Below are 72,089 nucleotides of genomic sequence, written 5' to 3'. Positions count from 1 at the left end.
TGCTAAACACAAACTCAACCTCAGTTTTGGGGTCCATATTTTAAGTTGCTTAAAGAAGTTACTTTTAGGTAAATGCCTGCATGTATAATAGTCTGTGTGTTTTAAAAACTCAAGAAACTAAATCTAGCAGTGATTTTTTAAATTTTATCTTAAGAAAGAAATTGGCAATGCTTAAGAGTGTACGCAGAGCTAAACTAGCCGTAACTGAAGCACACCATTAGAGCAGCAGACATAAAACATTAAAACTACCCAATTTCCTTCAATATATAGTCTTGTTGTAAGACCTATGAGGTGGCTGTGCACACAAGGCTCAACAGATCTAATGCAAACACCATGGACCCATGAGAGACGCAATCATCATTAATGTGGTTATTCTAATGAAATCATCAGGGCTTTCTGCTGAGCTAGCTGCCTGCTGTTTGGTAGTTTCCCTGATAGCTTGTCTAGCAAGGTCTCTTTAACCATCAGTCAACGACTAAAACAGCCTGTTAGCCTGTTACAGCTGGGTCCTCAAAAAACAAGTATACTAGGACATTATTATGGCTCTAGGCCCCGGTATAAAAGTGTTCCAGTTTGCTTTGTTCAGATATAGATGCTCCTGGATGAGGATGGAGGGTCAAACTGTACTTGCTTACACTCCTGACTAGAATTACATGTGATGTGCAAATCCTGTTTGGATTTAGGGGTTACATATTGCAATGGTACACTCACATGACGGAGTACTGCATCTATTAATCGTCTACAACAACAAAAATAAAGGCCGTGCTCTAGAGCTACTTGATCTTTGCAAGCATATACCAGTTTGAGGACAGCTCTTCCTTCACTCTGATTTGCATTGTATTGCTCTTGGCTGTTGATTATCCCTTGAGGATAATGTGGCGCAGTTATGCAAATGCTGCACCCTGGAGAATGGCCCTTATCTTCAATGGCTCTGCAAAACTCCAGCTGTTTTTTAATTGGTTGCCAGGGTGGGTGAACAACAAGTACCTCCCAGCAGTGCTCTGGTCGGTGATGGAGAGGCAGTAATGCATGGCACGTGGCCAGGAACTCAGAGGGCCTGCCTGGGTCAATATAAGCAATGCTTGCTGTTGTGGTTTTGAAACTTTTTCTCCAGGGGGGAAGATTTACATAAGATTTGTTTTCATTGCCCAAACGGATTTTGTGGGTGATTGAGTAAGATAAACCAGCATCATTTATTTACTTGTTTTTGGCTATCAACCAACAAGGCTGTATCATTTAGCTTAGACTAGAGGGACTTAGATTGCCTTAGCGATAGAGGAGCAACAATGAAGAAATTTAGGAAATGTAATGACAGTCGGTATTAAAATAAAAGCATTTTTATTTATATAACACTAATATTTAGATAAGCTGTTTAACTCTTAAAGTGTTCAAATCAAATCCTTCTGTATGAGTCTCAATTATGGACCCTGAACAAAGTGTTTTGTAACAACTCACAATTCTTGCCACCCTTAATGTTTCCTGGAGGAGCCACATCACCAAAATGCAGCTGTACAGCAGCCTACTGAAGCTCTCAAGGGCCATCCGCAATCCCTGTCTCACATGCTTGCCATGTGATGTGTCAAGATGAGATACAGTAGCTGCGAAGATCTCGCTGTGAGAGCCAGACGTTAAGAGGATGTGTGGTTGCCCATTCCTGACCCTCAAGAAACTGATCAAAGAGGGCTGCAGAACGAAGGCCTTGTGTCTGCCATGCCTAACAGAAATGTCTGGAATGACTGGATTAATGACAGACGATTGATGATGACTGATAATGATGGTATTTACCATTCATAATATAAAAGAATATCTATTATTTTGTATGCTGCTACTGATAAGTTCTGTTATCTTTAATAACTAAATAAATCTCAAATAATATTTACTTTTCAGTGGTTACGGAGCTCAATTCTGTTTTCATTTAAGCTTTAATCAACGCAGAGAGCGGAGAAGAGAGACAAAAGTCATCAACCAAAACCATTTTTCACACCCCATCTCATTAGCACGATCTGGTTATTAACCAAAATTCCCACTTTGAAACAATAACAATTATTTTAACTTTTCATTTATCTGCTAAGAATTACCAGCTGTCGATATACTGCATCCCTAGAGAGCAACGCAACATTTAATCAACAACAACAAAAAAAGGAAGCAGTTTAATACTGTTAACAGAAGAAAGTGCACCGTTTTTAGATGTAAGTATCTGGAATGTGTTGAAGGTACATCAAATTTTAAATTTGGCTCTCTTCCTGCCGGTCTTGTTTTGTAAAATAAATAAATAAATAAATGAAGCACTTGCTGATATTGAACTTGATGTTTTGCGAGTTTCACAAAGCATTTAATTTTTTTTACTTCCACTAGATGTCCGCTTGTAATATTAGTGTGACTTGTGCAATGTTGCCTCTACTCAAACAACACAATAGATTTTGACCTGATATATACTCAGGGGGGAAAAAAGCACTCAAGCATCCCTTGCACTAACCACATGTCAAAACTTAGGGATACACTACAGAACTGAGTTACTGGTGAAAAGAATTTGAGTGATTGGTACTCAGTGTCGCCTCTAGCACTCATTTCCGAGCAGTGTTTCAAATCTTGGTAGAGACAGTATGACACTTATTCTTTTGGATTGGATGTCTAGGCAAAAACAGGGCTGTATTCGTGTAAAACACTATTACCATTAGTATCACTCCAGGAGCTGCTGCTGATTTATAACCGTTTTTGAACGCTGAGATCTAACTGATGGATTAACCAGGATTTTTCTACCTCGCTTTGAAGGCTTGTCCATCTGCCCTGGTGGGAGGCACTGATCCATCCTCGCCCTAACACTTGGTTCAGCATCAAACCACCAAACTGAAATGTCACTTTAACTCTGTGCAAGCACTTGTCACTGAAGGACTAGCTTTGTCCCCAGGCTACAACTCGAAAGTTTCATACAGTTTAATGTCAGAAAGGCTATTCCCCCTCCGTCTCACATTTGAATCATATTCACCTTCCTCCTTTAATGTGTTATTCCTGTGGATAGGTGGGAGAGAGCATTCACTCAAGGGATGCCAAAGACAAATCATTACACTACTGCCCTTAGTCACCCATACACACACACAGACACACAACGGCTTGGGCAAATGTGTACTTTTACAGTATGTGCACCTGCAGACACACCATCTTCAGGAGGGAAGGTGGCCAATTTCAAGAGGCTTGACACATACAACCACTTCTCCCCTCTCCTTCTGCCTTTCTTTCGACCACTTCCTTTCTTCAGCTGCCTAACCTGTCAAGCCACAGAGAAAAATTCATTCACACTCAAGAGAGGAACCATTTGCAGGTCTGGAGAGAAGATCCTATTCTGGTTAAAGGTGCCCTTGTGAGAAATTCTCACCTGACTTTTGAGGCGACAGATCAACTATGATTAGGATTTGAGTCTTTAAATTTAGAAGAGTTACAAATTATAAGCAGAAATTACTGCTATGAGAGGTTGCATGAATAATTTAACTATTACCTGGTAACTGATGGAAGTTACTAAATATTGAATCTCTCATATGAGGGACTTTTATGTCCCTGTTCTGGTGCTCTTGTGTCTCCATTGTGCTAAAACAACTGTTCATCTGTGTCAGCTTAATGCCGGCTCTTATGTGTTCCTGAAGTGAAGTGAAAATGACATGATATGAACATATGCTCAACCCATCTTTGAGTGTTTCATCTTGCCACTCTATGCTCTTAAACAGACTTGCCCCATGCTGCAATCTGTGAAGCATATCGTAACATATGGCAAGTTTACGATGACTGTCCAGTCGCAGCCACCAGCCAATATCAGTTTAGAAGTGAGGACATGCCATCTGTCAAAAAGCTGATCACTGGTGCACAACTTTATGTTTTTGTGCCATAACTGTAGAAGCACACAAACACTGTATGCATATAAAATATGGAGAAACATAGGGCTCATGCACAGAGAGATGGCAAGGGGATTGAGCAAAAACAGTTGAACAAATCTTAAACTTGGAAGAAAAACAAGAGCAATACACACACACACACACTTATCTGACTCTTATCACTGAGAAAAATCAAATCTTCAACTGTTGTTTGGGATGATTGTGAGCTGTTTGTGGAGGAAATTACAAGTCTGTTTATTCTGTCAAGTCAGCACGGAGAAGGACTTTTCCTTCGGAGATTGCAAGGATGAAGATTTGGCAAAGAAATAATACGTGACTTGTCGTGGTTAAGTGTTAGAGTGCAGTGATATAATAAAATTGTCTTTTTACGTAAATGAAAGATGTATCCTGAACCACAGAAATGAAGGAGGACATGATCATCGTAAGAAAAAACTGTTTCCTAGCGAGTAAGCAAACTTCTCCAATCTCACTCATGAGCTCAGAACTGTGAAGATCAACCACAGAACAAGATGTGGCAGCCACAACTGGGCCATGCTGTAAAATTTCCATAAGAGTTTCATTCCACTAGTTCATATGTTTAAATTAGTGGTAAACAAAGCAGTAACAAACGGTAAAATGACCAGGCTTAGTGACAAGGGTATTATACTGTGGAAAGACATTTCTACAGTCTATTATAATTACCACACACACACACAGTGGAAAAATTGAAAACACTGACTGTGAGATTGTTCAAATGGGAAGTAGGACAAGATCTTAATGTGCTTGCTAGACTGCTTTGTCTCTCTGATTCTCACATGTATTCACATGTATAGTTATATTTCAGCATTAACACTCACACAACAAAGTGAGAATATTAGGAATGGGCATTTCAATCAAAAATACTATTTTACTTTAACTGGGAACTATTCCATTAGTCTTCAAAGATCACTTACCCCATCTCCAACTGCACTCAAATGACAGTGCATATCTGTGGTAGATTCGTGACATACTTGCTTTGTTTTCATGTATTATTTGAAGGAGCTCTATATCGAACTATTTGAAGGGTCCAGTGGTCTTTGGATTTGTGTGTTTCCCTGTTCATATGGTATCTTACTGTCTCACAGAATTTTAATGGTCTGTTCCCTGGGCCATTTCTCAAAATGCATACTTGAGTGTATTTGTATTCTTGTGGACTTGTACTTGTGAAATGTCATCAGTCACAATCTAATTACAAGACCAACTCAACGTATGAATCAAGTTAAGTGCACTTAAAAAGGATAAACCGAGTTGTGACATGTGTGGACTTTCCCATAAGGCAATATGACTGAAAATCAAAAGTGGCAATCTTTGAGGAACACAACCAAAACTGCAAGTAAGGTTTTGAAATACTACTGTGCCACAAAGTAAACCTTTAAGATGTTTTTAGAAGAGAGTAGAGTTGTACAAACTCCAAATAAGTGGTTGATTTTTCAAGATATTGCCTGTTTGCAAATGTGTTTTGACATATATATATATATAGATAGATAGATATATTATTCCTGCTAGTTTAATAGCCAGCTATCTTTTTACCAGATGGTCAGAATTTCTAAAGCCCAACATCATTTTCAGAATCTCTACTGGCCCTCACCTGTCAAGGTAAATAAGAGAGATAAATCAGTTAGGTTATATCCAACAGGTGATGTTGCTTTATAACTGGATCACCTTATTCAATTTGAATGTCTTACTGTCAGTATATTTTAAACTGAATCTTTCTCTCATCTTTTTTTGCTTGATGTAGAACTACTTCGTTCTCCAGATTTTTTAGAATTAAAACTGACATTAAAAATATTTGAATCCAGCCTTCTCACTGGGAGTAGAAAGAGCTGGACCAGCATGTTAATAATGTTTCTAGAGATCCTGAGTTTCAAGTGAACTTGCCAAGAACGAACTTGGCATACTTGACTTTGACAACAGAAGCACTCGAAAAAATGTTTGAAAATTAATATTTTAAGGAAAAAAAAGTTCCATAACTGATTCAGTTTTTTGCTTTCAATAACTTAATTACTATTTGAAAATTATGCCCATTTCTAATAAATATTAGAAAAATGTTAGATGACAGGGACATCTTTTATTCTCTGCAAAACCTTGCAACAGGGCAAAGAAGCAATTTGTGTTATTCCTTTTTTTGAATTAATCTAATCTTAACAATCCCTCCCATCAAATTCAAAGATAGATAGAAGTCTATTCTGCTTTGAATAATAATTCATGTCTGATTAGTTTTATTCAGAAACAGGTTCAATTACGTGCTTAGAAATGATTAAGTCCTAGCATGACCTCCATGCTTCTTCTTTCTTTGAAATATTTTTCATTTTAAAATTTTTCCACAAAAGTCTCAACACTGACAGTCCATTGCCATTGTATGTACACTGCAGGCTAGAGCTGGGCGATATGAGATTTTTTCATATCACGATATGTTTTTTTCATTTCAGGCGATAACGATATCTATCACGATATAAGCCAAATAACTATATTTGTAAGATTTAAATGTGCCGTTGCTCACAAGTAAAATGTGAAATAATCAGCAGCTTGTTTTTATTTAAATATTTATTTCCCATAATAAGTTCAACAGGGTAGATGTACTTAAGGAACATGAGACTTTTTCAGATAGATAAAGGCAAATATTGCAAACTACACAAAAGGCAGCCGCTAAAGCGTTTAAGTTTCAAAATAGAACAAACGAAACAGACTAAATTGTCAATTCCACTTAGAAACAAAATATAAATTCTAAAAATAAATCTTAGTTTGTTTTACAGAAGATCAGACAAAACTGACTAACTTTTGTCAATATCAAATAAACTGAGAACTAAAAGGAAATTCTCAATCTCTCCTTGTTGTATAGCTTAGCTTTTCAAACAGTTTTAACAGTTACTTTAGTCTGACAAAAGCCGAATGACGAATTAGCGCTTCCAGTCAGAGACTGAGGCTACGTCCACACGTACACGGGTATTTTTGAAAACGGAGATTTTCCGTTTACGTTTTAAAAAATAATCCCGTCCACACATAAAGGCAGAAATGAAGGAAAACGCTGCTATGAACATGCCAAAGCAGCAGGTGGCGCTAGATTCCTAACCGTGCAGAAATGTTGGCCAATCAGAAGTCTAGAAGCCTCGGTGGGAAAAAGTAAACAAAGCTGGGGCACAGAAGCAGAACCGAGTCGTATGTGTGGAGGGACAGTAACTGTGTGTATATGTAAGCATTTAAACACTGCAGAGAGTAGAATTAACAGTAACAGTATTGTAGAAATTCATTTCACCGAAACAATAACATGGCGCACAGTGTGACGCATGCACCAGTTTATTGTATTTCCAGACTTGCTTTCGGCACAATTTACAGTGCACGCTACTCTGTTTTTTGTCAGACTTGAAATAGCCGAAATACCTTCACACTACGGAACTTCTATGGCTCTTCCGTTCGACAATCTCTCCGGCATTGCAACCATCATCTGTTTTCTCTTCGGTCACGCTCGGTTGATTTTTCTAGTCGGCACACTCATTTCCTCCATTACGCGCTGGCTCCATTACCCGCTGGCTGCTTCCCAAACAAACACACGTGTGGCTTGGCACTTGTGCTGTACGTAACAAGTCACGCGACGTGACGCTGCGGCTGTGATTGGTTCGGCTCTGCGCTACTTAATTTGGATTGGCTGACTTTTTTTTTCTTTTTTCTTTTTTTTTTAAGAGGACAAGAGCTGCGAGGTCTATCGCGATAGCTTAATTTCTCTATCGAGTAAAAGTTATATCGCGATACATATCGTTATCGTTCTATCGCCCAGCTCTACTGCAGGCTTCATTGTCATACATCACATTTGCAAGCTGGTTACTGGAACAGGATCACCTGTAGCTGTAAAGTAGATGTGATGCCACTCCTCCACTGTTGCTCTCTCTGCTCCCTCATTTCCGCCTCATTCTCATCCTCCTCACTTCAAGCCTCATCTCCTGAACTGAAGTAAGAGCTTTGACAGACAAAATGTGCACAAACATCCTTATTTATTTCCAAAATTCTCACAATTACTTCTGATCAACGATAGCTGGTTATAAGCTAATATTCTGACAGCTAATTTTAGGCTCGATTGTCCCAAAAATCACATTTTCCTGTCTGATAAATAGTTCGATAATAGTTCTCATATGAGATTATGAGAATGAGAGTTTAGCTGCCAAGTTTCTGCATGGCAAGTATAAAGGGCCCCTAAACATAGCTGCTAATGGAAAAAAACAGCAATGCTTACCAAGCAAAAAGTTCAGGATATCCTCAAAAACTCACCTCAGCATCGCTGTCATTGGACAAAAATGAGCTTCAGTGACTCATCGTCCTGTGTCAGGCTCCTTTCACAATGTATTGCACCCTTATTGATTAAAAAGATGTGGAAACCCGACATCTGAGATAAACAGTGGACTACAGATAAACAACGGACAGAGTTGTTTGTTCTACGGTGGCCCTTGAAGCAAGGGTAACACACATGAAGAACTGGGAGGGGTAAGAAAAAGAAATTAATTTGACTGCAATCTACTGATATCTAGTGGTGAGATCTTACACATCTAAAAAGAAAGTTAGCTGTCTGATTTACAGTTTTCATATCTATTAATTAATTAGTATTTATGAATGTGTTGATTTTATTTAAAAGAAAGAATCTCAGACAATATGTTCTCATTTTTTCTCTCTTTTTGCTACAAGGTTTTAAACCATCCATTTAATAAATAAGTAAATAATTAAAGCCAACATCTGCCAGTGAGATTACTTTGATTACTGATCTGCCATCTCGCTCTTCAGTCGGTACCCAGAACTTGCGACCAGTGGTAAGAGTAGGAACGCAGCTTAAAAATCGACAGCACTGCTTGCAAACTGCTCTGTTTTCGACACAATGGAAAGGACAGCATCCACTCTGACGTGGCACCAGTCCATCTGTCAATCTATAAAGATATAATCTATTCAAATGAAATAAGGAGAACAAAGACATCCATCCTAAACCCCTTAGTAACGGCCATTCTTTTATTCAGACTTTTATAGGCATGTGTACTATACTCTGCACCAAACTTATTCTAATTGCCTGTACTCCCTCATGTTGTAGCAGAAGGGGAGAAGCTGCACTTTATGTTTTAGTTGTGCCTAAGATGTAAATAAAACATCGTCTGTCTCAGATGGTAGTTATACTGCTGCACCTTCATGGCTTCATTTAATCCTTTCCTCCTCTCACTCTTATAGCCTCTTATCATGGGTGAAGAGGGGATACTCCTCGCTCTCATCATCAATCATCGCAGCCCGTGCCCTGTCACCCACGCTGGCAGAGGTGCTATGCCGTGCGCTATTGTTTTGTTCTGTTTTGTTTGCTGCATTGCACTGGCTCTATTTTTGGTACCAAAGGTCTTATGGGCTGACTTGGCACTCATAAAAGCTCTACAGCCATCTAGATGGATGTTTACCTTCAGAAATTCAGAAACTCTTAACAAAAGTTTCAAAGGCAAATCGCTTGCGTGAAAGTCTCCAAACCAGGACATTTAACTTCTGTGTGAGACAGGCACTTTTGTGAAAGCTGACCTTGTATCTCAAGTTCTAAACAATAAATGTGCAATCACAATGCTGTTCCCAAAGGCCTTGAACAAGGTGACACACAACATGTACCTTTTGAGAAACGAGATTAATTCTATAAACTTAAGATATAACAATCCTGGAGTATTGACTTGCAGATTTACAGTCATAAACATTTCTATCACAGTCTCTGTAATACTGCATTAAGAATGATAAATAGATTACTATGAGTACCTGGACAAAAGGCCTTGTGAAGAATGTTACTGAGTGTAAAGGAGTTCTCTGTAAAGTGTTGACTTTATTAAGTAAAGTTCCCTGAGATATGAATTAGCTTTAAGTGTAGCTCAGTGGCATAGTAATTCCTCCTGAATGACCAAACTCCTCAATGCAATAGTTAATCATGATTTGATATTGGCTGAACCAGTGTTTGAGGAAAGAATGAATATGACAACGTATGTAATGTGCAGTGGAAAAGTCTTCAGCCTCATGTCTTCAGTCTGGACATTGTTGTCCTGCAACTACCTATTTTCCTACCAAAATCTAAACAAATGAGGTGTGTCTCATGACACAGTACTGTATGAAACTAAGCCAATGCAACAGTTATATAAGAATGTGATCTATGCTGCTCACATATGTCAAGATCTTATTTCAAAACTAGAAAGAACCACGAAACAAGCAAAACCAGTTCAGCCAATAAATGTAGCCTCTAACAATTCACAGTTACATTTTCATTAAAGGTCTAAAGGCTGTAAAACTGTATCATAAACGACGCCAAAAAAAAAAAAAAGACAAGCAGCTTAAAAGGCCCACCTAAAACAACCAGCAGTAGCTCGCTGGCCAAACACTGGGGAAACTACTCAGCACATACAGCTAGCAAAAGTGGCAGTTACTTAACTTGTTGAAGCGAAGAAGCGATCCTCAGTGCTCGGGACTGGAAGAAGTCTATTTCTAATAAGGTGAATGCAAAACTCGTTCCACAGCAAATATCCCACAGCACAACATTCATTCCTGCTGAAAAAACAAGCTATTATTAATTGCTCTGTCCGCAGCGGAACAAAAATGTGAGTAAGCTATGCGCCAGGCTAAACTGACCATCATACAGAAGAGGTACGTTGTACTATTAGCAGTTAACTAGCTGTATTAGCTTGTCATGAAATATAGCCATACAGGACCATTATATAACAGGGAGCCTACTTCGGGTATTCATATGTATCAGCTTCCTTCAAGTACTTTTCTTAATTAATAATGATGATAATAATAGTAAATATTGTTTTTATTTATTTATTGATATTATTATTATTATTATTATTATTATTATTAATTTATTTTTTGTTACTGAGAGGAAATAGCTTTGAAACAATTGCTATACTAACAATACTATAGTAATGACATTATGAACACTGTGTGGATTTGTACTATACTGGTGTAGGCCTCCAGTCTGCTGAGTGTATTAAGTCTGTACACCATTCAATTGGTATTTCACATGTGCTGAATGCCTTCCTTTTAATTCATTCTGTCTACATATGGAGCAACAATGTGATCATATACTGATTAATGAAATAAGCTTATCTCCATAGTGCCAGCAGGTACTGATATGTTTGTTTTTATTTATGCAGTGATTAATAACACTATAAATCATGATCGCTCCAAAGGAGCCACAGTTGTTATTGTCATTGTTGTTGGGGTTTTTGTTTTGTTTTTTTAAATGTGATGCCTCCTCCCATGGAAAGGTTTTTTGCCACGTTTTAAAAGATATTCTCTTTCTTTGCCATTTGTCATCACTTCTTGCAGGCTTGTGTCCAAGGTGAAAGAAGTGTCCCATGTGTTTTATATTCTCTGTTTTGGTAGACAATCCAGTGTGTACAGAGACACATAGGGTAAATGCAGATTCTTGGTCACATCCTGGTCAATTTGTGTAAAACTATGCAGAGTTAAGGATTATAGGAATTCTAGAGGTGGCAGGGATGTGTTTTTGCAAAGTTCCTAAACAAGCTTACAGCATGTGAGCCGTGTACAATATGCTATGTGTAAGCTGAAAGTTGTCATCTAAAACAGGGACCACTCACGGTGACTTTTACAATAACAAAGAAGTGCAGAAAACAAGCATGAAAGAACACTAACAGACAATAGCTGCACTGGACAGATTTATTATTTTTTATTTGTTTGTTACCTCCACAGAGGAGGTCATGTTTTTGGTAGTGTCTGGAACTTTGCCTGTTATTCTGGCAAACAATTATTTATTGTTCAAAAATTAAGCCTTATAATATAGAAGCTATGACTCTTAGTGGCATGTGGTGTGTATTGTTATCTCATAGAAACTACAAATAAAGAAAGTATCCATTAACCATAAACAGGTTGAGATATTTGTCTCCTGATATTGTCCTGATACATCTCTCATGCTACCTTTATCTGCACTTCTTAAAGTACACTGAAGGCATCAAGGAAACATGGAATTATGTAGTAAACAAAAAAAAAGTCTTTTCTGAGCAATTGTTGGCGCTTTTGCCTTCACTCTGCGGTCCACCTCATCCCAAACCATCTCGACTGGGTTTAGGCCAGGTGACACAGCGCTCCATCACTCTCCTTCTTGGTCAAATAGCCCTTACAGAGCCTGGAGGTGTGCTTGTTTGATAATCCAACTAAACGCAAATCACATTGGATGGCATGTCGCTGCAGGATGCTGTGGTAGCTATGCTGGTTCAGTGTGCCCTCAATTTAGAACAAATCCCCAACAGTGTCACCAGCAAAGCACCCCTAACCCACCACACTTCCTCCTCCTCCATGCTTCACGGTGGGAAACACATGTAGAGACCATCCGTTCACCTTCTCTGCGTCGCACAAAGACACGGCGGGTGGAACCAAAGATCTCAGATTTGGACTCATCAGACCAAATCACAGATTTCCACTGGTCTAATGTCCATTCCTTGTCTTTCTTGGCCCAAGCAGATCTCTTCTGCTTGTTGCTTTTCCTTAGTAGTGGTTTCTTAGCAGCTATTTGACCAAACAGTCTCCTCTGAAAAGTTGATGTAGAGATGTGTCTGCGACTGAAACTCCCTGGCCTCTAATCTGAGGTGCTGTTAACTCGGGTGAATTTATCCTCAGCAGCAGAGGTGATTTTTGGCCTGGGGTGGTCCCCATGTGAGCCAGTTTTGTCGTAGTGCTTGATGGTTCTTGCGACTGCATTTGGGGACACATTCAAAGTTTTAGCAGTTTTACGGACTTACTGACCTTCAGTTCTTAAAGTAATGATGGACTGTCGTTTCTCTTTACTTAGCTGATTGGTTCTTGCCATAATATAAATTCTAACAGTTGTCAAATAGGGCTTTCAGCTGCATACAAACCTGACTTCTGCAAGACACAGCTGATGGTCCCAACCCCATTAAGAAGGCAAGATATTTCACAAATGAACCCTGACAAGACCCGTTTTTGAAGTGAAACCATTTCAGGTGACTACATCATGAAGCTCACTGAAAGAAGGCCAAGGGTTTGCAGCTCTGTCAACAAAGCACAGGGTGTCTATCTTCAGGAATCTAAAATATAAAACATCTTTCGAGATATTTCACAATTTTTTATTTATTACATAATTCTTTATCTGTTCATTCATAGTTTTGATGCCTTTGACAAGAATCTACAATGAAAATAGACATGAAATGAGAAGATGTGTCTAAACATTGAGTGGGAGGGTACGTTTAAAAAGAACAAAGAAAACAAAATGAATGTTAATTAAATATGACACTATTCCCATAAAACTAAGCACTGCTCAGAGATTGAGCTGCCTTGGTAGAGGTTTGTGCTCTCTTGAGTGCTTTTTGGTTATTTTTTTATCACACATTTTACACCAGATAAACGACAAAAATCTTAGTGTTATTTTTTTGTAGGGTTTTTTTTTTCAACAGATAGATGAACAGGAGCTTACATTTCTGTTTTTTTTTTCTCACATTTTCGTTTCACTCTGTACCCAAGTGATGGACATCTATAAAGCTCTGCACCAAGGCAGTATAGTGTCAAGGTGAACCAGACTGGTATTTAAGCTAAAAGCTAGCAGAACCAGGTCAGCTTTTACTTTACTTTTTCTGGCTAATGTTCACTTCATGGACAATAAATTACACCTGTTCCAGCGAGTTCACTAAAGGTGACAAGTAACAAGAAAATTGGCTCAATAACAATTTGCTGGATTTAGTGTCTAAACTTAACTTTTCTGAGGACACAGAAAAATCTGATTCGAAACAATAGTTTGGAATTGTTACTTAAATATGATTGTGAAGTTGTCGACTTGTTAGTTTTTAATCATTCCTCAAGGAGGGTTCAGGGATTATAGATTGTATTATTTATTCAGTTGTGTTAGATTTTTTCTTCTATTAGAGCTTTAATGTGTCAGAATGTTTGAATTATCCCTTGTAGCCACATAGGCCTCGTTTCATAATCAGCTCCATAATTTCTACATAAATAAACACAGGACACCACATTATTCTTCAATATGTCTTTAAATATTAGCAGGGTTACACAGACAGCTCAAATCAGAGTCTCCAGTTCACCTGACTGACTTCTTTATGCAACCCAAGAGGAAACCCAAGCACACAGAAAAATGCTTGTGAATAAGCGCTGCCAAATTTCACTCCACATAAACTTTGAGTCGACTTGAATTTGACATATTTATTTATTAACGGAGAATTGTTTAATGATTCCATGACCTGACCTACGTAGATCATCTCCCCTGCTCTTAGAGGCATTATGAATACAAAACCAGCGGTGATGTTATAGTTCAGATCCGTTGGGAAATGTGGTAGTGTTCTGTTCAGAAAAGCAGAACACAGGACACGCCTGGAAGGAGTCAAGAGAGGCATGAAATCCTAATGTTACTGTTCCTGTTACAGTGAACAGACATAGTCCACCGGTCATCTCTGCCTTACCAAGATTAATGGCTTGTCTCACAGGTTGGGTTCCCATTACATAGTTTGTCCATCGCCACCTCGTTACCAGCACATCTTTCACTGTCAGGCAGCAGAAGGCGGCAGTCAAATGGCCAGACCCCTGCAAACTTAGCTCGCATAAAGCTTATACACTGAGTACGGGCATGGCTAAGACCAGCAGCTCGTCACTACTCTTCCCTACAGTGTACACATATGGCCTAAGTGTCCACATCTGCAGGGGAGTACTGTAACTCATAAAGAAAAAAAGGAAAAAAAAAACCCTGATTATGAGGATGAATTTAATTCTACAAAAAAATAAACCACAAACTTTAAATTTTCATCAAATACTTTATCTAATTACTAAAAGCAGTAATGTAAAAACCATATACCATATATATGAAAACATCAAACACTTTGACACATTCTGCCTCGGCTTGGCTCATCAGTAATGTCCTTATCTATCCCAGCGACTAAGCAATTGAATGTGATGTTTTGTGATTTGTCTACAAATGTAAATTTAAATGTGTGTGTGTAAAAGACTGTTGGGCTTTTGGCATCATTTTTGTCAGTGTGATGTGAAGTAGAGAATTTCTAGGAGGGGCTCACCGTCTGATATCTGGATGAGGGACCGTAACTAATGGCCTCTTGTCAAGCCACGGATAATGTATGGCTCCACATTTAGTTGGATAAATAGGATATGTGTGTGCATATGTGTGTGTATGAGTGGTGAGGGATATTCTGTGTGATTGCAATATGCTGCCATTTGTATTAGCTCATGTGTGTTGGCATGCACCTACATGCTTGGCTAGTCATTTGTGCAAGCAAGGATGCACCATAAATATATTTGTCAAATATCCTTTTTTTGTTTGGTACCTTGCACCGCATGCCTCTGCATCTCAACTCTGATGGCTCTGATGAGTAGTTCTGTTAATATTTCATAGGTAATTCTACATGCCAAATAGTAAGTTATTGTGTTTTTGTGGAGCCATTCATCTTCATAGTAGCTAATTTGCCCTGTGGTGTAATGGCACAGAGAGCTTTGTGGGTGTAATGGGAGTCAATGATATTTTCTGGAGATATGATTGCCCTAGCATTTTATTTTTCACGCAAATACAAATGTGTGTGCATGTGGCGCACGCACACACAGCAAAGATTTGTGATCAGTTGGAGTTCACATGCATGAGGGAAAAAGTCTCCTAAGCTTGAGTGAATGCAGCTGTTCCATTTCTCATATCCATCCACATATTTATCTTAGTAAGCTACATGTAAGCTGTTATTTATGATGGGACTCTGGAGAATTATATGATCTAAGTAGCTTCTCTCTTATTATTGCCATAATGCGCATTAAAGCATTAAAGATAGCTGTGTATGCTCTCCTGGTGGTTTTGTTCATCCATATTCATGAGGATGGGAGAATTTGAGGCTTGCTAGGTTGTCAGTATATTAATCTTAGATACCTCTCTCACTCTCCCTTGCTCTCTCTCTTGCATGCTCGCTCTCTCTTTTTTTCTCTCACTTCCAAAGAGAGATCAGATTTGAGCTAAAGTAATGAACAGCTGTAATGGGCTGTCGTATCTGTAAAAATCTCTCTGGAAGCAATTGGCCAAGACTTTGTGTTGCATTCAGGAAACACAAGTTCAACAAAAAGACCTGTTTTATGAAGCCTTTATGAAGGGTCTGTGCAATGTGTTTCCTGCTTTGTGGCAGCTTATTTTGCAGCTTATGTTATGAATATTTTTTACAATTTTCAACAGTTATGTTTGACCCTTGGAAAGAAGAAAAGGAGCACAAATGATCATAGTTAAGAAAGAAAGAGAAGGAGATATTATTTACCTATTTACCTCTTTTCTCCACCTACCCATCCTTCTCCTCCTCCATCCCCCAGTCTCTCTGTCCAGCCAACAGAAATACATTTACTGAGACACACTTGCCTTGAATTTCCTCCCTGCTGCTGTCTCAAACACTTTATTGAATTATCGAACAGTGAATATATATGACAAATGGAGTCAACAGACTAGGTTTTGGTTTATAACGCTATCCAAACACACTGTGTTTACTCTGGGAAATCAAAGTATAAATCTGTCCCTGGACCACGTGCAGATCAATAGTCTGATTCAGATACCTTCAGGTGCCCGTCAACTAACACATGAGTAATACTGCAGTGAATGCAGAATCTTTTTGCTTCAAGTGGCCTTTTGCAAAGCAGAAGCATTGCATAGTTAGCCATGAGGCTTCACTGACATTTGTATATGTGCAGAGACCCTGTGCATGTCTTTCCTCTGAGGTGAGGAGAGAGGATGGCAAACAAACAAAGCAAACAGAGGTGGTTGGTATCTGTAGTATTGTCCTTTTATTTAGTTTAGCCAAAGAAGGGTTAATACCAAGACCAGATCATTCAGGAGAGGAGATAGAAAGTCAGAAAAAACACATCTGCCAGAGTCATTCAGAGACTAAACCTCCCTCATGCAGTATGAAAGTCTGTCAGCAGACAGACCCCCGTCTATGGGGTGAAAGCAAAGGATGAGGGAGATATGAAGGTTTGACCAGAGGGAAAAAGGAAACTGTTGACTTTTGAAATAGCAGTTTGACAACAACATCTTCTGACTGTATACAAGTCTAGCGGTGTAGCCCTTTGTGCACATACTGTATACTTGCATTTGTTTGCAGCTCATTGTATGCATATAAAAAATCAGTTTTGTGTGTGTATAAATGTGATGAGTGCAGCTAAAAGGGTGGTGAGTGCTCTCTCTGTGTCTTTATGTCACTGGATGAGTCAGCGTGTTGTTTACTGAAATTGTTGTTGGAGCAACCACACAGCCTTACCCTCTGAGTCCCAGTGTGCCTCATTAGCTGCTGCCATTTCAGCTCTTGTTCCCTTGTTAATCACCTCAGTCGATCACCTCTGTGCAATTAGTTAAATTTAGTGATTAAGTGGAGAAAGTTGAAAATGCAGCTTACAGTAGATTTAGGCAGTTACAGAAGTAGGACAGCCCTGCAAGCAGAGGGTGGTGAAGTGACTAGATGTAGATCAGAAGTTGGATACAAACCTGTGTGTGTTCTTCTTAAACTGATGGAGCATCTTCTTAAATCTTGTTAATTAAGTAGTGCTACTTGCTTTAGAGATACAACTCTAACAACCCCCCTTATTATTGTACATGAATTTTCTTTGTTTTGTAAAGCTGCCTGATGACAGCTGCATCTCATTGGAATCTGCACATAACTAATAACTATAGCCTTTCAGTAGATACATATATAAAATACAAAGTAGTGGAGTGGTGGTACGCATCTAATCTGAAGGATATATCTGTCATGACTTATTATTGTAACATATTGTTGCTATGCTACAATTCTTCTGGTTTTAAACATATGTCAGGACAATGCTTCTTGACAATTTGAAGTAAAAAATTAGATGTTCATATTTGAAAGTGCCATAGTTAACCTACTTAAGGCCCTGAGATCTCTTGGTGACCATCTGCCAAATATCGGTCAAAAAGGGAAAAATGCATATTCCCTGACTGGTTGGCAGGTGGTTGCTGGAGACTGAAACTAATTGCTAAAGCTCTAGTCACCAAGGCCTGGACATGGGTCAGATACCCCCTGACCACAGGTGGCTAGGGAAAAATGGTTGCTGGCAGTTCTAGGTAAAACATGTTCCAAACAGGTATATGGTTCTGCACTGAAAACCTCCTTGTGATTGGTTTGGTTGTTAGCAGAGTGCCTTGGTTGCTCATAGTTTACATGCATCTTTTCTGCAAACACTCACGTATGAGTGTTTGAGTGTTTGCAGTATGTTATACTTCTTCCTACTCCATTTCAGACTTAATAATTGTCATTTCATGTCCTTTAGACTCTGTTTTATTTTATTTATTTTATTTATTTTGTTTTGTCTGAGCACATACGTGTGTATTAACATATATATTCGTATTTGTAAATGCAAGTATGTGTACTTGTGTATATATTGTTTTTTTTCTGTATATGTCTGAAATAAAGATACAATAATAATAACAATAACTCACCAGTAAAGTTTGCCTTCAAAGTAAAAGTTGCACCCTTCGGTTCGCCTTGCACTTTTTGCAGTTTCACATCCACTCAACTGGTAGTGAGCAAATGTTTGCAGACAAGTTGGTGTCTTCCTTGCAATTTACAGGTGACGGTGGCAGTCTGCTAGTAACCAAAGCAATCACCAGAAGGTAGCACCCTCCTGGAGACCAACTTTACCCAGCAACTTCCCAGCCAGTCAGGGAATACACAATTTCCTTCATCAGTAGTTGTCAGGTGATTGCCAAAGGTTCTTTAGGCCTGAGTGACTCAGGCCTAAAGCAGGTACCACTGGTAATGAGTTGTATTGGTCACCAAAGTCCAATCAAGCCACACTTAAGTGTCCCTGGTCTATTTGCTCTGGGAGTCCTGTTGTTGAATCTTAAACTCACTAAAAAATAAGGTACAAAACTTTACTTTTGTGTTCTTTAAGATGTGTCTCTCTCTCACACACACTCACACACACACACACACACACACCTTCTATTGTGTTTTATTATTATCATTCGAGATATTCATTTAAACGTCTGAAATTCATTGCTTTTTGAAGGGCAATCCCGTTTTGTGTACATTGTCTCATTTTTTTGCAATGATACTCTCCAGAGAAGCTCATATTTTTGAATCTGTGTCTGTCTGTGCATGAGAGCATGTGTTGGGGATGTCACAGCTTCATAGATAGTGGTTTTAATGAGTATCATTCATTCATTCACAATCTAATATGACCTTGTTGCTTTCTGCCTTATTCCAAATAGCACTGTTATTCAATAAAAAGTCAGTCTAATATACTGTAGGCTATATGAGTACACACGTACTTTTCCAGTAAGTAGGCCACTTGGGTATAATGATACAAAGGAAATGAAAACAGTTCTGAAAAACAGCTATTTCAAAGTTTTGTCAGACTGCATCAATATCCATACCCATTATGGTGACGAGACAAAAAAAGAACAAATAAACGAGACTTACTAGAATATTTCAGGACTACACAAATCTTTTTTTTTAAGTATTTGTTTATGCTAATTTGCTTTGCTTACAATTTCTCGTTCCGTTTCATATCAAAAAGACATCCAATCATTTCTGCACAGATTGCCTTTTTTATGTTAATTTCACTATCTCACTGAAAATAAGTAAACATAGCTAGTACTTAGTTAAAGTGAAGAAAAATAAATTCATAGGATCCCACTCATTCTGTCAACGTCCACATTATCATTAGGCCAGATACTCACACAAGCTTCTATGAATACACAAACCTGGTATACAAAAGGGATAAGCATTAATAGTAATGACATCTTGTCATCTTTCCCATTACATTATTTAATTAAACCTTTTTGTAAGCTCGTTTTCCTTAAGATCTTTTTTTTTGGTTTTCAAAGCTGAGAGTTTCTTCTCATGGCCAAATTAAATTTGTTTGTCAAACATCCTTAAACATGTACGTGCTTGCACTTTGTACTACCACACCTTTTTTTTTTTCCTGAACAGTTATCTGTTATGTATGGCCACATGATGCCTCATTCAAGGGCAGTCTGCTCACCTGCATTTCATCCTTGAGAGCTGATTTCCCCTGGTGAGTGGAGCTGACCTCGGTGCAAATGCAGATGAGCATGTGGCCAGTGCCAACAAAAGATCAAGACCTTTGCTCCCTCTGGTTCAAACATGAGGGCTTATTTTAGTACCTACAGTTGTTTTTCTTTTTGATATTTTTTTTGTGGGATGAAAATATATTTGAAAATAGTCTTCTGCTTCTCATCTATCTGCTGTCAGTCACCGAGTGGATGCAGCAGTTCAGAAGTCACGCTGACCTTGACAAAAAAAGCCGTCTTCTGCTAACACACCTGCATGCCAATGGCCTTATGCTGTTGCTCTGAGATGTGAATTAAAATATTCAGGATGTATCCTGAAATTTTCTTGCTTTTTGGAGTCTTTAAAGTTGCAGTTCTAGTTCCATAAAGGAGTTGAATAATGGCCACAGTGTGAGAAATGTGATTTTAGTGTGGGGTAAAAAACAGATTAAATCTGGTTCAGTCTCTATGTGTTAATACACTGATTTTGCTAGTCTCATTAGGACTCCATCAGTCCTCAGCATTAACAGTAGTATTAACAACAAATCAGAGGTTACACTCTTATTTCCCCATTTTTTTTCTTAGTAATTTTCTCCATAGCACACCAGCCCTTTTGTGCTTTGTGCGTGTCATCTACTAATTTTGCAAAGCACAGTAACCTTTCCCAGCACAATGTGATAATGGTAGGCTTAATGTCACGTTGTCGCTTCTTGAGGGAAGATAGGGAATCATTCGGGAATTTCATAAAAGATTAAGTGTAATAATTATCCCCTGCACAATTATGAGGGACATGTAGCTGACTGGAAAGGTGGATGCTAGTGTTGAAAAGAACACATCATTTTACAGAGTGAAAGGTCTTTTCTGTCTGACAAACACTGCATTCATTATGCAGACCTTTCTCTACCATGTTACCCAGTTACTGCAAATAAAGGTAAATTCTGCAGGCAGCTTATTACGATTTAAGTTTTATTGTTAAATGACCTCTGGCTCAGGGACCAATCCCTCAACATGAGGGGTGGGTTGAACTTATTAGAGCTGGCAATTGGGATATAAATTCTTAGTTTGATAGCACAGTGTAGCCAAAGGGTCATGTTATCTATTATTATTACATCTGTAATATTGTAGAGAGCAATTAATGAACTAAATTACCATTCTGATGCAACAGCTTTTAGGGGGACCTGCAGAATTGGCTCTTCTTCTTGAGAATTAGTTTGGTTATAGACAGAAATGATTTTGATGAGCAATATGGGTTTATTCCAGTTATATTTATTCAGTATGATAATAGGGGCACCTCAGCATGAACCATATATGTTTAATTTGTGTGATATACTGGGACATTTATGATTAGACCTATTTGTATCTATTGGAGCTATTTGTTTATATTTTGTAATGTTGTAATATGTTGTATTATTTAATTTAGTTTAGTTTTTATACTGTTCTGCATCCGAGAAGCTTGTGGGTGTTTTGTTTTTTTTGCTCTCTCGAACAAAAAAGATTTTTGGAAATCCTAAAACAACCAACTATTCTGGGAAGGTTTTCCATGCAGTTTAGGAGTGTGTATATGAGAATTTTTGACCATTCTTCCATAATTATTCCATCGCTCTAATCCAACAAAAAAGGCGTTTTGTCGGGTTGAAGTCAGTCACGTTCTTCTATACCAAACTCGCTCATCCATGTTTTTATGGAATTTGTCGCTACTGTTCCTACAAAGCTGGGAGCATGAAGTTGTCCAAAATATCTTGGTATGCTGAAGAATTAAAAGTTCCTTTCACAGGAACTAAGGGGTCGAGAACTCCTGAAGAACAAACCCACACCACAATCCCGCCTTCACCTTTAGCACAATGTCTTCTAGCAAGTGCTGTTCTCTTATCAACAACCAAAACCAAACTTGTCCATCTGCAATTCTCAACTGCAACATTATGGTGCTCATTTAATAAATTATGGTCTAATGTGGACTTTATACATGAACTACCATATTCTTTACAGGAGGGCTACCATTTTATTTCACATTTTGTAGAAGCATGCAATGTGCAGCTAATTTAGTGTTGTTAAAAAAAACAAAAACAAATAATGATCACGAAAAAGTAAGTCGGTTGGATGGATGATGCCAAAAGGTGGCTATGTCCATCTATCTGTCTGTGAGGGTATTTCTGGAACTTGACGCTTGTGTTATATTTTTGCAGTGTTTGAAACAGGTGAGTAAAAACTACATGTAGCTCCTTCGAGTTTAAATGTTTGTGTTTATATGTGAGCTCAGAAGTAGGTTAATTAAGTGTCGGGGGTGGTTTTTATGCTGATCATACACAAGAATACTAATTAGATGAATGGTTACACAAAGCTTTAGATAAAATTACACATGGGAACATGAGTGAAAAAAGGGAGGGGGCTATGTTTTCCTTGCTATTTTCCCATGAGTTTGTTGACTGACATCTCAGTAAGAGAGACAAGTATAAATAGCTCTTACCACTGGGATATAGTGAAAGATAGAAAAGAGGGGTGAATAACTTAAGCCTGGACTTGTATAGAAAAGAAAGAGGAGTTGAATGAGGAGAAGAAGAGTGGAAAATGTGCCTGCTGAAGCGTAAAATTAGCAATTACGTTGGGTGTCATCAGTAATGACTATTTCAGTCCAGATAAAGGGGGGTTAATGTCCAACAGTGAGACTGTAATTCAGCTGTTACACCTCTGTTCAATCAGGCGGTCAGGGGAGGCTGTGATAGAGCACAACCCAGCTCAAAAATCGCACCTATGCACCAATAAGCCAAGATGGCCGCCATCTGCTGGGAAAGCTTTCAGAGGCAATTTATTTTTTAAGACCCATATGCTGACCTTGGTTGTGAAAGAGCAAATTTGTATGAAATCACATTGCAGGTTCTGTCCCACCGCGTGTGCATTTGGGAGTGTGGGTCTATATCTGGGCTTTTACATGTTGTTGAATTTTCTCTTTACTGAAACAAGTGCAACACCTAAGTCTGGGAATTCAATTGGCTGAAAGAGGGCAGTCAGTGAGGCAGTTTAAGATAAGGATGACAAGTGGAGATTTACTTCACCCTGGTCTCTAACTTAGTGGGAACTTCAGAGATGTGGGACTTACATATTCATTGCCAAATTTTAATCAATACTCCCTATGAATATGAATGTATTTTCTATCTTGAGGCTGTAAACATGTTTTGTTTTTCTGTTGTGACTATCCTAACCTTATGAAGAAACTATCACAGCCAGCTACTGGAAATAGAAATCTTGATTTTCATATTTACACAGGCACCTTCACGTCTGTCCACGTCTGGGAAATTTGTCTATCAAAATAGTCTCGCTCATTTGGTTTGATTATTCTGTAGCTCTCATAAAAAATAACCATCTGTCCTTGGTTTCCGGAAGAAGCGCTTTTTAAAATCCCTACGCTTTAATTCATCACCATGATGTCACATCTATCACCGTGGCGACAGGAATACAAATGAGGTGGATGCACGCTCAGTGGCCCGCTGTAAATAATTTACTGTTTTGTTTTATTGGAAACAGAGACACAACATTATTTTCTGCTAGAACTCCCCTTGGCCAAGGTCTGCAGGCACATTCATCCAGAATTCATCGTATAGAGAAAGTTAAGTCTCAGTTTTATGTATCTTTATTATTATGCATTATCACTCTAACCATTAAGGAGGGTTCTCTTATGGCCTGGATAAACATTGGAGTGCTGTATGTGAGATGACGTGATGCATCACAACTCCTCAAAGCCATATGGTGAAAGACTGGATATACGTGATGTATTTGTTATGCTTTAAAAAACCAGATTAGGACATGTTCTATTCTCTCTTTTATTGTTATGATGAATCACTTGTTATCTTGCACACACAGGGACACTAGCACAAGGACACTCACAAAACACACACATATAATTATGCACAGAGGCATCTAGGCAAACACCCTGCATCCACCCTCTCTTTACCCTGGTCTGTATACCATAAGTCACTTCTATACAGTATGAATATAAAAACTTTCCTTGGCAGAACATCTATCCACATGTTTACAGTGCAATTCTGAATGGTAATCTATGTCTGCCACTTCACTGACAGTGTTGATTATAAAAGCTTTAAATGTTATCTTTGATTACCATGCATCACTACTGGAGTTACTACTACTTATTTTTTTAGAACACTGCACTTTTTTCACCTTTGAACTTATCCTAATCCTGCTCATGGAGTGGCATATATCAACTCTGAATTGTCTTTACAAGTATAAATGTATCCATTTGAGATTTTATCAATTTAAGCACATCCCAATCTATAAGACTAAGTCGTTAAAATCCATATGAGTTCCATTATTTTTTCTTTACTTATAGGGCACAATAGTACTATTTTACTGCAGTATTTTGGAATAATAATGCACAGCTTTTCCCTGTTCAGTGTCAAAGCCCATGGCACAGCCAAAGGTAGTTAAGGGGGATATGGCCACTGCAGAAACTTCATAGTCCTTTCTAGGTGCCTGTACAATGAAACAAGTGTAATACTGTGCAAAAGTCTTGGCTCTCTCCTCTTTATATTTTGCTTCCAAGGAGCCAGGGCTTCTTGTCATTTTTAAAAGTGGTCTTGAGCAATAGGTCTCCAGACTTTTCAAAGTTTTTCTTCAAACATTGGCTGCTTTTTCATTCATTTTCAGTCCAGTCCTCCTAGCTGACCATTTTCACAGACAAAGGAATAATTGGTAGGTTTAAAGCTAGTATCTACAGGAGATGAACAGTGTCTGAAATTCATGTCCTTAAGAAATAGGACAAAAACCAGACACAGTTGAACAATCTGTTGTTCACTGAAGCCTCATCAGAAATGGCTGTCAAGAAGCTATTCTTAAAGAAGAGAAACAGGGACAAAAGTTCAGTATGCTGAACTTGGCAAGATAAAAATAATGGTAACAGGACTTGTGGAGTGATAAATTTGAGAACTTTAGTTCAAATCATTGTCAGTGTGTATGGATGAAGTCAAGAGAGATGTATAACGGTGAGTGTCTACAGCCATCTGTAAAACATGTTGGAGGCTCTGTCATGTGCTGGGGCTGCATTTCAACCAGTGGTGTTCAGAATCTTGTCAAAGTTGATGGAATTACAAATGCAGAAAAGTACTGTCAAATTTTATTCCAGCATACAATACCATCTGGAAAGTATCAAAGAGGCAATGGCTTCATTTTTCTGCATCCAAGTATGCTTTAAGTAAAGGCATACTTGTACAGACAAACACAGAATAGCACACTGTCAGTCGTGGATTAGCCTCCCCAGAGCGTGGAACTCATCATCGAAGCTAGATTGGATCATTTTGACATAGAACAGAAGAAAAGGCTGCCAACATTCAAAAGAGAGCTTTAAAATGTCTTTCAATAAGTCTAAAGAACCATTCCTGAAGACTACTTAAAGAAATGACGAGAAAGCTTGTCTAAGAGTTCAGGCTGCACTGAAGAATGAAGAATTGAAGAATAAATTGCTACAACTATTTCACATTTTCCTAGCAAAATATTAAGAAATGAGGGATGACTCAAGACAGTGCTGTACCCAGGTGCAGTCATCTACACAGTCACACAAGGGTGGTTATGGACTGAATAATCTAACACAGGTTGTCTAAATCTAATTATAAATGCATTCACATAAATGTTAAAATACACTATAAAGCAGCACAGTTGCTCTGGCCAGATCCAGCCACAATGGCAAAAAAAGCTGACTGTGTAAGGTAATAGGCTTATTGATATTACCGCCCCATCATTAAAGCACATGTATCTCTGTTTAGATTTAGATTTATAATCTTCCGTTGAATTAATGTTTCCTTGTAACCATTCTTATTTGTAAATAATTCAGTCTTATTCCTTAACTTTCAGCTCTTGTGTTAAACAGCTTTGCGAGCAAATTATGGAAGCCAAAGTAAGGTGAAGTGGTAAATACTGCAGATTATAAATAAGGTCGAAAAGTAAAGCGATTAAAACAATTAAAAAAAGGAAATGGCTTTAAAATCGCTTGCTGCAAGCAGGGACAAAAATGAGTGAGAATTTACAGTCATTAGCAGATATTTTCATACATGTTGATCTTTTACCTGAGCATAATCCGCTCTAAAGGGGTTTTTGGTCTGCAGCATAAGTTACCACAATGATGTCATTAACTCTCTTAACCCTTAAAACCCTAGTTTTAGTGACTCTCAGCAATCAGAATAAGCAATTCATTTTTTTTATTAAGATGTTCTCCTTGGCAATCAGCAAACCAAAAAAATAGTCATTCTAACTGACAAACCAAAAATTATATATCTATATCTCAAACTATATTGTTAGAGTCGTGACCTGACGACTATGGGTTAAACCCCAAATCTTATCTTGTAGTTAGGGGTGGGAATCAAGTTCCGGTTCAATTCCTTGTAATTATTAGTGTCCCTGCCTTTTGATTCAATTCAATTTTATTTATATAGCGCCAAATCACAACAAAAGTCGCCCCATTTGGGTGGCATGTGGGTGGCTGTAGCTCAGGTGGCAGAGCAGGTCAGCCACTAATCAGAAGGTCGGTGGTTCGATCCCAGGCTGCATCCTGGCTGCATGCCAAATATCCTTGGGCAAGATACTAACCCCGTGTTTGCCTACTGGTGGTGGTCAGAGGGCCCGGTGGCGCCTGTGTCCGGCAGCCTCGCCTCTGTCAGTGCGCCCCAGGGCAGCTGTGGCTACAATGTAGCTTGCTATCGCCAGTGTGTGAATGGGTGGATGACTGAATGTAGTGTAAAGCGCTTTGGGGTCCTATGGACTAGAAAAGCGCTATACAAATGCAGGCCATTTATCTATTCTACAATCAGCTGATTTCAGTTTGTGTGCAGGAGGAGGTGCAGTCTCCAGCGTGGATATGGACATACTTTTATTTTTATTCTACAAAAAGACAGAAGCGTGATGGTAAAGTAGAAGGAGATAACACTGGGCTCTGCACGAGCACCTGGACAGACAGCATGCTAACACTAAGTTGGCCATACCTAAATACTAAGGGAAAGACCACATGTGTGGCCTTATTATTATAGGAATTTATCAGTGGTGGGGTTCGCCAGAGAGAACCCAATGAGAACTGATAAGAGAAATGAAAAGGAATCAAATTGATAAGTGATACTGGTGATGAAATTATAATTACTAAATTCTTATAAATTCCCATCCCTACATGTAGTACAAGTCTTAATACTGATAGGGAGTGGGTCAAGTTCAATATGGGCAGAGTCTGATTTTTGACTTGACAGTTCATTTTTGTTGTGTACAATTTTCCAAAATTTCACCCATTGCTGATATGCTTGTAGGTGATAATCGAAGATCTATATACAATACAGTGCAAATACCCACTCCAAATACACTAGGTTTGAACCTAGTAGTAAATACTGCTGTACAGTTGTGTTAATATTATTGTTGCTTTTCTTGAAATTATAAGTTTAATAACAATAGTAACACTAATACTAGTATTACTACTACTAATAGTAGTAGTAGTAATAATAATACATGTTGTTTGGTGTCACCTTTAAAAAAATATATCAAATAATCACAAAAATATATGATTTTAAACTGTGTAATAGAGTGCAGTTGATGTAGGCGAAGTGGTAGTGAGTTCCAGAGACAAGGTGCACAGCTTAAGGGTCTGACACCTTTGGTTTTAAGTCTTAAATGAGGAGCAGTCAGGAGTGCAGCTGAGGCTGAGTGCAGAGTATAGGAAGGGGTGTGAGGGTGACGAAGGTCTGTGAGTTATGGAAGTGCCAAGTCACTGAGAGTTTTGAGGATCAGAATCAGAATCTTGTATTAGGGGAAGCTCATGAACTGGATGAGTATATATGTAATATGGATGTGATGTGGTGGACTTGTTTGGTGTGAGACCAGAGAAATGGCGTTACCATGAACCAAAACTTTGTGTGCTGTACTGACCAAAAGAAGGTGTTGTCTAAAGATATTACATAGGTGGAGGATTGCTGAACATTAGATGTTATTGGTGTGGGTGGTAAAGGAGAAGATATGTGCCAAGATGACGCAAAGACTTTTGACACTGGCAGAAGTTTAGACTCAGACAAACAAAAACTCAGACAAGGCAGAAAAAAAAGGTATTCTGGAAAGTGTCTGTTCCAGAATACTTCCAGAAAATAGTTTCGATTTAAAGTTGTTTAGCATTAGCTGATTGATTGTTATTCAGCAGTGATGGCCTGTAGGCAGCTGGTGAAGATAAAACAGAAAAAAGAGGTATTGGCTTCTGAGGAAATAGAGGAAACACAAAGATGCGTATTGTCAGCATAGAAATGAAACTATATTCCAAAATGGTGGGAAATTAAGAGCAAGAAGCTAACTTATATAGTAGGGGTCCCAGTCCTAATCCCTGAGCGACACAATGTGTGACTGAGGTGGTTGTAAAACAGAAAGTCTTACCTTGATCAGTTTCCTGTCAGAAAGGTAGGATGTTGATGCCAATGCTGCCTAGTCACTCTAACAGAAAGGGATGGGCCGGGGAGGAAGGAGGCATCAGAGTATGCTTTCCTAATTTTTCACTCTGTTCCAGAGTTTAAGGGCACAAATGGTAAACGGTGTATTTTGCTCTGTGAGGAATGCTGGATATCTGTTTGGCAGTGGAGCATCTAAGAGTGTGGGTCTTTTTGAGAAGCTCAGCAGAAAGAGCACAGCAGTAATTCAGTCTACTTGAAAGTTTTTTAGATTCCTGGTGAGTCAGTAAAAGGTCGTATCTTGGCGATGTTCCTAAAATAGAAGAATTTAAATACCAGTGTGTGTGTGCAATTCAATCCAAGTTCTGAAAATTCAACCAAGTTGCAACTATTAAGCAATTTAAAGATGTTAAATAGTATATTCACGACTGTCAAACTTTAGTCATATGTCTTTTGAGAACTGTGACTGAACATGTCATAGTACATTTTAGAGTTCTGGTCATAGTCTTTTGTTTTTAATAGAAGTTTCATTAGTCATATAAATAAGCTTAACAAGCACTTGTGATTATAAATATGTTGGCTGATCTTCACATCAAAATGTCAAAAAACTTGTCAAACCCTCAGGCAGCTGGCATTGACAACATAAATGTAAAAGGGAGAAACCATTTGTATATCACTAGATATAGTTACCACTTATGAAATATCCTTTTATAACTGTATGACACGGTGTGACATGCTGTCTAATCACTTGGACTTCTTGACAGTTAGTGAGACACGTAATTGAAACACATTAAATGAGACGCGTTTGAAACAGCCCTCAACCGTTTAGACAGAAGCACACAAAAAAATCTCTGGGTCACTGACATTAAACTGTAATTTAACAATCTATAGTTAACTAATTAAATAATTGTTTAAAAGTTTTTTACTTTATTTTGTTAGTGTGAGTTAAATCAACAATCCAATTTTTTAAAGGTACACGAGAGATAGAGACATTGTCACAATTCATTTTTAGACTGTTCAGTAAAGCAATCATGACAATCATCACACAGCAGGTTGCATGAAAATCCACTGTGAGAAATTGTTTGTGTAGACACCAACGAATAACGATGAAAGAACAAAGTCACCGCTGTTACTTTCTGTTTTTGTACCTGCACCTGTACGCAAACTGCACAATGACTTCAAATGCAACCAACCTGTTTTAGAGGATTTTTGTTAAAAATTAAACAAAAATTATCATCTGTTGGTCGTTACATTCATGAGCCCATAGGTGCATTTAAGAGGTGGTTGATGATGAATATAATATGGCTATTTACAGGCAGCAGTATTACTGTCTGACATGTGGAGAATGATGAAAGCTTTGCTTGATGTCTCTCTCTGAAATCTCTTTATGACAATCTGCAGCTATTGTTGTCACTGATGATGAGAAGTGTAATGAGAGAAGAGAGAATCAGAGTCAGGCAAAGATGTGTTATGCACTTGACTTAATTTGAACATGGTCTGTCCCCTGCTTCAGTAATAAAAAGCTGAAATCATCTTGTAGGTGGCATCAGTGCATTTTCCAGTTACCTCGGTTACTAGCTGAACCTCACTTCAGAAGTTTCAGAAGTGAGGATGGTGGCTAGAAGTCGCATCAGTTGCACTTCTAAGCAGGGATCATTAAATTAGTGTTGTAGTTGCGTGTGGTCTTGGATAATTTGCTGAAGGCATGCAGTGTTATGGCTATAAAAATGCAGGTAAATCCTATTTGACAAATGGAGCATAGCAGGCACAATGTGACATTGGCATCACCACAGTTAAGACATCATCTCACAGCTTAAGCCATGCTCTAAATATGAAATCTTAACTAAATCTCTCAGCTTATCTGATAGTAGACACTTCAGGGAAAGTGCTGTAGCTATGAGTTTTCATCCCCACTGTCACTGATTTGTTAGGGCCACCTTCACTGCTGACAGTGAAACTCTCCTCCTCCTCTCCTCTCCTTTCCTTTCCTTTCCTCTCTTCTCCTCTCCTCTCCTCTCCTCTCCTCTGAGTTGTCTTTCTCTTTCTCTCCATCCTCCCATAACTTTTCCTCTCTCCTTTTCATCCATATTACCATGGTCTACTGCTCCCCATCTCCTGTGAGGATTAGCAGGCTAAACACAGGGAGAGGCTCAGTAGCATATGGGAGTCGCCCCCTCCTCAGATAGTAAATTCATCCATGATTGAGGGGAGTAATGCCAGGCTCCTACTGGGCAAGCAGGAGTTTCGTGGCACCATATCAAGCAAAATGACCTTAAACTGACATTAAAGCGACCTTGAGCGGAATTTAGTGTGTCAGCGCTCTTGCTGGAACATGATGATAAGGCTCCAGATTAACAGTTGAGACTTGGGGGGGGGGGGGGGGGGGGGGGCACACAATTTTCCAGCAATACAGGAGATTATAGAAGAGGAGATGCAAGATGCACATGTGCTCAAGCACACATTCACATGCATGGTAAAGATAACGCTGTTTGGTCAGCAACAGCAGCAGCAACAACATCTATTTTCATGTGATTTAGTCGGCGTAAAAGTATATTCTATTTGTCATTGGCAGGCCATTAGGCTAGGGTGAAGAATGAAGGTAAAACCTGGAGAAAGATGGTTTAATCTTCCTAATGCAAAAGCACTATTAGGGTCTTCCCTCAACATCTCAGTTGAGGCCAGAAGTTAAACTTCATCTTTTTCGCATTAACAATACACAAGACATCATCAATGAGGAAAATTCCAATATTTCTGTTGTTATATTTAAAAAAAGAGATTGTTCAGAAGTTTGATATTTTGACTCTACCATTCAGGAAGGTGATTTTCTCTTTTTAGCTTTAAATTCTTTCCCCATTATGCTAACCTGGTTGCTTGATTACTACAGCCACATTGCGAGCCACTATTTAAATCATATAATGGTCTCAGAATCGTAAACTCACTACCCTAAATCCATTTTTTCTAAATCAGTCACTCTTTTCCCAAAATCTTAGACAGTTTCCACCTAGTTAGACACAATTTGCAGATCTCATTAACTCTTATCAATTACCAAACCACATTTTACTATTGCGCACATGTGATGCATAATGGTAACCACAAGTGGCAATTACAGCACAGATGCCATTGCTTGTACAAAACGACTCAAAATTATTCACAGTTGTTGCTGATGATGTAATCAAACCAGTTTAAGGCAGTTCAGAGTGCACAGGCTGCTCAGGTAAGTTGAAATGAAAACTTAGGACTACAATTTATGAAGTTTCAAAGTAAAGCAACCAGTAAATACACACTAAAAACACAAAATCCCACTGTGGTAATCAAAAGCATAAAAAGTGTCCTAAAGAAATGTAGTGAAAAATCCACTAATTTGGCAACATTTTAAACCATTTCCATCTAGTTAAACACTATTTTAGATCTAATTTATTCTTATTTGCATAAATATTGCATGCATAGACAAACGCAATTGTCAGAACACAATTATACCACATATGTCATTTCTATAAATGTGAAATTCTTCACTCTACTTGCTAATGATGTATTTTAACCAAAAGAAAAACAGTTCAGATTTCACAGCAAGCAAGTATGAGATGAAAGTTGATCCATGGAAACAATCTTGGAGGCAAAGAAAGAACAATATGTAAGAAGTTGTGGTGGAAGAGGGAGAGGAGCACTTTTTTACATGAGATTTAAGCAGCTGTGATAGATCATATTCATGTACATGAAAAGACAACCAAATCAGATAGAAAGAAACATGAATATTTCTTATTCCCTCCTATAGTAAATGTTCACATTTTAGGTTTTAGACTTAAAATAGGCCATTTCCACTTTTTCCTCATAAAACATGCGATGTTTCTTCGATTTACTGTTTTTCACAATTGCTAAAACATTTCTTGAGCTCTGTAAACTGTAAACACAAAACCCATTTCAAACTTTTTGGCAAAACCACCCATGGCATCAAAACTGTTTCATCTGTGCACAAAACAACACAATAGCTTCGGTTCATGCACGCAACCAGTTACAGTACTACTCAGCGCTCATTACACACTACAAAAAAAAAGAAATTGAAAACAAAGTGTTCACGATATGTAACTGAAGTCTCTCCAACCTCATGTGAGCATTTTGCAATTCTAAAGAAATTGCAGAAATGTAAATTAAAAACAGAAATGGGCTTCCCACCACCACAACTAGCAGCATCCTTTATATTTACAAGGTGATGGAGTGAGACAGCAGTAAACAGTAAAGAGTCAGGATTATGGCAGCAAAAGGGGATTTACACAGACTGGGTTCAGTTTTTCCTGCTTCCCTAATTCAAATGAGAAAAAGAAACAAAACAAAACATACACTATATGTTCCTATTTTATGTGTATTGTCTATCTCATGAGACTTAAATGTCTCATATAGTCATTATGAAAGTAACCAGTTTGATCTTTTTTTTCTCAGACAAAACAATTCATGAGAAATATGGATTAATTAAGCATTTTTAAAAATGCATTGTTGGTATCAACCTTCAGCTGGCCGCTGTGCACTCTGAAGTTGCATTTATCAGTTTAAAAAACATTTTGAATCCTTGTATTTAAGAAAAAAGAAAAAAAGTCAGGAAATGTGCATTAATTGTGTTTCACTTCTGTGAAATGTGGTTAGCATAACAATGGTATCACTGAATAGTGGGGGATAATGTGCTATAAGTTTTTCAAATTAACAACAACAACACAATTAATAAACTTCATAAAAAAAAAACAATATATAAAATTAAACTAATGGAAATAAAATTAGATCTGTAAATTCTGTCTGACTAGGTAAAAGCATATTTAAAATTAAAAAAAAAAAAAAAGAATGATTGATATGATTGAAACTGATTTAGGCCATCAAAATTTTGTTTCAGATTATGGGAAGTAGTGCCTTATTCAGGAAAAGTCCTACTGTATGGTTGGTTGCATTGATTGCAAAGGAGAAATGTGAAGGGGAACACTTTTATGAGTAGACCATAGTATGCTGTAGGCATAGAAGTCTTACATACACATTTGCTAATGTTTGTGTTTCATGTACAGTGGGGCAAAAAAGTATTTAGTCAGCCACCGATTGTGCAAGTTCCCCCACCTAAAATGATGACAGAGGTCAGTAATTTGCACCAGAGGTACACTTCAACTGTGAGAGACAGAATGTGAAAAAAAAATCCATGAATCCACATGGTAGGATTTGTAAAGAATTTATTCGTAAATCAGGGTGGAAAATAAGTATTTGGTCAATAACAAAAATACAACTCAATACTTTGTAACATAACCTTTGTTGGCAATAACAGAGGTCAAACGTTTACTATAGGTCTTTACCAGGTTTGCACACACAGTAGCTGGTATTTTGGCCCATTCCTCCATGCAGATCTTCTCGAGAGCAGTGATGTTTTGGGGCTGTCGCCGAGCAACACGGACTTTCAACTCCCGCCACTCCAGGACTTTCAAATGCTTCTTACGGAGCCACTCCTTTGTTGCCCGGGCGGTGTGTTTTGGATCATTGTCATGTTGGAAGACCCAGCCTCGTTTCATCTTCAAAGTTCTCACTGATGGAAGGAGGTTTTGGCTCAAAATCTCACGATACATGGCCCCATTCATTCTGTCCTTAACACGGATCAGTCGTCCTGTCCCCTTGGCAGAAAAACAGCCCCATAGCATGATGTTTCCACCCCCATGCTTCACAGTAGGTATGGTGTTCTTGGGATGCAACTCAGTATTCTTCTTCCTCCAAACACGACGAGTTGAGTTTATACCAAAAAGTTCTACTTTGGTTTCATCTGACCACATGACATTCTCCCAATCCTCTGCTGTATCATCCATGTGCTCTCTGGCAAACTTCAGACGGGCCTGGACATGCACTGGCTTCAGCAGCGGAACACGTCTGGCACTGCGGGATTTGATTCCCTGCCGTTGTAGTGTGTTACTGATGGTGACCTTTGTTACTTTGGTCCCAGCTCTCTGCAGGTCATTCACCAGGTCCCCCCGTGTGGTTCTGGGATCTTTGCTCACCGTTCTCATGATCATTTTGACCCCACGGGATGAGATCTTGCGTGGAGCCCCAGATCGAGGGAGATTATCAGTGGTCTTGTATGTCTTCCATTTTCTGTTGATTGCTCCCACAGTTGATTTTTTCACACCAAGCTGCTTGCCTATTGTAGATTCACTCTTCCCAGTCTGGTGCAGGTCTACAATACTTTTCCTGGTGTCCTTCGAAAGCTCTTTGGTCTTGGCCATGGCGGAGTTTGGAGTCTGACTGTTTGAGGCTGTGGACAGGTGTCTTTTATACAGACGATGAGTTCAAACAGGTGCCATTCATACAGGTAACGAGTGGGGGACAGAAAAGCTTCGTACAGAAGACGTTACAGGTCTGTGAGAGCCAGAGATTTTCCTTGTTTGAGGTGACCAAATACTTATTTTCCACCCTAATTTACGAATAAATTCTTTACAAATCCTACCATGTGAATTCATGGATTTTTTTTTCACATTCTGTCTCTCACAGTTGAAGTGTACCTCTGGTGCAAATTACTGACCTCTGCCATCATTTTAAGTGGGGGAACTTGCACAATCGGTGGCTGACTAAATACTTTTTTGCCCCACTGTATAACAGGTATTATCCCTTTAAGATTCACAATATGTAGTTTTGTTCCCGTAGTGCAGTAGCACTAGTCTTAATACGTATTGTGTGCATGATGTAAAAGTGGTTTGTGAATATTTTTATATAAATTGTTCAGTTTTTGCCAGAACAGTTAGAAGTTTTGTGAATATAGTCTAAAAAATATGTTTTTGTGTTTACAGGGTTTGAGTGATTGTTGAAGACTGCTAAAAATGTGAAAGGTTTTATGGAAGCTGAATATTCTCAGAATTTCATCCTCTGAATTTCTTTAGTGACATTGCTCATTCCACTCCATTCTTACAGAAAATATTTACCTTAAAATGTTTTGTTAGACTTGCTCTTGTCTGGTTGGACATACACAACTTATGACAATTATGTCTACTTGTTTTTTCTTTTGTTAATAAGCCAAGTGGATGTGGATCGGGTCATGACCGGCCACATAACTCTGATGGAGATGAACCCAGACTCGTCAAATTGCTGCCATGTCAACAGAAAAACATGGGTCTCTTCTTGTTCTGCATGAGCATAATACGAGTATTGTGAAAGAAAGCTTTGTAGCTTAATCAACAGTATAATTGCACTTGTGGAAAATATGATGTCACATGTGGCAATAATTGGACTCTCATGTATTGCAATCAGTAAAAAAATAGGGCCCAGTGGCTCCTTTGGCTGAGCAAAGGCACTGCGGTGAATAACTGTAGATAAAATGCAGAGAAAGACATAGATGATCTCATACTAGATATGATGTTTACACTGTATATAGTTCATGGATGACAAGAACAAATGCACAGTTCAACAATCCTGTCAGACTCTCCTAGCTTCAGCTTCAGCTAATTAATTCCTTGGTGTATAGTTTGGCTCATTTCTCTGATATTTAATGTTCAGTATAATGTATCTATCTGTTCTTTCTTTATCCAAATCTGGACCTCCAAATTTGTTTATCTGAGTTTCAGCTATTGTCTAAATCAAACTGTACATGTATATAAAGGTGTGAGCCACTGCTAAGAGTTGTAAGCAACTTGTAAGCAAGCTTGAGGGGGGTAAAAGTATAAAGATGGTATTCTTTTTGGGGGATTTGAATGAGAGCATGCAGTATTATGTATTTTAAAGATGCTTGTATTTTCAAAATGTGGAATCCATTCTATATTCAGATCTAGACACATCTCCTCCTAAACTGTGAGCCCAATTTGTTTGACACTGCTTACAAGGCAAAGCTACTGGGAAACAGTTACTATTTCTCATTAAAGAATGTTCCTTTTCGCATTACGTTTGTCTTGTGTTGCTGTCGCCAAGCTGAAAACATGCCCAGCAAAGTTCTCATCACTCGCATACAGAGCTCTGGCAGAACTGGCAAGCGGCAGCTCCTTCAAGGGCACTCAACAACAAAACATTTTTATACCATGTTTTCCTCTGTAAATACAAAAGAGTTCCCCTTCACCTGTCAACACGATTATTCAGTCCAATGTTTCCCGCTGAATGCAAAACGGTGGTCTTAGTTTCCCACATGGAGCTACGGGATGTCTTGAGATGCAGGACAAAGGAGGCCTACAATCCTGCTGGGATTACCTCATGCTTTTGGTCCCTGAAGTGGCCAGTCAGTCTCTTTCTCCCCCCTCTTAAAAAACAGGCAAGTAGTTTGAGTAAGTAAGGAAGGAAAGGAGAAAGCCTCTGAAAGAGAGGAAAAGCAGAGTGTTAAGTGGGTAAGAGCATAAAAGGTGCTGGTAAGGAAACAGGTTGAGAGTGTAAGGTTAACACAGAGGGGAAAAACAGAAAAGGAGCGCTTAGTATTCATCCATGTTTGTATTATTAGGCCAAGTAGGGCAATTAGTCCAAATGGAGAATAGAGACTGGGTCTAAGCACAGAACTACTGATTCACATGAGAGTTTCCTCAAGGACCTCAGTTCCTCAGTTGACCTGGGGTGAACCTCCAATCCAATGTTTCTGGGCAGTTGACCTCATAAAGCACTCAGCATGGCACCTGAGACATATTCAAGGTTACTCCCTAATATCAACCTGTGGCCACTAACTCATTTAATTTCTGATGACGAGCAGCCAATTGTATGTTAAACTTTCTTAAAGTTTAAACATGTTGGCAAACACCTAGTTGTTTCTTGTAAACGTGGATCAGACGTAGTGGACTATTAGTGTTGATTCTGAGTTGTGTTTTTGGTAACCTGACAAAAGCCTCACAGTAACCTAACTTTGATTTGCCACGTGTCATGTGCTCAAAGTATCAGGTAACGGTTTGTACCTTCGTATCAAAAAATGGCTTTTACCTAATTGTTCTTCCATTTCATTTGGAGTCACTGATTTTTAAATGTGACACTCAAGCTGCTTGAACAACTGTGTTTTGTTTGGCAGCTAACTGCGGGTAGCTTATAACCAGCTAATGTTGGTAGGGTGTTTTCTTTTGACAGAGTGTTTCCACTGCTGCTAAAAAAAGGGTTTAGTTGCCTTTTCGCCCCCCAAGAGACTCATTTCCTGTTCCTGGTCCTGTGCACCACTGCCTGCCTGACACTTTTGTTCCGAGTTCGTTGGACTCTGCTCGTTTCGTTTTCGTCAGGCACGATGCCCATAGGACTCCGCTGCGTCCACCATATGACGGGCCATACAGGGTTCTTAAACCAGGCAACAAACATTTCATTTTGGACTTTGGCGGTCGGGAGGAAGTTGTCTCTGTTGACAGGCTTAAGCCTGCATATGTTATGCAAGAGGATCAGGTGGTCCCGGCCCAGGCCCCTCGCCGCGGCCGCCCACCTGCCGCCGAGCTGATGGATTCTGTTTTTTCCCCCAGGAGCGACCCAAAATCAACGGAGTCGTCTGCAGCTTTTTCTGACCGCCAGTGCCAGCCTCGCTCCCAGGCTGGGTTGCCCTCTGTCGTTTCCCCACCCCCCCAGTTCAGCCGTTCCGGCCGTTTGCTTAAGCCCCGGGTCCTGGACTAGTTCTGCTGGGTGTTCGGGGGGGGCATGTGTGGTGGACCACTAGAGGGCTCCACTCACACCCAGTGTAAAGGAAGTGTGTTCCTGTGTTTTGTGGCGCGATATGCTGAGTTGTTGTTGAGAGACGAATAAAGAAGGAGTGAGGACTGAGAGCTCTGTGTCGTTAATGCTTACCTCCACAGTTTACCAATTATAATGATAATCATAAAACAATAAGCTTAAAATGCTAAAGGGCTTCACAGAATTTAGGGAAACTGATATAACAAGCAAATAACACTCAGAGAACGCAAACCAGTGAGAGTTTGCCAAGGCAGCTCACTCTCTGGGCAGTATTTAAGTGGAATAGCATTGTACTTTTTTTTGTCTTTTTTCTTTTTAAACATACTTTAAGAAGTTTTTAGTGCAGTAAAATCAGATAAAGGTAGCGTGACAGACTTTTACTTTGATTACAAAAATAGTATGTAGGATTAGGTAATGAACATAATAACTGGACATGAATAAGTTGAGATGCAGATGATTCTCTTTTACTTTCTTTAAAGATATAACGCATTTTGGGGTCAACTTGAAAGAAAGGGAGATTTGAAATGTAAAAGTGAGGTCAGAGGTCAACTGTGACATGATATTTGGATGCAAACTGTAATGTGTGTGAGAATTCCCATATAATAATGTCATTTCCTAAATGTTGTTTATACAAAAATAATAGCAGTAGAACTTTAAGCCTAGTTTTTAAAGATACGATTATGGAAGTTTGACCTTATTTGCCTGTGAAGAAGAGGTCAGCTCCAAAGTAACGTGACATTTAAAATCCTGTATATCATTCCCAAAATGCCTTAAAAAAAACATCGTTTTAAATAGCTCTGTATATCATTATTATAACTTTGGCCTTCTGATCAATCCACTGAAGTTGAAGAAGAGGTCAGAGGTCAAATGTGACATGATGTTTTAAATCTTGATGATGATACTTTCTGTATGTTGAAAGTATGAACCACATAGTCAAGGTGAAAGGCTTTTTCTCAATTTTCAAAACTAATTAATTTGTGCATCTACTCATCTTGCAGGATCACTAAACTTTGCACAAATACTGAGGAACACTTTGTGCTTTCAGCAAGGTATAAAAGCTACAACCAACTGTAATAAATGAAAGGAGTCTGGAGGGTAAAATAAAAACGATAACAATAAAAGTATGCTGATAATTTCCCACCAACCACAGCTGTGGTTCATTTTGTTCCTGCAGAGTTTGGTGGGTGCATTCTAAATGAGCATTCATTCCATATTTATTACTTTGTACTGCCAACCAAGAGCTCAAAGCAACTACTTATTTACTTTTTGAGTAGCATATAGTTCATGCATTAAGCAGTCATTATTTTTGCTCCAAAAAATCCCCACACGGATTTGATTAAACAGCAGGCGCTTTCATGTACTCATCTTAACAGGATTTACTTAGTGTCAACACAACTCCTCGATCAAGTTAAATACATGAGGTAAAGAAAAGCTGTGATTAAACTGACATGTCACTTAAACAAAAATGCGATCTTAAGAGATTCTAAGTAAAACTGTTCGGAATAAATGATGAAATCTATGTTGTATAAAATGCAGGCTGTGTAAACTATAATTTCACTATCAAGCTGTCTCGGGGCATTCACTGTTTCAAATCATAAATGAAATGGAAAAACATGTAATATCTAGCCAAACTGAGCCTCATTGATTTTACCCTAAGTGCATGAAAAAATAATCTATTTGCAAGCAGCAAAGCCCAACACTGTGGGCTTAGTAACTCAACCTTGAGGTGATGAATAATTTTTCTGTCATTTGCAGAGCATGGTGCCGTACAGAGGCTGACAACTAAGGACCAGATGTAGTTGGTATAATTGAGCAGGTGAATTTTAGATAAAAGAGGTCAGACCTTTTCCAACGCATACAGAGAAAAAGTTTAGTACATAAAGTAACTGATGAAAAAGAACTTAGAAATAATTGACATTTGAATTTTGCGTTTTATTGTTTCGCTTGCTTAGAATAAAGTAATAGTTTCATGTTATCATCGGCTTTTGCGCTTTAACAAAAAAAGGAACTCTGTGGGGAATTTTTTTCTTTTGCCAGAGCTAATAAAACAGCTTTACATAAGGTGTAAAAATTTCACTTCTCTATAGAGTGTATTTGAATTTATATCAAATAGAGTGGAGAATTGTTACAATGTACTTGTCATACTTGTTTTTGTTTCCAATATTCATCTCCATTCTTTATTTCAGTTTTTTATACATTTCACACTTATAGTCACGGTGAAAAACAGCACACCCTCTTTCAATTCTAAGGTTTTACATATTAGCACATCATTATCACAACAGATCTTAAAAGTAGGTACATATAACCTCAGATCAACTACAGAGTGTGACATATTACACTATTTATTTAACCAAAGTTAAGTCAAAATGCAAAAGCAGTGAGTGAAAAACACCCTTACTGCTTCCGTAGGAATTAAGAGGGTAAGTAGCAGCCAGGTGCTGCTAATCAAATGCACTTGATTAAGTTAACATTAATGTGAGTACCTCTCTAAAAGCAGAAGTTTTGTCAGTTTGCTGATCTGAAGCATTCAGGTGTGCGTTAACACAATGCCAAGGAGGAATCAGCAAAGGTCTTGAAGAAGCAATTATTGCTGCCCATCAGTCTGCCAAGGCTTTTAAGGTAATTTACAAACCATTTGAAAACCAGCCTTCTGCGGTGAGAAAAATGATTCACAAGTGGTAAGCATTCATGTCAATTTGCCAATTTTCTCAGAAGTGAAATCCAAATTCTAATTCATCACAAGGTCAGACCGTACAATGCTCTGAGAAACTGCGGGAAAACCCAAGGGCTACATCTCCCTCTCTACAAGCCTCAGTTAACATGGTAAATGTTTGTGACATTTCAATTAGAAGAAGACGGAACGGCTATGGCTTGTTCTGAAAGGTTGCCACGAGAAAGCCTCTTCGCCTCTTCTCTTTAAACAAGAACATGGCACAATGACTTAGGTTTGCAACGTCACATCTGAACAAACCATAAGATTTTTGGAACAACGACTGATGAGAAGAAACATGAGATGTTTAGCATGGTAGTGGAACAGTGATGATTTGGGGTTGATTTGCGACCAAAGGACCTGGGCACCTTGAATTCACTGAATCAATCTTGCACTCGAGTGAAATTAGTCCACCTGTATGACACGGACAAGAGAAACAGGACAATGATCCCAAGCACAACAGCAAGTCTAAAACAGAATTGCTGAATATATGAAAAACCAAGGTGTAGAAGTGGCCCACTCAGAGCTCAGACCTCAATCCAACTGAAAAGTTGCAGTGGAACCTTAGGGGTGTTGTGCATAAACAACTGCCTGCAAATCTCAATAAACTGAAGCAATACTGTAAAGAAAAGTGACCTCCACAAAAATGTGACAGACTGATGAATTAATCATTTTTCTGCTGCTAAAGGTGTTTCTACAAACTATTGACTCTTCTGATGTACTTAGGTTTTTACACACTACCTCTGCATTTTGGTTTATATTTTCGTAAATAAATAAAGACATTTAATATGTTGTGGGGGTTTTTTCTTTCGTTGATGTCATGTTGTATTCACCTAATTTTAAGAACCCTTTTTTTCCTGCCTTTTTTATGCCCTGAAATGACAGAGCCACACTTTCTTCTGACAATGCTATCTAAAGTTTTATAAGATAATTATTTGAAATAATAACTTTACTCTCAAAGAAAAGAATCTACATAATGACATCTTCTACTCTGATGTATGCAAATATCATTTTTACATTCTTATTCATTCATATTAACATTATTGCCCCTTGTGTGGCCTGTACATAAAGCACTAATGATATTACCTACTCCCTTAAAGAAGATAATATAGAAAGAAAAAGGTTTCAAAGAATCTTTCATTTTTTTCTCTGCTTTCTGCTGCCAAATACATTAAATAGGAACATTTTATGAATTTTATAATGTTTATTCACATTTTCATGTGCAAATTTATGGAGAAACACATTCATTTACTGCACAGCCACAGTAAAATGCCACAAAACATTTTGTGCATTTAAACATCTGCATTTAAAAGCAACCACATTTTATTTAAATTCTATATGACAACATTACAGTTGTGCTTGTGTTATGATGGTTTTCACATTTTTGGCTTGTCTATAATAGATAAAGCATTATATGTTTAAAGTTATTGTCCCTGATACTTGTTTGTGTGTGCGTGCGTGCGTGCGTGTGTTATATTTGGTTAAATCCATATTTATTTCTACAGACATGCATACTCTTCCCAGTCAGCCCCCAGTGCCTATGCATTACTCAGAAGCTCACTGAAGCTGGGTCCATCTTCAATGACATCTGCCATCAGCAGTGCATGACTGTGGAGAAATCTGTTGAAATCTACAGGGCACTGTACTGAATGGTTCCCATTGATCTACATTTGCCTGACACTGTGACTGACACAGCCAATCAGCCTATCATGGCCCTGGAGACAGACAGACACTCATTTACAGGTGAGATGAGGTGGGATGAGTTTGATTGATTGACAGACTGTCACTGAGCCACTGGGGCATTACAAAACCATCTCTGCACACCAGGAGAGCAATATTATTTTGAGTTTGAGTGTGTGCAAGAGTACGTGTGTTGATGCCTTTGCATCACTGTGTGTTTATGGATGGGTTTGTGAGTGTAGCTGGTCAGCCTTATACGGATTACCCATCGCACCTTGAGCATAGTGACAGGTACAGAATCAGGCTGTCAGCCTGGCCCAGCCTACTTCTTCAAAGACTGGCAGAATTAAATAAACTATCAGGCAGAGACTCTGACAGGAGGCTGCCAGACAAGAATCATATACACTCTATAGATAGACACATACCCACAAATGTGTACATATCACACATCCAAGGTGTTTCTCTGCTCTGCCGTTGCATTTTCCCAGTCTCTTAATAAAACCAGTGCTCCCTCTCTTAAGGTCTCTCTCTTCTCTGTGTCTCTCCTGCTCTCTCCCCCTCTCTCTCCCTCACATAGCCCTGTACTGTGGTTTCGTGTGGGATTCAGCAGTGCCACTACTCAAACACAGCCTGTCAGGACAGATAACAGTTGTTTGTTGTTTAACACTGTACAGAGAGCTTCATGGCAAGCCAAAATCTGGAACCATTTCTTTTTCATCCCTATGATTTTTTGCATGGTTTCACATTCAGCATTTTGTAAGGCTGGCTCAAACTGGCTTGAAGCCGCAAACCTGAGAACTTTCTCCCCACTTTCAAATGTACAGTCATGTAATATCTCAAAGATTGTGTTTAGAGTAGAAGAAATGCCTAAAAAAATGTTTGGTCACCAAATTTAAATATCCATCAGAGAGAAAAAGATTTCCCCAGATAGCTTGATTTTCTTTTCAGCTACTTGTAAGTACCTGTTTCAAAGTTCTGTATTTGTTATACAGAATTTCTTTGCTTTGGCACCCTGGATTTTTGTACTGCTGGGGTGTCAGCGCGTCAATGTAGCAAATTAATTTGCTATCCCAAGACAGCTACTGCCCTCATGTGGCCAACAGATGTATTCTGTATAGACTGAAAAACACATGGTGAGGCCATACTCTAAGACAGGGGTAGGCAACCTTTCTGATGATGAGTGCCATCTAAAATTTCCTCAGAAGTCAGTGTGCCATATGATTGCATTAGCAATAAATTTACTTACACTCTATATCAATAGTTACACACTTTTTATCCATAACAAGAACTCCATAACAGCAAATGAACTGTACAACAGAAAATGCAAATGCTATTTATGGTCTCCTCACAACAATGATAAGAAAAATAAACTGAGGCAATATGGCATGTTTGTTAATACAGAGATACACATGTTAATGTGATCTCTGGTCTCCCACTCAGAGACACAGGTCTCCGAGTGTCCAGTGTTCAGACGGCTACCTGAGGACACTCTTCGTATGAGAGAAAATCTGCTCACACAGACATGTAGAACCAAATATTGTCAATAAGGCCTCTGCAATGTCCTGAAGACAGTTAAACTTATTTTTAGCCAATTACAACCTGAATCTGATAGTTGGGGTTGTTAGCTAAGATACCGTCATTAAGAAGCAGCACAACTAATGTTTCTATGCGAGCTAATTTGCGATGTGCACTGCTGGCCCGACCATTTAGTTTTTAATGCACCTTCTCAGATTATTTCACTGCGTGTCGTGCCCAGGGCTGGACTGGGACAAAAAATCGGCCCGGGCATTTTGACGAGACCGACCCACCAGGTATTAAAGCGATAAAGCCTTTGAATGAAACCAAACACTGTTGTGACAGTGATGTACAGTCTTGTTGGTATATGTATGATTTCTATACATTTTACGTCAGATAAAAACTTTGGTTGTAAGATTCAGATAATTATTTAATAAAAGCTAGACATTTTTAATGAGAATAAGAAAGAAAAGTATTTCTTTGTGCCCCCCTCTCCCAGTTAATGCCCTACCTGGCCCCCTGGCAAAACTTTGCTAGATCCGCCCCTGCACAGTTACCAGCTGTCGGCTACAAAGGATCCTGGTGTTATTTGTCTCTCAGAAACAGTTCATAACTTCCCTTCAACTCATTCATGTCACCTAAAAGGTAAACCCGTTTCTCCATCACCTGTTCAGCTCTGATGATTCAGTAAGGACATCTCCTGGTTTCATCTTCATGTTTCCCTCTCACCACATATCTAAACAGACATCATGACCAGCAGCTTTACAGCTGTGGCTCCAGCAAACATCAGCTGATACTAGAAATTAATATTAAATAAATTCTAACAACAGCTGATCAAGCTTAAACGTGCTGCTGTTGTTTAGCGCGACATCCGCTGGTTTCCTCTTTCTGGTGCAAAGTGGGCGATAAACAAACAAGAGAGAAAAGCCGATCAGCTGATCATTGATCAGTGTCATGATTGAAGTAGCACCAGGAGAGAGAGGGGAGGGGGAGAATGAGAGAAGAAGAAGCAGCTGTGCAGCGTAAAGACAGAATAACTCCAGCTTTGTGTCTTTTTCATTCTAGTTGAAGTATATTTTCTCTCAATACCGGACCATTCCGTTTTTTACGGGACGGTTGGCAACTCTACTAACTAACCTTATGAATAAAATAAAGTTCAGTATCAGTAACATCATAGCACCCACCCAGCTGTAGAAACTCCGTCATGCTAGCTAGTACACAGTACGAGTTATTGTAACTGACTGTAAAAAGTCAGTGTAACGAAAATAAACTCCACCTAAACTTGGCTTATATCTGACCCAGATAGACTGCAGGTCATAACTTCTTACCTGAAGTTCAGTTCACCTGACACTCGGACCGGCTGCCTTCTGTGGAAGCTCCGCCACAGTCACCACCAAACAACTGAGTTATTTCTACACATCGACTAGCATCCGTCCACCACCTTTCAAAAAAAAAAAAAAAAAATTCATCGGCCCATAGAAACGAAAAATCACCATCTGCGCCTTTGTCCAGTCCAGCTATGGTCGTGCCATCAGTTAACCCTTCGCGTGCCAGCTGTGGCAGGCGTGCCCAGGGTTGCCGACCCCTGCTCTAAGAGATCAACTGCAGAAATGTTTAAACTTTGCTGTTTTAGTTCACTGTTACACAGTGTACAGTACCCGCCCATGCAATATTCAGCAACTACAATAGAATAGTCAGATGTCACATCGTCTGGTGATGAAATCTAATATAATAATGAAGTTTTTGTTCCGCGGGACATGCGAATAAACAGCTGTTTAACCCATTATTTTCATCACAGCTGATCTCATGTACCCCCAAGTGCTAAAAACATATATTTCAGTCTAACTTAAAGTGTTCAGAGTTAGCTCTGTATCAGCTTCACACTACCTCTTGTTAACAAATGTAACAGCAGACATCTACAGCATTTCCAGCATATATAAATCAGCTCTATACTGTCACATCACGTGGGTGGTATAGCATGAACCACGGGTACACGGAGCAGATTATTTTGATTAAAAAGTCTCATTGCAGTGACATCCTGTATGAAACGCTGTTTGCTTGCAGTGTCGCTCGCTGGGTGGTCGGGTTCAGCATTGGGGTTTTCTGAGAAAGGAAGCATGTGGCATTACCATTTCCTGACACCACGGTTTGGTGTGTGAATCAATGTGTTATTGATGTACTGTTGACATGTTATTGTAAGAAGAGTCACACTCCTGTGTAACCTGTCCATGCAAAGCACCTGTTGCTGACATGTACCAAAAGAAAATGGTCTCTTGGTGTAACAAACTAAGATTGATTACAGTGTAATATAAACGCTTGTAGATACCTTAAAATCTCATCCTCCTTTTTTTCAATCTTCTTTATTTGTTGTTAGGGTGAAAGATACAGAGAAATCAGAAGTCAACCTGTAACTTAACAAAAGGGTTGTAAAAAGAAGGGGACGAGCCAAGAATTCAGCTAATGTTGCACCCCACAGATTATTAGCCTGGATGTCTACTGACACATTCTGTCACCACATATATTCTCATTCTCATGTTATTCCTTGTGTTCAGACATCTGCAGACCAGTCCTTGTGCATTTGGGTTACTTTTGAGCTCAGGCTGGTCCCCGAATGAGCTTTCCCACCTTCGATTTGGCAGACAGCATTTCCTGTGAACTCCCCATGATAATAACCTCACCACCAGGGCATGATTTTTAACATAATAAATGGAGTCGAAAGGAAAGAAAGAAACATATTGAGTGAGGAAAGTTTTTTGGACAAATTCTTTACCTTCCTTTAAATTTGGCATTGAGACAAATGTGAATTCAAAACATGTTTAGGTTTCCTTCTACAGCACAGGATCCTTTTTTCCCTTCATTTTGGTGTTTAGAAAAAAGCAACATCAATTTAGCACCAGTAGATGGCAGTAATATACAACAAAGCCATGACTAGTGAGTGAAGAATAATTTAAATGTAAATGTTAAAAGCCAGATTACAAGTCAAGTTACAATTGATTCTATATCCAACATTGTTTCGTGTTTAAACAGAGTATGTAATCTGCTTTAATTATCAGTTTTAGTGTGTGGGTGCATTTATCTTAGAAAGCCAATTAATACAGTAAAGAGAGAGCTTTTCATTCTCTTTGAATAGAGGATAATTATCAATTAGCACATATGAAACCAAGGGGGCTCTATCCATTTTCATAGCTAGCCAGAAGTCATTTATAAGTGTGTCTATTGCTTTTGGCAAAAATATTGTTTTTACTGTTCCTAGAATGTAAATGGGTGAAATGCATGAATTACAATAACTTAAAGAGACCAGTAAGTGTAGTTAGTGTAGTGCTTTCACCGTTTCAGAGAAAAGGGCTCTGCTGTAAGAAGGGCTCCAGAGTAAAGCAACGCTTGCTGTTTCAGCATACTAGTATGCTAGAGCATGTTAGCCCAAAATAAACACATTTCGAGTCCAAATCCAGTACTGCTCAAAAGGTGGGTTATTTTGAAAAGTCAATTTTTGTACTTTTATTTAATTAACATTAAACTGATCCAAAATACTTTAAATGACATATAATGGAATCGTTTAATATAAACCATGTTTTCATCAAAAATGATCTAGGCGTGAATTATACAACCAATTTTCACCATGTCATGATCCACTGGCACTCAGATTGTGAGACAAACCCATTTTTGAATTATGCTGAACCAGCGGAAAACTTCCTGTTTGCTAAAAAAAAAAAAAAAAGCCAGACGTCTGTCCATAGCAGGGTGTCAAATGTTAGGCCTTATGGGTTTAATTTAAGGCTCAAAAATATCTTTCTTTTCAAACTCAGTGTGAGTGTTTGTTCTAAGAAACAAACAGCTGAAGATTTGATGCATTACTCCCTTCATATTACAGCACAAATTGGTAACTAACTGGAACACAAAGACAAGCTTGTCCTAATATATTTATCCTTGTGTATTTGGATTATTTCGGAGCTCAAGCAGGTCCCTGAATTTGATTTGACATTTGACATAACCTCTTTATTCAGCGGGACAGTTGGAATCTATGCTCACATGGTTAATTAGTCATTTAACACACAAAAATCAGCCTTGAGCTAACATTATGTATCTGGAAGGCAGGAGGGATGGACTCTGAAAGCAGGCATCCATGCACTGTTAGATCTTCCATTTAAAATCATAAATCATTTACAGTATGATTAATGTCTCTTTAACAGCATTTCTGATCAATATCACATCATGTTAGATAAAAACGAATGGTGTTTTCTATGAAAAAGCTTTTCAAAGCAAACCCAATGTGCTGTGCTTTGATGTAAGATAAGATAAGATAGAACTTTATTAATCCCTCGGGTGGGTTCCTCTGGGAAATTCGACTCCTAAAGCCTAAAAAGACATACGCAGTGATTACAAACACACTTTACAACCAAATGGAACATGTGAATTATTCATTAATAACTCTGTAAAGAGTTGTGTGCTGTATCATCCAAACAATCTCCTCCAGAGAAGTATTGTACAAGATCTTCCAGGAAATTACCATAAGGGAGCTTTCAGTTTACTAGAAAGCATGCTGTACTCGAGTAAACAAGATGAGAGAAGACAGCGCAGAGCTCACAACAGAGTGAGAATTCCTTTATTTGACAAATATGTTCCCTGAATTAAATCTATGAAATTCTTTGTGACTGAGGAGCTTATCAGAAAAAACCCTCTGTTTCCTGATAAAAATCCGCACTCCTTTCCAATAATGCAGAGGGGAGGAGGACAGGCAGAAAATATCAGCTGATGCAGAGGAAGATGCTCTGCTGGTCCGCAATTGGCTGCTTGAAGCTCGGCAGCCTGCCATAAATCAACACTTAATGATTAGAGGGTTGGAGGATTCTGGGAAACAGTGTGACAGCCAGAAAAACAACTTAAATACGTTCTCCTGGTTTTGCTGTGGATATTATTACTAGAAATGCTGGCTGGACCTCATTGCGCAACAAAAGCATAATCATGCTTCCCGGAAGAGAGCAGGGCAAAATGACTTCTGATCACGGCTGAAAGTTCATACATCTATTTCCACTAAAATGGTTTTCTTTTATTGAGCTTAAATTGTTATTTAGTATTAGCATGCTTGGCTTCTTTGAATATGAATGAAAGAAATGCAGTCCAGTCCAGTTACTCTGTTATATCCATTACTCTCCAAGAGGGAGGTGGAGGTTATTGATTAAGATAATTAACATAGATTGAGCTGATCAACCTGCAACTGAACTGAAAATGTGCTGTCATTCTAGAGCTGCATGTTTTGACTTCTCATGCAGACAAGATTTGAACACAGAGACTTGCTCCACATTTTCCAGCAGAGGTCAGCAAATCTCTCTGCAAGAAGTCTGTTTTCAACATTACACTTGTTTTTTCCTACTAACCCCTCTGTGTTTGCTAATGTTTCAGCCCTGCATTGCATTGCAGAATGATATGAGCCCCAGACTCCCCCCAATAATTTTTTATTGGGTTCAGACCTTGTTTATTACAGCTAATTATAGACCTGCAATGTATTGATTTCCTATCTGCCAACATTTGCCTTGCCTTATATGTTTTAAGACACACTGTACTTGACTGTAGATGCTGAAACTGATACAGATAAACAGCACTGACTGAAGACATGATGTATTACAGAGTGTTAAAGGTGCTGCACTCAGGTTACATGTTTGATAGCATGTTGCGACATGTCTTGAAGTTGAAATTGTGCACACCTTCACAACAACAGTCATAATAAATCTGCTTTGATCAAGCTCCCTCCGCTTTGATCATGCTCTCTTTGCAACCCATGACGAGTGCAAGAAGAAAATGGGACTGAAGAACGGTCCGATCACATGGTGTCACCTGACTATCAATGATAATAGAGAGAACATGGGGTGCTGTTAGAGTACTGTGTGCTCTTCGGGTGCTGAACACACTCTGCTCTGTGTGAGGTGCTCATGTGGTGTTGGCATGCAGCGAAATGAAATCACTGGAAAGCTCTGGAGGCTTTGCATGCCTCGCTGTGACATCACTTGACCGGTGAAAAGATTTATCGAAGTTTGGAACTGTTGGCTCATGTCACCGTGAAATGGACTAAGGTCAAGCAAAAAAACAAAAAGCAAACAAAGAAAATGAAGTGAAGTCTCATTTCTGGTTCAGCTGTTTTGTTATTTGTTAATTAAAGTGATGTAATTCTGTGTGATTGACTCAATCATTCAGGTTAGGAAATCCCAAAAAGCTGATTCTGGATGAGTGACGAAACGTTTCTCCCACAGACAAAACGATACATCCAGATTAACAGAAACAGCTTTTTGAGAATGACTTTACATTTTTTGGAATAACATAATATCATCAGCTGACTAAAATCCACTCTAATGTTAAAAAAGGTCATTGTGAAACAGTGTTCACCATAAGTGCTTATCCTCAGGGCTGAATCTATCAAATGCTTAGGCTGACTTGCGCGTGAGAGTGAAGCAACATAGATTCTTCTCTACATGTCTGAGTACTACGGGATATGGAGAACAGAAAGGGGGGCGTGACAACTCATGGATTCTTTCCATTTCCTCTGATGCCATATGACACAATTAGATACAAAACCAACTCTCTGAAGTATGTGCATGCAAACCTGCAATGTGATGGGATGTCATGCTGCATACTGGAGAGATTTTGGCCTCACAATAACAAAAACAGTAGTTACACACTGTAGTCCACAACAGAGGTGAGTTGCAGGAGTATTGAAGAAACACAGAGGTACATTTAGCAGATGATAAACTCCCACCTTAAGGTTTAATGCCATTTACTTGGAATAGAGAACAAGCTATGAAAATTCTTATTTGCACTTCTTATAATTACTCAGCCCCCGCTGACCTTTTCTTGCTGTACTGTACGCCTTTACAGTAAAGCTTCTCTTTTCTTTTCTTTTATGCATGCCTGTTGACTTTTGCTCTTTTATTGATACAAATGTCCCTTTTGATCCCATGAGAGCAGGAGCTGTGCACCCTTTCACTGCGACAGGGCGTTCAAAAACCCCCAAGTCAAGTACCAGATACTTTCATCTCCCCCCACGCTGAGAGTGGGAGGTGTTTACTGAGTCAAAGTTTCATTGGTGGGTTTTCATTTTTATTTACCAGTTAATATAAACAAATGTTTTTTATCAGTGTTGAGGGAAAAGAACCCACATACACAGTCGCATATGTGCACAACGTTTACAAGCACACAAAGCCCACACACAAAGGAACTTTCTCCAAATTGGTTTCTGTGTCGTGTAAAGAAAGCACGGCAGGGGCCAGTTGTGTAAAACACGAAAGGTGTGCAGAGGTGATGGGAGAACAGAAGGTAAAGAAAACGGACAAAGAAATAGGTGCAGGACATTCTGACCCAGAGTGAAGAGAATAGAACACCAGGCTAGAGTAACACTCTGTCTGATTTGGCCCTTGAAATGATGCCTTGTGCCAAGCCTGTCAAAAGATCACAGTAACACAAGTGGTTTCACACACAGATACACACCTTTAAATTTTCCTGCGCACAAAAGCAGGAGCATGCACGCACACACGCATACACTTACACAAGCACGTGTTCACACAGATACACAGACAAGGTTAATGATGTTCTCAAAAGGGAGCAGGAAAGGAGATCAATAGCTATTAGAAAGCACTGTGAGATTGTATTTCTCCCTCTTTTCCTCTAATGTGTGCTGACCATCGTGATTTGTTTCAGTAAAAGTGCACAGTCATTTCTTTTCATCTGGTCACTTGCTATTACAGTAACAACCGAGTATTACCAGCAGCACATTCCCTGTTTCTGTGCACCCAAGAAGCTATATTTGTGTTCATACCCCCGAGTGACTAAGCTATATTTAGCCATTTGAGCAGCGAAAAGACAAACAGTTATTCTAACAATGATAGTGAGTCTATTCGACCAAAGTGCAATGGGAAACGTTTTTGCACTGATAGAAGAGTGTGCACACTGTGAAGCTGTATGAGTGCCCAAATGTTCTTGTGCTGGAAGATTGGAATAAGATACTTCTTGTCCGTGTGACTCCACATGCCTGACTTTAATAACTGATTTACAGAGCTGGACTCTCAAAATAGCCACCTAGTGGAACAGACTGTCTTGATGTAGCATGTGCCTGCAACACATGGTCAAAATGTCTTCATAGAGAAGCTTCTGCTTTAACAAAAGGGAAGCTAAATAGGATTTGAGATCAGAGAACATGGTGAAATTGGTTGTTTCGCATTGGCTCGATCTGAAAAGTCCTTCTATAGCACAGCTTGCAACTGGCTCTTCTCTGTTTGGCCAGTCTCCTACCGAGGTTGTTAAACAGATGCCAGTTTAACCAGATGAAGTACAGCTGAGTGCAGTATAATTGCTGGAACCTTCTTGCTCTTTTTTTTTTTTTTACATCTATGCAAGTTGCACTGCCGATAACTAAAAAAAATGTGACATTTCAGACTTCTGTGAGTTAGGTTTAAATTGTAATTGGCATGTATTGTCCTCACTTAGTCACTTTCATTTTAAAGCATTAAAGCATATAATGCTCTAAAATGAATATATCTGAAATAAGCAGCAGTTGGATTTTCTACCCTGCTTTATTTACTTTAATCCCAATCCAGTAGGTGCTTTTCTCTCTCTATGTAGACTTTTTTTTAACCAGAGGATACACTACAAATGTTCTCATAACATCCTGTGTTGACATGCTGCAAATTCCCCAAATCAATTAGTCAGAATATGTACACTAAGTTAGAAATCATAACAGCAGACCACATAGCTTAGAGGGGTAGTCCTGTATCACAGCTGTGATACAAGTTGGTGGGGATTTATCTGTCTTTGATTGCTCCTGTGCACAACTTTAAGAAAAGCGGATCAACTGAAGGATAACAGGAATGTTTGCAGACCTTACCAGGGGTATAAAAAAATAAGTTAAAAAAGTAATAATCCGAAAACGGCAACTCTAGAGGCTGCAAATGTTATATTACAATATAATAAAATTTACTGATAGTCCTGTTCCATGTTCACAAAAAGCCACACGCTCTGCTGTAGGTGGGAGGTGGAAGGTCAAGAAGTAGCGGGCTGAGAGGTCATCAGGTCAGGGGGTAGGTCTCTGTTTTGTAATTGCGTTGTCCCCTGGGCTGTGTAAAAGGGGCTCGACATCTGTCCTTCCTCATAAAGATACATTAACGGCACCCTGTCTGGCTGCACACTGTCAATGTCAGTGGCTTTGTAGCAGCTGGTCTGACTGCTGTAGCAGCTTACACGAATAGCATGCATGTAGATAAAAGCTCGTCTCTTAAATGAACCTTCACCGCTTTGTTTTTGGGAACTTTTCCCTTTCCTGAGTCTTTGTGAACAAGAGTCTCGTACATGGTGCTGCAGTTAGTAGTGGCGCTCTATATCTAGCGCAGCTGCTGCATCTCCCCAAGGGCAAGATGAGAGGAAAAGCGACAGAGTAAAGGGGCGCTGCCTTGTGCTGTCTGTATCGTGCTGCTGCTGCTCCTCTTTCTCTCTGCCCACTCCTCAGGTTTCACAGCCCACACGACTGAATCACACAGTGACCCATGAATTTACACTAGTGTGTGACCGCGCACACACACACGCCATTTCATACCCCCAGGAATGATTCATGGTTACCCCCCCTCATTTCCCCAGGGAGCAGTGACTCAGGGTGCGAGGACAAGCAGAAGAAAAGGACAGAACATAATACAGCGAAGGGAAAAGAGCGGCTAACACAGCACAGAAATACCGAATGCTCGAACAATGAGCAGTTTGGCCTTCAGTGCTTTGAGGAGGCAGCAGGCGCTCTGTGCAACAGAACTTCTGCTGAACATGAGCTTCATCATGCATATTGCTGGTCTTAGTCACCACAGCAACTGTTCCACTGAGCTCAGTAGAGATACATTCTCAACAAGTGTCACTCATCGCCGTTTCTGAAAGCACACACTTCACTCCTCTTGTGTGTTTTAAATTGTTACCAAGATGTTAGTGTAGGGAGGAATAGCTACCAGTGGAGAGAGTTTGTTTGACGCTTGCTCATTATAATATACAAGTTTAAAAGAAGTGTTGCCAAAAGGTACTGCAGTTTCTTACACAAAGTCTAATGTACTTTCATCTAGTATTCACAGTGGCTACATTTAACTTGACTCCTCGAGATGCTCTCACCAGACTAATTTACTCTCATTTAATTATTTGTTCACAAGGAGGTGTTTTGTGCATTTTTATTGTATCCCATTTAGAATCTGTATGACTAGCATGCATATATAAGATCGGCAGTCAAGGCATAAACGGTTAATATCTTGTAACATTCAGCATGCACACGCTCAATAATGTGCTATCGTTAGAACACTTTAGAATACAGAGTACTGAAAAATATAACATGTTCATAAGTATTTCCAGATCTGTGGCGCGATACAATCCTGTCTCGGAGATTTGTAGACAATTCCCTGGAGCTCTGACATGCCCTGTCTACTGTGTGCCCTCCCAAATCAGTTGACTGAATTTACCACAGGTAGACTCCAATCAATTGTTGGACCGTCTGACAGACGTGGAAACAGGAGTGTCATTTTTTTTATTTCATAAATTTGCAGGAATTTCAAGCAAACTTTTTTCACTTTGTCATTACTGGGATTTTTTGCAGTGAAAGAAATGAATTTAATCCATGTTGGAATAAGGGTGTTATATGGAATAAGCAAAGTGCTGCGAATACTTTACAGATGCATCGTATGCACGTTTTCTTTTGGAGCTTTAAGACCAGGTAGAGTTGTGCATATGTGAAATATTTCAGCATGTCTACAAGTTCTTGTGAGTCACAGCAGTGACAGTGTTATCAGAAGCGCAGTTTGAGGAAAATACCAGCTGATTCAAACTCAAACTGAGCAGAAATTTTCTTAGCTGTCAGGTATTTTCTTTGTTGATACACAAACATCTATGCATCTTATCAGCAAAAGTGCTGACCTTTTCAGATGCTTCTGAATTCAGGTTGTGAAAGCATTCTTCATATCTTTATCTATCCATCTATCATCACTGCATTTTACAGTAGACTACAGTGCCAAATGGTTCTAATTGGCGCCGTTAGGAGCTGTCAGTGTGACCTTTTTAGACAAAGAAGCAGGGTGAGTCAGAGTGGGTAAAGTGCAGCATCTTAAACATGGTTAGACCACATGGTGTAGAGTTGAGAGAGAGGGAGAGAACCTCACAGCAGTTGGGCAAATGACTCATGGCTTTTTCTCTCTGGGATGCTTTCAGCCCTTGCCTGTGCGGGCGGTAGGTAGGTGTGTGTATGTGGGATTGTCGCTGTGCGTCGGTAGCATGTGGTGAGGCTCTGGGTGTGAGGATCTGCACAGTCTAATATCAATTATTTTCACGTATAAGCAAGCATCTAAGCATTAACATACACAAGTTAAGAAAGGCAGTTTCAGGTGAACATTTGCTCAGGTTTTATCGTGTCAAATGAATAGCTGGAAGTTGCCGTGGAAGTTTCCAATTTTGATTAGGGGGTCGGATACAAACTACTTCTACACAAAGCAAAACAACATCATGGGCTGTGGTGCCCATGAGGTCTCGCTGCGACAGTAATGTCGAGCAAAGTGGAGTTTCCTTGAGCGGAGGAATCCCCCCAGCGCAGTGACCTGGTTTCTGTCTTTCTCACACATTTCACACAAACACCCACACCCACACATACAACACTACCTAACAGTGCAGCTGTTTAGATTTGCATGTAATCACTTCCCAGTTGAAATTGTAATTGCCTTAAAAATTCGAGTTGTCAGAATTATTTCAGTTTTCTTTTTATATTTACACACTTGTAGATCTAGAATATATTTTTAATGATAAGTTTAATAGGCTTGAATTTTTTTAACTGAAGACTCCAAGGTTGTAGATGTTAGATTTTTTTTAAATTACTATTACTGAGAACAACTGTATAGAAATAATGTCATAATTAGCTGTAACTCACAAGTTACTGTGTCTGAATTACATGTTTTGGTCGTTAGTCCGACTCTGCATGCATGTTGGCGCATGTGATAACAAATTTCAGTCTAAAGCACATAACTGTGTGTGTGTGTGTCATTTAATACATTCATGTAGTCTTGTTGCACTTCAGCTCAGTGTAAGGTCCTCCTTGGCTGTATTGTTGCCATATTCTGTGTGCACGTCATGTGCCTCAATCACTGTGCGTCACATCAGAGCAAACAAAGCGCAGCAGGACAGACAAGTGAAGTATTACTGTTAATGGATAGCTTTTATTGCACTAAGTGTTAATCTAGGACACCAACCCCAAATGTTTGAAACCCAGGCTAAAATACTAATGCTGGTTTTGGGTAAATGAAAGGCCTATGGAGGTTGGAACTTAGGCCAAACTACTTGTTTCATATGAGATGCTAGCATTCACTAAATTTGTTCAGATGATCTGGCAAACATTACTTTTATATTTCCTCTTAAAGGCCCGATTTTTCATTTCACATGAACCAATATCAGCTACAGCTGCTGAAGTCAGATTCAGCATATAGACAGAAAGAGAGCGATTGAGAGACAAATGAGTCAAGTGGCTTTATTGTCTTTTCAACCATGCGCAGTGGTACAGTACACAGTGAAGCAAGACAATGTTCCAAATATGGTGGTCTTGGAAGAAATACATATGGTGCGACATATAACATATAACAAACAATCAACAGTGGACTACATAAAGTGCGAGTGTGCAAAGATTGCAGTTTTTGTATATGTATTTGGGGGTTGGGGGTAAAATTCATGCTATAACTTACAAAGTTAAAGTTCAATTTAGTTTAGATAATAGTTGCTCTCCATTGTTTCTCTTGCACAGTGTAATGGGTTTCTCTCATTCAGTTCAGCTCAACTCATTTTTATAGCACTAAATCACAACACCAGCCATTCCAAGGTGCTTTATATTGTTAGGTAAAGATCCTACAATAACTCATGTTCTGATCATGAAGTATTAAAGTCTTATTGGAGATTATGTATTTTCAGGATTTCAGGAATTTCAGGAGCAGGACCACACCTCCAAACATGGAGTGATTTATTACTGTTACTGAAGGTCCGCGGCTCCGAACCGTAGTAAAGGAACCTCTGACTAATACGGTGGGTTCCGTGTCGGGCTCGTAGCCGAAAAATAGCTTTACTTTGTTGTGTGGGTCAATTTTGCTTGCGAGAGACAGAGAGAGGCGTTGAAAGGCTGCTCCAACGGAACTTATTGTTTCGAATGAAAACACGAACACAGCATACAGTCGAGTCTTAATAGCTTACTTACAACTGGGCTCGTCAGGCACTCTTCTTGGCTGCAGTGGTTATTATTATATTTACATGCTTCCAGCTCCCGTTTCTGCTCGGTGACAGCTCCGACTTTTCCACTCGCCTTTTTCTCCCTCCTCGCGCTCACAGACACATAAAGGTCGTGTCCAAATTCATGGGCTGCATCCTCCTGAGGACCCGGCCTTCGCGGTCTACGTGGGCCGGGTCCTCAGAAGATCGGGTAGGCCGGAAGTAAACGGCCGTGAAATTGGATGGTCTAGCCTTCTGATTAGCGTCACCTCTGTCTCGGTGGAGTTTAATAAACTCAGTCGTCTGCTCCTTGCTGTCTAAAATATAACAGGACACTGGAGTAAACTCTCGGCCATCTCACACTTCTGTTTAATCAGTTTTCTGTTTGACGTTTAGTCAGCTGTGTAAAAACCAAGGAGGAACCCACCCGGGGGATTAATAAAGTCTTATTTTATCTAATCTAATAACTTTAATCTCAGCCAAACCGATTTACTCACGAACAAACAAAACACTGAAAAAAGCCCAACAATAACATTTTTAGGTTGTCTAAGTGACTTATATATTACGTTTGTCACGGCCGGGCGGGTTACACACAGTAATTCGGCGTGCCCGTGTGGCGTGCTGGCTAGACCCAAGCGCGGCGAAGGCTAGCGGTGGGTTTGGAGCAGGCACGCAGTTATTCTAGTAACGATCAGTGCACGAAGCGTGGCTTCGGAACGGTCGTTACCGACAGAGAGCGAGCGGAGCCGGGAAGAGAAAAAGGATTGAAGGGATAATCACTCACGGTTGCTGAATCAGGCAGAGACTGACGTCGGCAGAGTTTCGGAGCTCCTGACACAAAGAGAATGATGTCTGAGTGGCGAACAGGTGGGTGGCGTCTCTCTTTTAACCCTGGCCCCGTGATCAGCTGATCACAGCTGATCACCGGCTGACAACGTTTAACCCGAGCAGCGAAAGTCCGCGGTGATCTGAAAATGATGTGCCGGGAGTTGTGCCATTCTCGGCCGCATCAGTAACCCTCGAGCTCCCGGCTAGCTATCGAGCTGGTGGGTAGCAGACGTCTCCGAAAACGTCGAAGCACTTTAGCAAAGATGCGATATCTTGATAAACCGAGCAGATATTTGATGTTTACACAGCTACTTTCTCGCCTGAAAATATGTTAAAAGTTTATTTTGTGACCCAGAAAGATTAATAAGAGTAATTTTAAAACTTAGTAGCGGCCGCCATTAGCCGGAAACTGGAGCTTGGCTGGGCCGCGCTATGAATTCTGGGATATGGTGGGCCACGAAGGACACACCCGACCCATCCTTCAAATTCGGAAAAAGGAGCACGCATTTGTCGGCTGCATTCGGAGGGGTCTACGAATTTGGACAGCCTTCGGCGCGTCGCTGTGACGTAATCGGTCTACAAATGCGGCCTCAGGAGAATGCAGCCCATGAATTTGGACACGACAAAAGAGTGTGGCAGTCCATTCTCCCAGCAGCATGGACTACACTGCCCATGAGGCTACATTCTTTAGAGCTATACCTGTAGCATTCTGCCTATTAGCTTAGCACAACAACAACAACAACAACAAGGCCTCTCTCATCCAGGAAACACAGAGAGAGAGAGCGTCACCCTGTAACCATGGCAACCGTAACCGTGCCACCTGGAACGACAGAACGTAGCTGTCAAACAAAACCAAAACAGTCCTGACCTGCGACAATATGAAACAGGAAAGTATCCATTTATTTCAACAAAGTAACTGTATTCTAAATACCACCTTTTTAAATGGTAACTGTAACGGAATACTCATATTTTGTATTTTAAATACGTAACGGCGGTACATGTATTCCGTTACTCCCCAACACTGTATTTAGTACATGGGGATCTGCCAGGCCCAGGAGCCGTCGCCAGTCCCCTTCGAGGCCTTCCCCAAACCGCAGCTCAATTCATGTCAAAGCATTTACTTTTACCTACTAAAACGCTGTCAAACCGAAAATGAGGACGTGGGCCCAGCTAGTGAAATGGTTAAGCCTACGCTTAATGAGTTTCAGTTGCCAAGATTTTAGTGACATATTGTCCAGACAGTGGTAAAGGGCCAACTGATATAATAGATCATCACTGGCTTGACCCCTCTAATGGAGTATGATGACCTCTGACCTGCTTTTCCACACAAGACATAGCCCTTGTCAACTCCGCTCACAAATCAGCTTTCACTTAATTGCATCACCTCTGAAGAAAAAGTAAAATCTGGCAATGGATCAGTGCCTCCGACCATGTCAGCCTCTTCCGTCTGCAGTCACTGTTTTTGCCAGAATGGAGGATGAATGTGGTGTCTGATGATTATCTGACTGACAGGAAACACTTTTGTCTCTGGGGTTATCTGGCAGCCTACAGAGAAGATGACGTGAGCAGTAGAGGACAGAAAGGCCAATTCACTGGCACTACTTACAACTCTCACTAGGTTCCTGTAGACACATGCACACAGACACGTACACAGAATAATTTTTTCTTGTTATTCTGATTTTGGAAAATCCACCCAAAGTCAAAACTTCCAATGAACTCGTCAGATTGTTGCAGAAAACTGCTACCATTGAGAAGAGTCGTGCATTTTCTTACTAATAAACTAGGGCTGACATTATCTGCACACATGCTGCTGAATTTTATCTCTAATCCTGCAGGTGAAACTGGAAAACATCACCATCCATCACGAGACAGGATGGCGGTTTGGACATTCCCTCCAATCCTGATCTTCCTGCTCCTCCATTCGCTAAAAGCATTTTTAAAGTTTTTTTTTTCCCTTCCTGCTCTTTTGTCCCTCTCCAGTCGCATTCTTCTAGTCATCTATCTTTATGTCGCTTTAGATTCCAGACATCAAATTTCACAGGAGTATTGAGTAATAGGATCCTACAGTGTATACAGAAGCCACTGCGGTGGTCTTGCACATGTTACAGTTGTCTGTATTCACTGTTTACTTTTTAAATCCATGTGAGCTGAGTTTGGTAAGCAAAAGATAGTGTGGGAGCTGAGATAAATATTTTTCACTTCAGCCAGATCACACAAAACTCCTGTATTGGTCTATCTCAGTAGCTAGAAACAGAATAAAACTTCATCACTGTGCACCTGAGCACCTTTTATTTCATATTTTATATGTATAGGCTTACATTTCTTCAGGAATAAAATCTGAGAAATAGGACTTATGAGGTTGCGGTAGAAATTGGCTTTCTGTTGAAGTGCTTCTTTGTTTCAACACATCTACGTCATGTAAGTTGTCACACACATGCAAGATGTTGTTTGTGTGTTGTGTGCAGGTGTTTCTGAGGGGCTTTTATGATGGCCTGTTTGTGATTTGCTGTTGAGCACACAACCACACACCGCTCATGTTTGCGACACATGTTTACTGCGGTAATTGTGGTCTTTCTGTTTGCATGTGTGCTGGACAGTCGGGCTTGCAAAACCACAGGGGCACCTTTTGTTTGTGGGCAGAAGCGAGGTTTGTCTGGAACTGTTAGTCTGGTGGTTTATTAAAACATCATGTAGGATTACAGTGTTGTACTCTCCGTGGTTCTCATGCACACGTTGGGAGGTAGGCTGAGTTTCTGGGGTCTGTCTCTTCCCACACAAGCTTGCAGGTGGCTCTGGTGTCAACCAGAAACAGCACCCACATGGACTCAGCGCTAGACAACGCAACCTGTAGGGTGGGCCTGTGTTCAGAAGGATACTTCAGCTCGACGACTGATTAAACCTCTCTTCTTGGCAAGCATCTGTTCTGCTGAAATGTACTTGAGAAAGCATTGAATCCCTGCCAGAGGGAGTTGAGCTGTTTTTGGCCTTTACTTGATGAGATGTGCAAAGACAGCTTTGCTACACCAGATTAATCAAATCTCAATAATTTTCTTTTCGAATTCATCCTCTTGTAATCTCATTGTCACCCACAGGCTAGCATGGATTCACCTCTACGCTGATGTATCTGTCTGAAACACGTGAATAGCATCATTGTCAGCTGCTCCTCTGAGTTAATGAAATGAAGTTTTAAGACTGCTAGAGGAGATTTGCTGACTTTAAAGAGATGCTCTTTTTTACACATAGTACTGTGGCAGGTGGAAGGGCTCACTAATCCTATTAACACAAATTCTTCATCTAATCATCTGAGACAGAAGGTGATAGTAGGATACAAAGAAACAAGGGAGAAAAAAAAAAGCTTTGTATGGGAGACACGCATGCTTTTGCTTTCAATGAAAGTTGTAACCAGAGCTTGTCTGCATGACAAGGTAAGGGAGATGGGATCAATCTAAATGAGTATTGAGTACGCCATGTATTTTTCTTTTTTTCATGTAGTTCTACTCCCTGCAAGAGAAAGTAGTAGAAGAGATCTTCCTTTGAACGATATCACATTTAGAGGTGTATGTCAGGTAATGCCAGTACTATTTCTTCACATGATGTTACAGGCCAGAGCTTTCCAGAGAGTACAGACTATAAACAAGTGTGGGTTGTGTAAGGTCTGCATGGCTCTATTAAAAAGGTTAGAGCAGGACATAACCCTGAGTGCACAAGCGCTTAAAATAAAGATTTAGCTGTGTGGACGGCTGAGGGCACTTTTTACACTGCAGCTTAGATGTTCAGTTTGCCACGAGAGCTGCATTTTCCCTGCTGGTGTTGTTTGTGAGTGCAGGAATTTGCAGGTTAAATCTGAAGCCAAGCTGTGTATGTCTGCCATGTGGTCACATGTCTGCATGCAAGCTCGTGTTCGTCTCTCAGTTCAAGCCTAATTCTTTTGCTGTCAGTAAGTCTGAGTTTATGCAAAAAATAACAAATAACATTTAAAAAAAATATGTCTTTTGGTGCAGAGCTGGTAAATTTTTTTCGTGTGTGTGTGTGTGTGTGTGTGTGTGTGTGCGTGCGTGCGTGCGTGCGTGCGTGTGTATGTGAGACCCATGTACTCGAGTTGTCTGATTTGGTTTCAGGGACTAGCTGATGTTTTTGAGACCTGCTGCTGTAACTGACAATTCAGTCTTCACACACACCCGCAGGCAAACTGTTCGCAGGGACTCAGATATAGACAGATGGTTCACACACACACCCTCCACCGAATCTCCATTCACATGCATGTTCTCCGTTTTGCACAAACTGTATGTCTAACCGATACAGTGAACTTAAATCCACAGTTCATATTGACAGACAGGAGTGGCTCTTGTCACAAATTGAAGGGTTTAAATCCAAAATTGTAATGTTTCTGTATCAGTCAGTGCTTCAGAAATGAGTGTCCTTTATTCCCACCATCTTCCACTTTCATTAGCTTTAAGTCTTTCAGTCTGAATCAAACTGATCTCCACCCTGCGAGCACACCTATTCTGTGAGTCAAAGACAGATACCTACTCATAGGAGTATTTGCAAATGACATGCAAATCATATCTTAACATTGCAGCAACACAAAACCAAACTTTTAATGGGAAAGGATGCAGACAGACAGTCATACAGTTAATAAGTAATAACTGCCAGGTCCCTAGCCTATTATTTGAGAAACTGCAGCCACTCAAGCTGACATTTACCCAAACAGCTTCCCTCATGAGTTATAGCACTTGCAGTCATAACTTAAGGTTTCTATTACCATCTGCAGATTACAAGATGTTCTGTCCTGGTACAAAGTTAAACAAGGTTAGCAGAGCAGAATTAAATTCCAAATTTTGACATTACCGATTCCATTCATGTCTTAGAGCATGACTTCTGCTGCGTAACCACAATCACATGAGATTATTTCAAGACCAACGTGGAGATGATTATACTCTGGCTGCTTTAGACATCGCCTGATTTAGAAACATTGACAGCCAGAAATGGAAATAGTTCAATGTGGCCTGCTACAAATAGAAGGCGTATTCACTTTAAAAAGGAACTGGGGCTCCAAAAATAAACCTTTCCAGTCCTGGTAAGGATAAATCCCCCAAGAAAAGCAGATGGATATAAACAAAGAGACATCTTAGGGGATATTTGCTGTGCTGTCATCCACTTAAAGTCGCACACAGTCCTTCTCTGGCTGCCCTACATTTGCCCTGACAGGTAATCTACTATTCAGGTGAAAGGTGGCTCCAGTAGAATCTGGTTCTCTCTGGTCAGTTCTGAGCCAAAGTAGGATCTAATCTTAACCTGTTGCTGGAAAAAGAACAAATGAGTGATCTCGCTGCTAATAATGGTAACACCACCAACATGTACCTGTGTTTGGATGTGTGATTGTGATGTAAGACTGCAGTCAATAAGGTGGGATTTCTGTTTCAGTTTCCAGTGAGAAGCTGCAGAAATTCAGTTACAGCACATGCTCAAATCACATCGAATCAGCAGCGTCTGACCTTATGGCCACTGTACTTCAATCATCCATTTGGTCAAATCAAATGTGATTTAATTTATTCTACATAAATTCCCCAGCTGCTACTGTATTTCTAGATACATGTCAAGTGAATTGAGTTGTTTTTGGTGGTAGCAAGGAAACAATCAGGGTGATCAAAAAGCATAAAAAAAAAAAAAAACGTTCCCACGCTGGGTTCTAGGGTTTAAAGGACATATGACAGACATCAGTTGCTTCTGTGCAGAACGTCCCAGTGTTCTTATGGAAAACTGAGTTCACTTTATCCAGTGCACTTCTGCTTTTTAATGTTTTGCTTTAAATGAACAAAAAGTAATAATTCAGGACAAGGAAGAAGAAAAACCAATGCATGCCTCTCTAAATTTGTGCAGAATTGCAGATGAAACTGATTTCAAAGCACTTTTTGTCACTATCTTTACTCTGCTCTTTCATTTCCTCTTGCTTTTTCGTTTTATCTTTGCTTCTTTTTCTCCCGTCAGCCTCTTTTCTTTCTATTTCTGCGATATATACATGTGCATTGTTCACCTTCAGTCGGGCGTATGAGAGGCCTGTTGCTAGTGTCTCTCCTGCATCCTGCTGTTAATCCACTTCCCTCTAAAACATATCCTTTCCCCTTCCACTGATATACTCATACACATGCATGCTTAAACTTCTGCTAATGCACAAAACACACAGAAAGATTATACCCACACACACCCGGGAGACCTGAGTCACTTATCCAAACTTCCTACACATCCAGAATGTGTTTGTGCGTAGGCCTATACATGTGCTCTACGTAGGCGTGCTTTTATAATGGATATATTGTAATATTTTCATTTTCTATCTTGTCTTCTAGTTGTTGGTTTTTTTTTTATTGGACTTTTTTTAGATATAGTGTGAGTAATAGCTCTACCTGCATTTAGTAGTATCAATTTAGAATCTGCTCTCCTGACGGTTTCGATCAGCATATTTCTGCCAAAAAAAAGAAAGAAAGAAACTATTAACACTGCAAAATGACTCACTATTCGCTCTCGTATTGCATGCTCCGGATGTGTACAAATGCAAGGCATTGCTCGACAGTCTTATTCTAATTTATCAACCTGTTTTGTGGCAAATGTTTATTTTGAGCGGCACACATGCTCACATCTTGGGATCCACAGATCTAGGTCAAACTGAGTGCTTGCATCAAATCGAGTCGAGCTTCAACATGGAAGCAGGTCAGTCGAGCAGTTATATATTGGACCGGATATCTTAACCTACATTTTTTGTTGTGTGTTAATGGTGGGAAAAGTTTGATAAAGCCTGCCAGTGAATTCTGGGATGTCACAACGGTTTATTCTTACATTGAGAAGCTCAGGGGTATATACTATGAAATTCTTTCTTACACAAAATATGTTTCATATTCCTTAATATTGCTTAAAAATGTGCAAACTTCACAAACAAGTTCTTTAGATTAACAGATTAGAAAACTATGCGAGCATCATTTGAAAAGGTAACGAATTAATCTTGCACGAGATTAATTTTAATGAAAGTAATAAAAGCACCAACTATATGTGAAATGTGCAAAGCACGTTGCTAATTTCCATCCACAGCCTTCCCTTCTCCTGCACTCACTCCCCCAACTACTGTCTATACACATAATAAAAATGTTCATGGACAATTAGTATGTTTAAAAGACAGCAGTTTCAGTAGAAGGGTAATTAAGACCAGAGCGAAGAACTCCTTTTTTAAAACCAGCTCAAACTCAAAGCAAAGTGGAATACTAAGAATTCTATGTCTGCCCTATAATACAGAAACACTGTAATTAGAGAGACGTTGGGCTTTTAGATGCTTTAGATGAATTGTCTTTTGAGATAGTTCAAAGGCAAGCCACAGCAGCTGCACTGAGCATTCAAGGCTATTAGATATGAGCCTGAAGGTGCAGTTGTTGTTTGTATGTAACAGATCCTGTTAGACAGCATGTCAGAAAGAAAAGAGTGCATGTTTTCTTAAAGTTATTTCAAAAACCTCCTATAACATTCAACTGAAGATTTGCAGTATATACCAGGATTGCAATGTGTCAGCGACAGAAATTATACTCTATTATCGCTTTATATTCCTATATATTTGCTTATAAACAGCATATAAAAAGCACTATATGGGCAAAAGTACTGAGTCACTTGTACATTACACCTACAGGAGCTGCTCAGTCATGGAAACCCATGCTATGAAGCTCCCAGAGCGCAGTTTCTACGCTGATCTTAATGGCAGAGGAGGTTTGAAGCTCTGCAGTGACTGAATCATCAGAGCGTTGGCAACTTTTGCGCACTATGCGCCTCTCCGCTGCGCTCTTTGACTTTATGTGGTCTGACACTTGGTGGCTAAGTCGTTGTGGTTCATAAACACTTCCACTTTGCAGCAATACCACTTACAGTTGATTGTGCATTATGTAGGAGGCAAGAAATTTCACAAACTGACTTCTTACACTGGTGGCATCCTATTACAGTACCACGCTTAGATTCAGTGCGCTCTTTAGAACGACCTATTCTTTTGCAAACATTTAAAAAGGCAGAATGCATGGCTAGGTGCTTGATTTTACACACCCGTGGCCATGGAACTGAAAACAACTGAAATCAAAGATTAAAGGGTGGCTCAATACTTTTGTCCAAAAAGGCTGTGTGTTTAAGAATTCTAAAAAAAAAAGATCTAAACCACAAGTATTGAACTCCAGACCTCGAGGGCCGGTTTCCTGCAGGTTTTAGATGTGTCCTTGATCCATCACAGCTGATTTAAATGGCTAAATGGCCTCCTCAACATGTCTTAAAGTTCTCCGTTTGATTCAGGTGTGTTGACCCACGGTGAGATCAAAAACCTGCAGGACTCTGGCCCTCGAGGCCTGGAGTTTGACACCCCTGATCTAAACTTTGTTTTTATACAAGAGTTCTATCTTTGACCTTACTTCTTTGCTAACGAGATCATGCACAGGCATGCGTACATCCTCCATGGCCATTATCTTTATTGACTGTATACGTGCAGAAGCAACATGTGTGCAACTGTTGCTTCTAGCATGCCTCAGATCCACACGTTCTGTGTTTCTCTGTTCCTTTAGAGAGAAAAGAAGCAGAGAAATGTGTCATAGTGAAAGTTCTGTTGTTCAAACGGGAAAATCTTGTTGCTGCTTGAGCAGTTCTGAAAACAGTCCCCTCTCACAACAGTAGCATTTGCAAATCCAGACTGATCAGCTGTTTCTATATATAGATCTGAGCTCCATCGAGCTGGATAACCGCAGAGAGCTGTGAGAGAAACTGCAATTACAGAAAAATACTCTGATAACATGACATTTGTGTGGAGCAGTGAGACTTGGAGCAGTACAGAGTAAAGGTTACACAAGGCCTCACTATTTCTCAGTAATTGTCATGATACAATTGAGACACTGACTAATATGACTCCTCATCATAGTAATTTGCATGTGAGTAATATTCTTACAGAAAGCCCTAGAGCACTCTGACTTTCTTTCATGTGAAATCAGATTTGTGACCTTATGATTTGTTTAACTTCTGGGCTGAGAGTGAAAGTGCTGGTGGGGAGCAGTCACTGTTAAGGCTTTTTTTAAAAAACAAAAACAAAACTAGTTCTTGGGTACAGTTCAGCAGGCACCGGTATAATGGCTGGCTTGAACCTGTCAGTGGCCAGCAGGAGTTGCAAGCAAGGGTAAATAAAAAATTAGAAATCAATATATACTTCATTTTTGCATGCATGCTATTGGATACAGTAAATTGTGTCGTTTCCCAGAAAGCTCAGTTCCTAATCTGAAACACCTTCTTCCATATCAACCATTGGTAAGACAATTAAATATAGCGAGACAGAAAGCGAGGTACCTCTTTATTTAAAAGCACAAAGTAGTGTTTAAAACTCTTCTCTTTAAGTGTTATTTAGGCAGTGATGTATTTTTATTACAAATTTAATACTGTCTGTGTTATGCCATCTTGATATTAACCAAGAGTTCAAGGTTGTACCACTTGGGCTTAATTACTAATACAAATTGTACCACAGAGATGAGGTCAAGGAAAATATTAATTACACAGCTGTCTTTCTCTTGAGAACCAAAGTCAACCACAAGCGATGGATTAATGTAAAGCTAAATCGTTTCTTGTTTGATAAGCTGCTTGCTATGTCATGTTAATGACTGACTAGGGCTGAACGATATATCGCATTTGCGATAATATCAAGTGCAATTTTCTAACCGCAAAGGCTGCGATTATACTGCGATTATATTATACAATTCATGGGCTGCATCCTCCTGAGGCCGCATTTGTAGACCGATTACGTCACAGCGACGCGCCGAAGGCTGTCCAAATTCGTAGACTCCTCCGAATGTAGCCGACAAATGCGTCCTCCTTTTCCCCGAATTTGAAGGATGGGTCGGGTGTGTCCTTCGTGGCCCACCATATCCCAGAATTCATAGCGCGGCCCAGCCAAACTCCAGTTTCCAACAATGGCGGCCGCTACTAAGTTTTAAAATTACTCGTACTAATCTTTCTGGGTCACAAAATAAACTTTTAACATATTTTCAGGTGAGAAAGTAGTTGTGTAAACATCAAATATCTGCTCGGTTTATCAAGATATCCCATATTTGCAAAAGTGCTTCGACGTTTTCAGAGGCGCCTGCTACCCACCAGCTCGACAGCTAGCCGGGAGCTCGAGGGTTACTGATGCGGCCGAGAACGGCACAACTCCCGGCACATCATTTTCAGATCACCGCGGAGTTTCGCTGCTCGGGTTAAACGTAATATATAAGTCACTTAGACAACCTAAAAATGTTATTGTTGGGCTTTTTTCAGTGTTTTGTTTGTTCGTGAGTAAATCGGTTTGGCTGAGATTAAAGTTATTAGATTAGATAAAATAAAACTTTATTAATCCCCCGGGTGGGTTCCTCCTTGGTTTTCACACAGCTGACTAAACGTCAAACAGAAAACTTATTAAACAGAAGTATGAGACAGTCGAGAATTTACACCAGTGTCTGGTTATATTTTAGATAGCAAGAAGCAGACGGCCGAGTTTAATAAACTCCACCGAGACAGCGGTGACGCTAATCAGAACTAGCCTTCTGATTCAGAAGGCTAGACCGTCCAATTTCACACCTTTAAACTTTAAAGGCGTGTTTGTGTGTGTGTTTATACAATTGCTATTATGTTTGCACTTTATGTGTAATGTTACTGACTGCAGAGATCAGTAAGGCTACGTTCACACTGCAGGTCTTAATGCTCAATTCCGATTTTTTGATCAAATCCGATTTTTTTGTCTGCTCGTTCACACTACAAATAAAATGCGACAGCAAACGCGCTCTAGTGTGAACGCTCAAAGCGGCCCGCATGCGCAAAAGAAGATGTCACACACAACGCGCTCTGTTTAGACCCAGAGCAACAGTATTGTTTGACTGATGGCCCTTAATATAAAGACTTCGGTCTTCACGTTTCCCAATTTTTGCTTTAAGTTATTTTGTTATTTACATAATAATGTAAATAATCTAATAATGATCCTTATTGCCGTTTAAGAGAGGAGCGGTGCTTCAAAGGATAGCTGTAGATTTCTGTCAGAATCTGCAGATTATACAGTACAAATAAAATGTTTACGTTGTCTTCCCAACAGTTTCACTGACATCCACACTGGATGGCCAGGAAGCGTTCGCGATGTCTTCTCGGGCGCTTCTCTGGCGCTGATAATTGGCTTCAGTCTTGTGTCGGTGACGTAAAAGGCGGATTTAATGCGACTTGACCGTTCAAACAGCAGTCGCTTTCTAAAACATCGGATATGTATCGGATTCAGTACCACATACGAAAGTGACCCAGATCGGATTTGAAAATATCGGATTTGCGCCGTTCACACTGTCATAGCATGATCGGATATGGGTCGCATAGGGTCAAAAAATCGGATTTGATGCGCTTTCGCCTGCAGTGTGAACGTAGCCTAAGATGTGTGTATTTTTTATTTATTAGTTTTATTTATTTAATATTATTTTTTAATTGAATGACTGTCTAGTAGTTCACAGATGTCGAAAAACTGAGTGTGGTAAAGCCACTGATTTTTTTTATGTATATTTCTGCAATCTGCACATTGTACTGACTTTCATTTTAATGTTTACACCAGGGTTCCTTGTCAGCACTTTATGCTCAGATGTTTGTAAGCTAAAAATAAACTATTGTGTATGTTCAAATATACTGTTGTGATTGAAGAAGTTAAATAAAAATGTCAGTCATCAATTCATGCATCCACCTCATGTCATCATAACAGAGGTCTGTCTTCCAGGAAAGAACAGTTTAAAATGAATGTAATATAGTATTGGCCATACTATATGATGTATTGCTTGTCTTTGTTTAATAATACAGAAGACAAAGACCTTAAAAAATAATCGCATATCGCATCGCAATCGCAATATTGGGGCAAAAAAATCGCAATTAGATTATTTTCCATAATCGTTCAGCCCTATGACTGACTCTGAAAAAAGGACATCTGAAGCAATATCATTCATGTGACTGGATGAATCTAAATGAGAAGAGTGACTGGCATCCTCAATGACTCCTTCAGATTTAGTATTGTGACATCAGATGTTCCTTCAAACAAACGGTCACCTGCAGGTGCTATAAAGCCATAGCAGAAGTTCAGAAAGGGAATTTACTTTTGCTTATCCATGTGTGATACTGTATCTTGCCAGATTTTTATTTAAGGCCCCAGTCACACACAATATAGCTAAACTGGGGGGGGGGGGGGGGGTGGGGGTGGGGGTGGGGGGGGAGTAGATTAAGACACCTTGTGCAATAAATTTGCTAAATAAGCTTGTTGCCTCAGAAATGTTTGTTTTGAAGACAGGGACCAGGTCTGTAACCACTCACAGTTAGTTGCTATCTTCAGAGTGACTTTGGTGCATTGAGACTGCAATAAAACGACAATAAGATGGAGTCTGTCTGTTATTGTATGGGGTCAAGTTCGCAATTACATGCAATCTGTTTGTGATAATACGGCAATTACCTGTGATAAGAAAATAAAATTGTGAATCTGTTGCCATCTGTTGCAGATCTGTTGCACACAGAAATGGACATTAAAAACAATGTAAATTCCTCCATAATCAGCTGCTGCAGGATGGCAGTTCAACTGTAAAATCTCATCACTGCTTTGTAATCTTGTTTTTGTATAACCAGAATACAACCTGCTGGCAATCGGTTAATTCCAGTCTGAGAGTAATTGCAGTGACTCAGAGTTAGATCGCAGTTGAGGATCTTGCATGTTTAGCCTCTTGACCACCAGTTGTTTGCTGCAATTAATGCAATAGTTCATTAAATGTAAAAAGATTTCCAAGCTGCAAAAGTACTCAAGTCTGACTGAGCCATCAGTGACTGCTTTCAACCAGAAGTCACTATGGGAAATGTGTATTCACTAACCAGTTAGCAGGTACTTGCTAGACTTTGCTGGTAGCCCCTGCAAAATTGGTTGCTGAAGTGACTCAGGCTTAGAGAACAGTCGGTGACCGCTTCGTTGCTGGAGAAAAGTTTATATTTCCCAACCAGTTGGCGACGCTTTTTCTGAGTTTTACTTGGAGAGTAATCGGTGAGTGCTAGCAGACAACATAGCATTTTCAATCCCAAAAGGTTGATTCTGTTCATCTGGACGTAGCATCTTATCTGGATTATCTGGAAGGGACTTCTTCAGTCTCAGCTGACTGCAGGTTGGAAAATGCTACGTCTAGATGAACAGAATCCACCTTTTGGGATTTATTTACCTGGATGATTGAGCATGCATCAAGACATAGCATCTTCAATTTAACAGGCAACTGCAGAAATCTGCTAGCAACAAGTACAAAGAGATTTTTGGTGCAGCACTCTCTTTCCCTAGAGAGCAGAGGTTACCAGCAGGTCACTGACTGCTCTGCTTACTCTAAACTTGTCTTAAAAATAAATAAAAGTTGTGAAATATAGAATAGGAACATAAAAATGATGTTTTGCTGACTTCATAACAACAGAGGTGTTATGTGTTTGCCTATTACTAAGACAGCACCTTGTGTTTTCTCTGCTTGTATTAAGCGTTCGGGTGAAAAACACAACAATTCAACTGATTCCAAAATACCCACTCTAAGCTGTAGCCAAGTTTACTCACTTGCAGCCACGACACCTCATTCATGACATCACTGGCCTTTTGCTGAAACACAATGAAGACTTTGTGAAGCCTAAGCTATTTGTGTCACAGAGGCTAAAAAAAGAGCTGCTGACATCTAAAAATAGAGAGTGCAAACCATAAACAATAGGACTAGGATTCCTGTTATTACAGAGCTTATTCTCCCTGAGAATTGCTAAGATTACAGGAGTTAGGAACAAGGGGAGACGGCGAGGCATTACTGGTGCTGACGTGGTACTTGCTGTCATAATGATTGTGCAGAAAACGAGACTCGGAAACAAACCAGGTCTGACCTTTACTTCATCGGGAAATCCAGCAACAACTGTGGTGCAAATTTTCTTTTGGAAGCAGCTCAGTTAGGTGGGGGAAATCTTTCTAAACGCAGTCAAACAAGTGCAATATGAGACAGAGCCACCCATCCCACGCCAGAATTTTAACATGAGCCTAATACAAGTGTAATCAAAAAGACCCTTCTATTTATAGACTCTGGGAATTTCTACTCAGTAGCTCAAACTGCACCTTTGTATGTGTCTTG

The sequence above is a fragment of the Astatotilapia calliptera genome, chromosome 12 (genome assembly GCF_964374335.1).
Source record: "Astatotilapia calliptera chromosome 12, fAstCal68.1, whole genome shotgun sequence".
NCBI classification, from domain to species: Eukaryota; Metazoa; Chordata; class Actinopteri; order Cichliformes; family Cichlidae; genus Astatotilapia; species Astatotilapia calliptera.
The sequence above is the reverse complement of the archived record's forward strand: the minus strand, read 5'-3'. Positions refer to the sequence as shown.